Source organism: Dromiciops gliroides, chromosome 3 (assembly GCF_019393635.1).
Source record: "Dromiciops gliroides isolate mDroGli1 chromosome 3, mDroGli1.pri, whole genome shotgun sequence".
NCBI classification, from domain to species: Eukaryota; Metazoa; Chordata; class Mammalia; order Microbiotheria; family Microbiotheriidae; genus Dromiciops; species Dromiciops gliroides.
The window spans coordinates 581,867,580-581,929,398 of NC_057863.1; the positions used below are offsets into that span (position 1 = coordinate 581,867,580).

At 36.1% G+C, this 61,819-nt stretch overlaps 2 protein-coding genes across 2 annotated transcripts; both read left to right on the forward strand.

Annotated features, from left to right (window-relative positions):
- Window positions 1-20,755: 20,755 nt before the first annotated feature.
- Window positions 20,756-21,805, forward strand: LOC122748014 (olfactory receptor 52I1-like). The gene has a single exon (XM_043993756.1). It carries the CDS (start codon window positions 20,756-20,758, stop codon window positions 21,803-21,805), a length of 1,050 nt encoding a protein of 349 aa, XP_043849691.1.
- Window positions 21,806-57,505: 35,700 nt separating this feature from the next.
- On the forward strand, window positions 57,506-58,570 carry LOC122748016 (olfactory receptor 52I1-like). The gene has a single exon (XM_043993757.1). It carries the CDS (start codon window positions 57,521-57,523, stop codon window positions 58,568-58,570), a length of 1,050 nt encoding a protein of 349 aa, XP_043849692.1. The 5' UTR covers window positions 57,506-57,520.
- The last annotated feature ends 3,249 nt before the right edge of the window (window positions 58,571-61,819 follow it).

The window sequence follows — 61,819 nt, forward strand, 5'->3', positions numbered from 1 at the left end:
TGTTTTGTAGCTGTGTTCATATAATTCCTGGGTTTGTCTTGTCAGGTAGACTCCCAAGTAATTTATACTGTATACAGTTATTTTAAATGGAATTTCTCTTTCTATCTGTTGCTATTGGAGTTTAATATATAGAAATGCTGATAATTTATGTGGATATATTCTATATCCTGCTACTTTGCTAAAGTTGTTAATAATCTCAAGTAGTTTTTAGTTGATTCTCTAGGATTTTCTAAGTAGAACATCATGTTATACGTCACTCAAAATCTTCCCTCCTTCCTGCAGTGCAATTTCTTTCTCACCTCTTTATTTTTTTTTGGGGGGGGGTCATGAAAAAAAGCAATAGCATGGGAAAAGATATGCAAAATTTTTTCAAGGGAAACAATTCCTGAAAAAGCAGAATTAGCCGATTTTTTTGCTTGACCAGGAATGCTTTCTACAAGAGTTTTTAATCTGTTGTCTGTGTGTGTGTGTGTATGTGTTGGCATTCTGATAAAGTCTAGGGATCCCTTAACAAGGTAATAATATTGAAAAAAAAACCTTTTAACTGAAGGAATTGCTAAATTTCAGTTAGATATTAGCAAAAATAAATTTGCTAGGCAGCAGCTAGTTGGCACAGTGGATAAAGCACCAGCCTTGGATTCAGGAGGACTTGAGTTCAAATCTGGTCTCAGACACTTGACACTTACTAGCTGTGTGACTCTGGGCAAGTCACTTAACCCTCATTGTCCCCCCCCCCAAAATAAATTTGCTATATTCTTCTTCAAAAGAATACTGAATTCTTGTGGAAATCTGTTGTCTCAGAGTGCTAAGAAAATCTATGCACATTTTAAAACTTGCCCAATCTATTTTTTTTTTGTCCCATGATGCTCATTTCTTTTACAGGCTGGTGAGGAACTTGGTGTTGAAAGGAAAAGAGGAGTATTTACTCCCAAAGTGACTGGGATCTACATGGAAGTATTTTTTTAACAGTTTACTTTTCATCCTGCCTGATGGTTTTAATAGATGAAATGACTGACTATGAGTAGCAAAATATTCCCTGAATCAGGAAGGACATGTCAAATAAGAGAAGAATCCAAGTAATATACTCAGGTTCAAAAAAATAGGTAGGAGAAAACCTGTATTTTTCTTATTTGGTGGAATATTTCCAATCACATATTTAGCTCTTCATCATACCTAGGTGCCATTTGACTTTTCTCTCAGCCTTAGGAGAGTTCATGTCCACATAAAGAAGGGAATATGTTATTCCTATGTAGTTGTAATGCCATCTTAAGACAAAAAATAAGGTACTTACATGATATCCTTTGTTAATAAACTAACTTTTTATGTGATAGTTTGCTAGTCAATAAATTGAAAAAGCAGGTTACTGACCAGGTACCAGTAGTTCTGGTAATGCCACTATTTTGCATGCCTCGAACACATGTCATCTCTACCAATTGTCAAATAGATTGTTTTAAAAACTGTATAAATTTATATTAACATCATAGTGATAAATCATTCTATTCTTGAGCACAAAACTGGCTGTCCTATTTGCATTTTAGATACATTATATGTCTACTGGATGGAGTATGCATTGGAGAGTGGAGACACTATAACAGCTAGACTTATGTTATGATAAACCAGCTGAGAAGTGATGAAGGGCTACATCTGGGCAGTGTATATTGAAATGAAGATAATAGGAATGATAGAAATATTGTGGAGTCAGGATCAATGGGACTTGTATTTAATTGACTTTTCTTTCTTTTTCATCTCCCATATCCAATGATGACTGAAGTTTTAGGTTTGGCCAATTAAGAGAAAAATGGTACAACAGGAAAAGGGAAGTTGGGACAAAGAACATGTTTTGTGAGGAAGATGTTCAGTTTCTAAAATGTAGAATTTAAAGTGCTAGTGAAACATTCTTTTATTGAGCAAACATTTATTATGTGCCTAAATTGTACCCCTTTAAATTGTGGGTATCCTCTAACTGCTGTCCTTGGCCCTCTTCTTTCTCCATACATTTTCCTTTAATGATTTCATCTACTACTATTTAGTTACCACTATCATGAAGCTGACTCATATCCATATCTTCACCCACTATCTTCTCCCAAGGACTCCATTCTCTATTTCTGGTAACATGATGTAAAACCTAGATATATGCAGAGATATTTGGTATTCTGATCAGAAACCTTTAATTTTTCCCTCAAAACCTGCCCTCCTTACTTCCACATTCTATTGAATGCACTTCAGTTAACCAGTACTCATAAGCTCAGTTTCATCTTGGACTATTCTCTGTCCCTCACCCAAGACATTAAAAAATTTTCTTTTTAGATATAAGGATAAGTTGAGACATAGCACTTTATAGGATGGTAGGAACTATGTCTCAACTTATCCTTGTATATGAGTTGAGTCTTAGAAGAAATGTAGGAAATGAAGGAGAGTGAATGATCTTTTTTAAATAGTTAGGGGAGGAAAAGTCTCTAGTCTTCAGTCAGAGAGAGTGAGGTGCAGAGCATTTTGAGGGGGTATAATTTGACCTTTAACAAGATAATACTAATAATCTTTCTTTTACTTTAAATTAGTGTCATTGCTTTTTAATTTTATCATTGGTTGTGATGTTTAAAATCTAAATGTGGGTCCTAATCTGCACCCCCCCCCAGTTTTGGGGAGAAAACTGGTTAAGATTTACTGATAAATTCAGCAAGAGTTTAGGCTTTTAAGGATTTCTTAAAGTGTATTAGAAGTTAGTGAAGAGAGAGTCAGTATAGCCAGAGAGAAACCCGTGCTTTTCCTAGTAGTCCATGTGAAGTTCCTCACCACACCAAAGTCCTGGATGGAAAGGGGGACCCTCCTGTTCTCTGTCTCTGCTGCCACTAAGCAAGTTCCAGACCAAAAGAAGGAGATCCAGCAAGGCAGCCTCAACTTCCTAGTTCCTGTCTCCCTCCCCAAAAGGGAAGGTCCTTCAAGCTGATTGGTTGAGGGTCATCTCCTGCTAATGTCAGTAGTCCACAGCCTCTGAGAACAACACCCCACTCAGGGCCAGCCAGGGATGGTCTTGATTTAATTATTTTTAAGTAGGTAGTCAGTCAGTTTCTCAGTCTCACTCAATTCAAACAATTCTAAATCAATGTTCAGGTAGGGCCCCAGAGCATCTGCCAAATCCCATTATTTTATAACATGGTATGTATTTTCTTCGAATCTTTTGCATTATTCTGGATCACTTCATGTAAGCCTTTCTGTTTCATTCAATTCTTTCCATTTGTTATCATTATGATGCAATTATATTACATTACATACTAGCACAGAATCATAAAGTCAATAGGTGCTTCACAAAAGCTTGTTGGTGGATGGATTGATCTGCCATAATTTGTTCAGCCAGGCTTCTTTCATTGGATTTGCTTCTATTTTCTTTTATTCCACATTTATAGTGATACTATAAATATTTTTATACAGATATAATTTTCCTCATCCCCTGTCAAATAATCTCTTTGATATAGGATTTCTCAGTATGAATAATTTTGCAACATGAGCAATTCTATGCTATTTTTCAAAATGATCATACCAATTCACAGCCATGCCAACAGTAAATTATCATTTCTGTTCCCTCATAGTCCCATCAACATTTATTTTTTCCATTTGGATAAAGAACCTGACCTTGGTGTTAAGAAAACATGGATTCAAGTCCTGCCCCTGACACATGCTGATTTTGCACCCTTTGCAAGTCTCCTAACCACTCAGTACCCTAGGAAGCTGTAGAAAGATTCCCAATTGCATTACAATATCTTAATCCCTTCCTGGGAATTCCCTTCACTGATAAAATCACAAATCTCAACCCTTATTACCAAAAGTGATAATTTAGAGTTACTTGAATTTGCATTTATGTGGCTATTAGTGTATAACACTTTTTTTTCCCCAGATGGCTGTTGATAATTCTTGTCTTCCCTTAAAAACTACCCTTTTATTTATTTTGACAAATTGCCTTTTAGGGAATGGTTCTTAAAGTGACAGATGTTAAAACACACATAGATTTTATATTTCAGCTCTTTATTAGAAATGTTTAAAGCAAAGAGGTATTTCACAGTATGAATCTATTGGTCTCACTGTTACAATGTTTATTTGTTCAAATATATTATTTTTAAAATTTTTGTTTAAATTTATTTTATCTTCCAGAACTTACTTTATAGAGAGAATAGCAATTTCTTTGCTACTGGGAAAGTAGGAAAGTAGTGATAAATTTCTTCTAGCCCCTCTCCTGGGGATGATTTACATGGACCTAGGGTATGGAACACAAGTATGATAGAAGCTGAATCGAATTTTGATGCCCTAATCAAAATAATAGTGTAAATTCAAGGACTAACATCTAAAAAAAGGAAAATGCTTCGAAGCACTGTCCTAATCCTAAAACCCTTTTCAGTGGCTGCATGTGACTATGGGTTTAACACAGTGGTCCTGAAATAGCTCTTGAGATTATGTGCTAAAAGGCATTTTCCATATATGGAAAAATGTTCTGACAACTACTCGTAAGCAGAGAGCAGCAGTAGAGACCCAATAAAAAGAGGCTCAGTGGAGACTGGTAGATTTGGAGAAAATATCAGAGTAAAGGTGCTAGCATTGTGGGGGATTGAGAAGGATTTCTTGCAGAAAGATGGATTTTAGCTAAAGAACTAAGAAAGCCAGAGGGTGGAGACAAGGAGGGGGACCATTCTAGACCTGTGAGAAAGACAGTGGAAAAGCATGAGAAATGAAGTGACATGTGCCACAAATAACAAGGAGGCCAGAGTCACCATTATAGATTATGTGAAAGGGAGTTGGGTATAAAAAGGACTGGAAAGGTAAGAAGGTGATAGTTTAAGAAAGGATTAAGAAGCCAAATAGGAAAATAGGAATACCACTGGAATTTATTGAGTAGAAGAATGACAAAATCTTATCTCTTTTTTAGGAAAGTCACAGGCAATTGAGTGTAGGATAGAGTGAAGTCAGAAGAAATGAAGCAGGGACTCCTATTCACAGATATTATAATAATACTGTTTGAGGTGATGTGGGTTTCCACCAGGGTAAAGACAGAGTCAGAGGAGAGAGGAACAGTAAAAAAAGAAAGTATATAGAAGTAACATTGACAATACTTGGCAATACATTGGCTATGGAGCTTGAGAGTGAGTAATTGAGGATGAAACCTAGGTTATAAGCCCGGGTGACTGGGAGTTTGGTGGTATCCTTAACAATAATAAGGGAATCAGGAAGAGTAGGGTTTGGGAAGAAAGATAATATGTTCTATTTTAGACTTGTTGAGTCTATGATGTCTATGGGACATTCAGTTCAAGGTATTCAGTATAAGCAGTTGGAGATAGAAATCTAGAGGTCAAGAGAGAAGAGTGTGACTGACAATGTCAAAGGCTGCAAAGATAGGCTAGGATTCTATCAGGACTGATTAATTAAATAAGAGTTTATGAACCACAATGTCCTTTAAAAGTCAACAGTATGAAGCACAAGCTTTCTTTCTAGACTCAAGGTTATATCTAGCTTTTGCATTGGATAAGGAAGCTAAATTTCTTTTCCTCAGGTCTTTCACAGTCTTATGCCATACATAGTTCTACATATGTGCCTTTTGCATCATTACTTGGAATCACTTTCAGAAGTAGGCCTGGGACTGAGCCACGTGAATGGGACATTTGACACATTGTATTTAACAGAAAAAACTTTCAATTATGCATACATTATACAGATTTTCTGAAAAGAAAAAAAATCAGTTAATAATTCAACAAAATGTTTCTATGCCACTTTTTTTTGACCAAGCTTAACACCTCTGTGGATTCCAACAGGAGGTTGACACAGCCTTGAATTCTTAAACATAAGATGAGGTTTGTTCTGCTTTAGCTCATCCTAGATTCTGAGTGTCTGCATTTAATTTTCACTTATCCAACCTTAAAAAACATAATACCTAATTATCATTCTTGTCCCCCATCCCAATAGCTTACCCATTCCTTCTGACCCAGTAGCAAGTAAATCCATATAAACATCTAAAGGGAGGATGGGAAATTGAGTTCTTTTCCTACTTGAGAACCAGGACCAAATATGTACAAATAAAAATGGAAAAGGAGAGTGAAAATCCAAGAAGCTTCTTAGTTTTCTTCAATTTCTTTCACATAAAATTGGCACAAGCGTGTGTTCATATAGATACTTACACACATGCATACATACATGTAAAATAAGTATATATAAATGTGCCAATATAAAGGAGAAGGAAAATAAAGGTAAACTGAATTCTATAATACTGCTCTTTTTTGATTCTCCTCCTACATATCTGATCTTTTCTCAGTTCCTGATGCTTATTGCATGCTTAATATATATTTAGTTCTTTCCTTTTCAGAAAAAAATATATATTGCCTTCATTCATGTTGGAACAGAAAAGGTAAATTTCAGCTAGAGGATTGTAAAAATATAGTCACAAGGTCACAAATTCTGTGAAGCCTATCTCCAGGACTCTTGGCAGTCTGTGAAACCTAGAGTAAGGACAGTTTTCACATTATCAGACCCTAGTTAATGCCTTGGACCATTTTTCTAGACACAGGCTTAGAAACCTTGCCTAAGATAAGCCTATGTAGCTTTTATACAAAATTTCTGATATATGATACAGGACTGGAGTCCTTGAGAACCACTGGGGCTAAATATGAAGTTTTTATAGTCGTCTAAGTAGAGTCAACAACTGAATCCATGGGATCTCATAGGATGGGGTATAAAGAAAGAAGCGTATATACCTATCTGTATATCAAGGTTTGGCAGACATAAGCATATCTAGAAATAGGCAATGATTCAGCAAAGGATCCTGAGAAGGAACCATTAGATAGCATGAAACACAATGAGCAGATATTAAGTGTCACAGAAACCAAGGAATGGGAGTGAATCTAGCAGGAGGGGATGACTGACAGTGTCAGAAGCTGCCAAGATGTCAGGTAAGATAAGGATTGAGAAAAATTATTTTAAGTTCAGTATTTAAGATATCACTGATAACCTTAGAGACAGACATTTCAGCACTGGAAAGCAAGTTACAAATGTCTTGCTCTTTCTATAAGCATCCAGTAATATTCAAGTGGGAATAAATGTCAGTTGGTATGGAGTAACTCTTTGAGTCTGTGTGTGTGTGTGTGTGTGTGTGTGTGTGAGAGAGAGAGAGAGAGAGAGAGAGAGAGAGAGAGAGAGAGAGAGAGAGAGAGAGAGAGAATAAGACTAGGGGGCCAAGGGACTGAAGGGTAGAAAAGAGTAAATATTTTAAACAATTAGCTCCATAGTCAAGATTTTAACAAGATAAATGTGAAAATATAGTAGGTCCAGAGCAGGGTTTCTTAAACTTTTTCCATTCATGACCCCTTTTTTTGCATGAGAAATTTTTACACAACCTTTGGTATATAGGTATATAAAATAGGTATGCATAACCTTATACTATTGCCAATGTTTTGTGACCCCACATTCAGTTATGTCACCTCATATGGGTTACAACCCACAGTTTCAGAAGATAGGATCTAAAGGACAAGAGAGCAGTTCAGGAAGGTGATAGTGACTAGAACCAACAATGACGACAAAGAATAGGTTTAGGAGAATTGAGGCCAAGAGATGGAAAGATAGCTGGTTTCAGAATTCTGGATCACATAGGAAGAACAGTTGTGGTAGAAAGTGAGTGAGACTTGAAGTAAAGGGGTTTGCATAATGTTGGCAGAAGACTTGAGAAAAGACAAGTGAATGAGTAAAATCTAGTATGTGGTCTTCTTATTCCTGTCCCAAGTGTAGGGTAAACTACCTAGGGTTTACGTATAAATTAGAAGCTCTAGCACCAGTTTTTTGGAGCATTAAGCACTTATTAAAGAGTAAAGATAGAACATGTGGAGTTCAGAAAGTTAAGAAACCTATCTATCCAGAGGAGAGATAAGAGTTCAGCCTGGCCTGGTTCTTCTCCCAAGTCCTCCACCATGAACTTGTTTGAGCAATGAACTGTGTATGTCCAAGCCCCTTCCAGCATCCCTGGAAGAGGCAGTCCTTACACACTGCTTCAAGCTAATTGGTTAGCATCACCCAAATCCATTAGTTCACTGGACTTGAGGATGATCCCTCCATTGAGTTGAGCTAAACTGAGAACAATATCTTCTTCAGAGTCAGGCAGGTGTGGCTTTAACTGAATTAACTTTAAGTGAGTTAACCAATGAAGTCAATCACTCTCAGTCAATCTAATCAGTCCTAATCAACCTGGAACTTTTGGGTGTTGGCAAAAAGCCCATTATTTTCCTACAATAGTGATATTCAAGTATTTGAAGGGCTTTCATGTGAATGAGACATGAGATTTGTTCTTGGCCTCAAAAGGCCAAATAAGGAGCAATGTGTGAAAGTTGCAAGGATACTTATTTTGGCTTGCTGACAGGGGGGAAATATTTAATAATTTGACTTGTCTAAAAGTAGAATGGGCCTCTTTGAGAGGAAGTAGATTACTGCTCTTTGGAGGTCTCTCCAAGAAAACTGGATGACCACTCATTGGGTATATTATAATGGGCATTTCTTGGGGCAGTAGAATCCAACAATATATTTTAGAAGAGACACACTTGAAACAGAAAGACACACAGAGTTAACATAAGGGATTAGAGCAGAGTTTATTTTGCTTTGGTTTAAGTAAAAAATGCAAAGATATCAGTCATGATCTTACACAAAGAAAAAGCAAAAATGGATCCAATTAAAAGTTATATTTAGGGAAATGTTTCGCTAAAAGGTAGCATGAACAATGGTGATACAGTGGGTAGGGTGCCAGGCCTAGAGTTAGGAAGATTCACCTTCCTGAGCTCAAATCTGGCCTCAGACACTTACTACCTGGATAACCCAAGGCAAGCCACTTAACCATGTTTGCCTTGGTTTTCTCACCAGTGATATGACCTGGAGAAGGAAACAGCATATTACTCTAGTATCTCTGCTAAGAGAACCCCAAATAGGGTAATGAAGAATTGGACACAATTGAAAATAACTGAACATCATAGATAATGAAGCAATATCAATACTGAACAGATATGCATCAAGTAGCATAGCACCAATATTTTTGACATAAAAGTTAAATGACTTATAGGAAGAAATAGCAAAACTACACTAATTATGGACCTCAACTTAGTCCTCTAAGAACTAGATAAATCTAATCATTATATAAAAAAGAAAGAGGTTGAACAGAAATTTGGAAAAGTTAGGTATAACAAACATCTGGAGAATATTGATTGGGAATAGAAACAAGCATACCTTTTCTCTCAGCTGTATGTGGCAATTTCATAAAAACTGACCGTTTATTAAAGCATAAAAACTATACAAACACATTCAGAAAAAAAAAGAAATGCACCCTTTTGGGAACCATAGTGCAATAAAAGGGGCCTTTGAAACATAGATTAAAAATTAATTGGAAACAAAATAATCTAATCTAAAAGAATGAGTGGAAACTTCTAGATGGCTCATTTGATAGAGTGCTGGGCCTGGAGTCAGTAGGACTCATTTTCCTGAGTTCAAATCTGGCTTCAGACACTAACAAGTTGTATGACACTGGGCAAGTCACTTAATCCCCATTTACTTTAATCCACTGGAGGAGGAAATGACAAACCACTCTAATATCTTTGCTAAGAAAACCGCATAGATAGTATGCTCTATGGGTTCATAAAGAGTTGGACATGACTGAATGGCTAAACAATAATGACAAAATAATAAGTGGGTCAAAGAACAAATCATAGAAACATTTAATTATTATAAATACTACAATGGAATTATGTAACAGAATTTTTAGGATGAAGCCCCATTAGATCTTAGAGAAAAACAAATCTTGTCCAATGCATTCACTATAAAAGATTTTATAACATACCCAACAAATAGTAATAGTGTTTCTGCTTGGAGGAAGAATGAATCATCTCTCGAGGTAGCTTATTTTACTATTCTGAATGTTAGGAAGGGCAGATAGGTAGCACAGTGGATAGAGTGCCAGGCTTGGAGTAGGAAAATTTATCTTCCTGAGTTCAAATCTGGTCTCAGGTACTTACTAGTTTTGCAACCCTGGACAAGTCATGTAACCCTTTTTGCCTCAGTTTCCTCATCTATAAAATGAACTGGAGAAGACAATGGCAAACCACTGAAGTATCTTTGCCAGGAAAATCCCAAATGGGGTCACAAAGAGTCAGACATGACTAAGAACTAACTCAACAACAATTGTTAGGAAATTTTTCATGGTATTAACCCTAAATTTGTTTTCTTGCAAGTTTTACATGTTATTCTAGTTCTTCCTTTCAGACTGAAATAAAAAAGTATACTTTCTTTTTATCCACAGGATAGACTTTCCTATACTTGAAAGATATTATACATTCCTATGTTCTAAGACATATTATATCTCTCATGAGTACTCTTTTTTTTTCTTTTTTTTCTTTTTTGTGAGGCAACTGGAGTTAAGTGACTTGCCCAGGGTCACACAGCTAGTAAGTGTTAAGTGTCTGAGGTCGGATTTGAACTCAGGTACTCCTGACTCCAGGGCTAGTGCTATATCCACTGCACCACCTAGCTGCCCTCTCATGAGTACTCTTACCCAGTTTAAGATGTCAAATATATTTTACTGATCCTCATATGATATGAATTGAAGGACTTCCACTATACTTATTCTCATCCTCTGTATACTTATCAATGACCTTCTATGGTTTCCCAAACTGAATACAATGCTACAAATAAAAAACTGGCAAGAGCAGAGTACTCAAGGGCAACGACCACTTTTTTTCTACAAGCTATGTTTCTCCTGACATATCCCAAGATACTATTATCTTTTGGAACAACCACAGAAAATTTCTGAGTCATTTTTAACATGCAAAGTCTTAAATCCAAAATCAATTTTCAGATAAACTACCACCTAAACTTTCTGCATCTTGTAGGTATGATTTTTTTAACCCAAGGTTAAGATTTTATATTTATTCCCATTGAATTTCATGTTATTAGATTAAGCTTAATGCTCTAAACTGACATTTCATTCAAATTTTCGATTTGGGGGCATATAAAAGAGTATGAGTGCATAATAATTTCCTTTAATTTTTATCTCGGAATTGTTTCTTTTCAGTTTTTGGAGGGTAATTTTGTTTTTCTCTGTCTCTATTCCTTATTTTTATCATTAAATCACATATTTTTCCTAATTTATTTATTTTTAAAAACTTGTTTATTTGTCATCTCATTTTTGCTTTCATTTAATTTATAATTTAATTTTAATTGTTTATTTTTGCCCACTTAGGGCTTATTGTTAATTATTTAGGCATTTTCAAGTTTAATTTTAAATTAATAATATTTCTTTTCTCACTTATTTATTTTAGTGTTAAGAGATTCCAATTTCTCCCAAAGGACTTCTTTGAGTCCATTCCATAAGTTTTAGCATATTGTCTCATTATGTTTATTATATAATGTTTTATTATGTCTATGTTCTTTTATTTCTAAATGACTTTTTGGGGGGGCAGGCAATGGGGGTTAAATGACTTGCCCAGGTTCACACAGCTAGTAAGTGTCAAGTGTCCGAGGCCGGATTTGAACTCAGGTACTCCTGAATGCAGGACCGGTGCTTTAACCACTGTACCATCTAGCTGCCCCTCTAAATGACTTTTTATTTTTTCAAGAACCAAAAATCTTGTTTTCCCTTCCCACTCCAGCCCAACAGTAAATGAAAGAAAACAAAATCCTTGTTACAAACATAGTTAAGCAAAACAAATTTCCATAATGACTAAACCTAAAAATGTGCAAATCTTTGTATGTATCTATGTGCCTTATGCATGTTTTTATGTATATATGTATGTATGTATCTATTTATCTATGTCTCATTCCACCCTTTGAACCTCTCACCTCTTCATGAAGAAGTGGGTAGCATTATTATTAGCAGTCCATTGGAATCTTTATTGATTACATTGATCAGAGTTACTAATGTTTACAAAATTGTTTGTCTTTACAATATTATTTTCATTGTATATATTGTTCTCCTGGTCAATTCATACAGGTTTCTCTATATTTCTCTCAAATCATCCCCTTCACCATTTTTAATAGCAATTAAGTATCCCATCACATTTATATGTCATAACTTATTTAGCCATCCTTCATCGATGGGCACCTCTCCCATTGCTATTCTCTTTACCTCAAAAAATCTTATAAACATCATTATATACCCTTAGTTAAAGTTTGTTTTGCTTAGGATTAATCCCTCCCTTAATCTACCCTCCTCCTAATATCCTCTTGTCCTTTCTCCCTTTTACCTTCACTTATTGAGTGAAATATATTTCTATATCTAACTTTGTGTGATTCTCTCCTTTGACCAGTTCAGATGAAAGTGTAGTTCGAATTTCAGCTGCTCTTCTCTTTTTTTAAAATAGATTTCTACTTATGCACCTTGATTTTGTGAGGTTATTTTATCTAATTTTGCTTTAACCCTCCCCCTACCCAGTGTATTCCTCTTTCTCTCCCTTTCATTCTTTTTTTATTTGAACAAGAAACCACAATTTTATTTTTAGAAAAAGTACAAATTACAAATCAAGTTGCATTTAATCTTCTCTGAAACACTGAAAAAATATATTTGTCTTTGATTGTTACATCATTAATTCCATAATAGTATTTACAATATAATTACTGTTATTCTTCTTTTAATAGCATCATGATATAACAGAAAACCCCTCAGGTCATCTATATAATTAGAGTACTTTTCTGACCCCTAAAGATGAGAGAGTTCAGAAGTGACAAATGCATCATTTCTCCATCTTGGAATGTAAGGGGTTTGTCTTTATTTAGTACCTTAAGCTTTGTGTTTGCCTTCTCTTTATTCTTGAAATTGCACTTCAACATTTTATGAAGCTCTTGTCATGTCACAAGGCAGGCTTAGAAGTTCTCAGCTTCACTAAAGGTGCATTTCCCCCCACTGTAGAATTTTACTTTGCTTTTCTGGGTAAATTATTCTTGGTTGTAATCCCTTTATCTTCTGGAATATTGCAGTCCAAGCTCTCTCTACTCCTTTATAATGATAGCTGCTTAGTTGTGTGTCATTCAGGCAGTGGCTTCTTAGTACTTGAATTATTTCTTTCAGACCGCTTGCAGTGTTTTTCTTTCACTTGGGTCTGATTTGGGGTCTGATGTTCCTGAGTTTTAATTTTGAGCTTTCATTTAAAAGGTGACTGGTAGAGTTTTGTTTTAATTTTATTTTAATTTATGAAATAAAATAAGCAATTCCATAACATAGTATAATAAAAAGATAATTGCACATAAAAATATAAATCTATTATGTACAACTTGCTATTCCTTTAAAATATATAATAAAGTTATGTAAATTTCTTTTTTCTTTTCTTTCTTTCCTATTTCTCTTCCCTCCCCTCCCTTGCCATACCATATAGATGGCTACCATTAGATACAAACACACATATAATCATTCTATACATCTATTCATGAGTTCTTTTTTTGGATGCAGATAGGTCTTCCTTCATATGACTTTTGTAATTAATTTGAGTATTTGTAATAGTAAAAATGACTTATTCACTCAAAGTTGTTCTTAAAAGAATATTGTTGTTACTGTATACAATGTCCTTTTAGTTTTGTTCATTTCACTACTCATTATTTCATGCAAGTCTATCCATGTTTTTCAAAGATCATCAAGCTCATCATTTCTTATAGTACAGTTGCTTTCTATCACAATCATATGCCATAATTTGTTCTGATTTTTCCCAATAGACAGGCATCCTTGTAAATTATAGTTCCTTCTACCACAAAGAGAGATGCTATAAATATTTTAGAATATATAAGTTATTTCCCTTTTTCTCTAAACATCTTTGGAAATAGATCTAGTGGTGGTATTGCTTGGTCAAATGGTATAGGCAGTTTAATAACTTTTTGAGCATAAATCCAGATTGCTCTCCAAAATGTTTGGAGCAGTTCACAATTCCACCAACAATGAAGTAGTGTAACAATTTTTCCATACACCCTCCAACATTATACCTTGTATTCTTATTGATTTTACAAAGTTCTTTCAGATATGAGACCTTTATCTGGAAAACTGTCTATAAATCCTCCCTCCCCAATTTTCTGATTTCCTTCATAGCTACATTTGTTTTATTTATACAAAACTATTTTAACTTAATGTCATCTAAATTATCCATTTGCTCTGTTCTCTATCTCCTCTTTATTCACAAATTTTTCACTTTTGATAAGTCTAACAAGAAATATGCTCCATGGTCTTCACATTTTCTTGCAACATTTGTCTTTATATCTAGGTCATGTATCTATTTTGACTTTATCTTGTTAATGGTTTATGATATTGGTCTATGCCTAGTTTCTGCCATACTTCTTTTCAGTTTTCCCAACAATTTTTTTTTTACCAAATAATGAATTCTTATTCCAAAATTTTTAAAGGAATTTATACTCATCAAATACAAGGTTACTATACTTATTTGCTAATATAAATTGTATATCCACTGTGTTCCATTGATCTAGCTTTTTGTTTCTTAGCTAGTACCAGATAGTTTTAATAATTACTGTTTTATAATATGGTTTGAGGTCTCATAGTACTAAACCTCCTTTCTTAATATTTTTTCATTAGTTTCTTTGATATTCTTGACTTTTTCTTATTCCAAATGAATTTTATTTTTTTCTATTTTTTTCTAATTCAGTAAAATAATTTTAATTGCAATGGCATTGAATATATCAATAAGCTTAGGTAAAATTTCATTTTTATCATATAGACCCTGCCTACCCACAAAAATATTTCTCCAATTATTTAAATCTGATTTCATTTGTATAAAAAATTTAAAAAATTATGTTGTTATAATTCCTGGGTTTATTTTAGCAGGTATGGTCCCAGGTATATATAGAGTCTAGAGTTATTTTAAATGGGCCATTATTTATTATTTCTTCTTACAGGGTTCTGTTTGTGATATGTAGGAATACTGATGATTTATGTGGATTTACTCTATATCCTGCTACTATGCTAAAGTTATTATTTCAACTAACATTTTAGTTGAATATGGGATTTTCCTGTATACCATGTTATCATCTACAAAAAGAGATAGTTTTATTATCTAATTCTCTATTCTGGTTCCTTTTATTTTTGTTCCTTCTCTTATTGCTATCACAAGGACTTATGATACAATGTTGAATAATATTGATGACAATGGGCATCATTGTTTCACAGCTGATCTTACTGGGAAGGCTTTTAGTTTATCCCCATCACAAATAATGCATGCTGGTGGTTTTAAATAAATACTTGATAATTGTTCCTTTTATATTTTTCTAACAGTTTTTTTTTTCGGATTACCCTACCATACACAACTCAGCCCATACCTTTCCTTCTTTTCATTTTTGTTTGTTTTTTTGTTTGCCCATACATTTCTTTCAAGCTACTTTCTTAATGATAACAGTTTGAAGAATACTTATACAATTTTTATATATCAGAAGTAAACAGGTTGTCCATAATGAGTACAACCCTAGATATTTTGTTCTTTGAAATATGATGTTCCAAAAGATATGGTCTTTTAGTGTAGAAGGTTCATGGTTTTGTGAAATCCTGACCATATCAATGCAGTATTTAAATTGGTCTTTTTCCTTGTTCCTTGAAATATTTTCCTCTTAACTTGGGAGTTTTGAAATTTGCAAAGGATGTTTCTGTAAGTTTTCCTCATGGGATCTTTTTCAGATGGTGAATGGTTGATTATTTCTTATTTATACTTTACTCTATTGTTCTAGAAATTCAGGAAAATTTCCTTTAATGATTTTTTATAATATTTCATCAAAGTTATTTTTATGATCATTACTGTCAGGTAGTCTAACAATTCTTATATTGACTCTTTTCATTTTGTTCTTCAGATCACTTCTTTTTTTTTTCTAGAATGAGATGTTTCATATTCTCTTCTAGTTTTATTATTTGTTAGTATCTTACAATGTCATTCAATTCCTCTTGCCCAATTCTACATTTTGAGAAGTTATTTTCTTCCTTAAGATTTTGGATTTTTTTAATTGGTTAACTTTCTTTTCATATTTTCTTGGATAAGAATCATCTGGGAAAAGATTTCCAAAGACTTAGATGGACATTTTCCTGTTTTCCTTTTCCCCATTGCATACACTATTTGTAATATTGTAAGGGCCAAAATTTGATATACTGAGCATTATTTGGGTAACTTGCCTTAATATTGGGGTCCTGGAAATATGAGGGACCTTTAAGGTTTAACCCTCCCCTCTGAACAGCCCTATTTCTCCCAGGCCAATAAGAAAGGAGCCTCTAAGCTTTAGTTCAAAAAAGAATCAGGTTTTATTACCTGGGAATTAATTAAACAACAGAGGTGAAACTAATAAAAATCAAAGATAAGGAAATAGGAAAATAGAAATACAGATAGATATTCTTAACTCTAAGCTTAACCCAGACCCTATCCAATTTAGCTAGTTCAAAGGAATTTAGTTTTTTCCATAAGAACTCACCAAACAACTGAACAGCCAGCCAGTCTAAGGTTGCTCACACAGAGACAGCAGTTGCCTGAGACAGAGCAATGAACACACGCCACCAGCTCAAAGGCCTCAGCAGAAAGAAGAAGAGTGAGCTCGTGTATTGGAAGTAGCCCAGCTCCCTTTCTGGAGCATTTAATCTCCCCTCCACCAAAAAGGGAGGTCCTTCAAAAAGCTGTTTTCTTAACCTCAGGGTGGGCCAGGTGTGGCCCCTCCCAAATGAGTTAGCTAAAAATGGGAATATTAATCTTTACCCCAAATAATTTGCACCACAATATCCACTTACTAAAGGGGAGTGCCCCCTTTAGTTTACCATGTCACTCAATTTCTTTTTTCTCTTTTCATTCCCTTTACATTGTTAGTTATAAGTATCTGTAATGTTATTGCTTCATTAAGGAAACAATTGTTTCCTAAGGAAGCACAGTGAATGTGAGAAAATAATGGGATTTGGCAGATGCCCAGGCCCCCCGCCCACCCCCACTGAAGATTAATTTGGAATTCATTGAATTGGGTGAGACTGACTGATAGACTGACTGAGAACCTACTTAAGGTTGATTAAATCCAGACCACACTTGGATAGCTCTGAGTGGGGTATTGTTCTCAGAGGCTGTGGACTATGACATCAACACAAGACCACCTTCAACCAATCAGCTTGAACGAAGGCCCCTTCTGGAGAGGCAGACAGGAAGTAGGAAGGGAGGCTGGCTCCCTAGCTCTGGCCCTTTTTGTTCCTGGACCCTGGGTTGGTGGTGGAAAGGAAAGGAGAAGGAGTCAATTCTGAACCCTAACGGAGATAGGTTTTTGTTTCTGTACTTTCTGTACTCAACGTGTTCTATCTTTACTAACTTCTAATATACTTTAATAAATGCTTAAGGCCCAAACACTGTTGCTGAAATTTCTAATTTATAAGTAAATCCTAGCTAGTTCCCTTCCCCCCAAAGTGGGAGGGGAGACAGGTAAGGACACAAATATTAGATTTTACTCATCATAGTATCTAACAGAAAGAAGTTGGTTCCCCACAGCCTCTAACACTATCTACCTTTGTGAACATCACAAGGGATCCAATGCTGAGGATTCAGTAAGCCTAAATGAAAGTGCCACATATGGCTATGTTCTCATGGATGAAAGCCATGATTCAGAATTCACTTCCCAATGAGACCCTAACAATGGAAGAGGTCATGATACCTGTGAAGAGAACCTCCTCATTGGCCCCTAGGGAAACTCTTGAGGCCAAAGACATTCAGCTTCATTAGTGTTGATGTTCTACTGTGGCCCTCCTAGCACCTCTTTACTCTCCTTGGAATGCTCAGTACTCCATTTTGTCTGCTTAATCAGTCCCAAGGAGCTCAGCTAAGTTTCATAACATCATGGTAACTTGGAATAGGAAAGGACCTTAGAGAAAACCTAGTTGAAGTTTTTCATTCACAGATGAGAAAACTAGGCCCAGAGAGGGAAAGAGACTTGAAAAATATCATTCCTTGAGTCACTGACACAGTTGGGCTGAGAAATCAAGTCATTCCTCATGTTTGTTTTCCCTGGTCATTAGGGAGAAAAGAGTAACCAGGCCTCTGAGGAATTACTGTATTTAGAAATAAGGGTGATATTGGGGCTTAATTGGGTGATTGGTGGGGGTTGGTATTCTGGATACCTCAGATGCAGGGGGTATAAGTGGATGAAATCTTGCTTTTTCCATATAAAAGTCCAATTTCATCTCTCATCCATTTACTGTTCCTTCTGTCACCACACATTTCATCCCTAAGACACTTCATTGAAGTTCTCATTCCCTTGGATTAGAGCGAGCATGGAGTGGTAGTAAGGGGCCACTTCTGAGGAAACACTGGCAAAGGTCAGCCATGGAGGTGGGTCATGGAGTTGGTGGATAGAGCTAATGGAGACATGGGGTTCAGGCATTCTGAGAGCAGAGTATTGGGCATCCCATTAATTCTCCCAGTGGGAGGCCAGGGACAAAGTTAAAGAAAGAGGCAAAGGGGATGTAGTGGAAAGAAAGAATTCTGCACCTGGAATAAATGGACCTGACTCCAATTCTAAACTTTGCTTATTCACTTATTACCTTGTGACAATGTGGAAGTTCCTTTACCTGTGTAGATGTGAGGTTAGAAACCCTCCAAAGGTCCTTCCAGATAGGACTCTAATTCAATGACAGCCTGCCATGGAGGGACAGAAGGGGGCAAAAGGCATTTTGGCCACTAAAACATAGCCTCTTTCAACTGGAGCAGCTCTCAGAAGTGAATTCAATCAACTGGCAGAATGTAAAGAGGAAATGAGTATTTTAAAGCATGAAAGATTCATAGGAGATAAAGAGTTATGGAATTTTAGTTTTGGATTATAAAATTCTAATTATAAATTGTTGTGGGGAAATGGTGGTAGGTCCTTAGGATTTCCTCTATAAAGAATTACATTCATGCACATCCTGATTATAAATAAAAGAAAAGTTTTATTCAGTACAAGAGAACCTGGCAGAGAGGAAAGTTTAGAATTTTTTTCTCCCCAACCAGACTTAGGGATAACTCTTTTACAGGGTCTAGATGGTGGGATCACCTGAGTGAGGGCGAAATGCCCCTTACTGGGGGGTGGGTTGTAAGCAGTCTGGTGAGGGGCGGTTGGTCTGATTTCTGGAGTTATCTCCAACCCCTGGCACCACTTCGGCAGCAGCCACACCTAATAAGGTTATCTCCTCAAGGGGTTGGAGAGACTAGAATGAAGGATGATGATCCTGGAGTTATCTCAGTCCTCAGTGCTGTTTATGTCTCTTGCATCTTTTAGCTGTGTCTCAAGAGAAAATTCCCAAGAAACTTCTGAGGTAGTCCTTAACATAAATTTGGAATTTTGGCACCTTTGTGGTACTGTGTAGAGGATTAACACCATGATTAAGAGAATGATGATATTAACTCTCATTTATGCAGTATTTTAAGGTGTTCAAAATAATATACATTTATTGTTATTTGATCCTAAAAATTTCCTCATGAGGTAAGTTTTATCACCTGTTTTACAAATGAGGAAACTGAGACTAAGAGAAGTGAAATGACTTTCCAGGGCCACAGACCATATAATAGGCAGAAAGGTAAGATTGGCACAGCACTTTATTTTTTATTTTTATTTATGTATTTATGTATTTTATTTATGTATTTATTTATGTATTTATGTATTTATGTATTTATTTATTTATTTATTTATTTATTTATTTATTTATTTATTTATTTATTTATTTATTTATTTATTTATTTATTTATTTATTTATTTATTTATTGCAGGGAAGTGAGGGTTAAATGACTTGCCCAGGGTTACACAGCTAGTACATGTCAAGCATCAGAGACTAGATTTGAACTCAGGTCCTCCTGAATCCAGGGCTAGTGCTTTATCCACTGTGCCACCTAGCTGCCCCGTGAGAAAGGTCTTTTGCAGAAGGCATGATTTGAGCTGAATTTATATGAAACCCTTTACAGGTATCCTGCTATTTCTTGAGAACTTCAAGGGATAGGGAGTTCACTCTACCTAACTTCATCTAGTTCTACAGTTGGAAAATGAAGCTATTTCAAAATTATTTCTATTATTGAATTTAAATTGGCCTTCAAACAAATTAAAACCACTGATGATCTAGCTCTTTTCTCTGGAACTACATGGCACAGGGGTATAACATCTTATTCTCAGTTATCTCTCTTCCGTGATGTCATAGCAGGGAGAAATTAGTGTGATAGCCCTGGATCCTTTTAATGGCCACTATGTTAAGATAAAGGTTTTATCCATAGGGCTTTATAGACCTTGGAACATGTTCTACAAGGAGACTGGGGCATTGACTCTGAGGGAACAATTCCTGTCCCTATAATCTAAGGTGTTAGTTCATATTCTATCCCTTTATGCTTTAATAGTAAGTAGGTGGGAGGGCAGTTAGGTGGCACAGTGGATAAAGCACCAGCCCTGGTTTCAGGAGGATCTGAGTTCAAATCAAGTCTCAGACACTTTACACTCACTAGCTGTGTGACCCTAGGCAAGTCACTTAACCCTCATTGCCCTACAAAAATTAAAAAAAATATTGTAAGTAGGTGGGGTCAGCTAGGTGGCACAGTGGATAAAGCACCAGCCCTGGATTCAGGAGGACATGAGTTCAAATCCTTTCTTAGACGTTTGACATATACTAGTTGTGTGACCCTGGGGAAGTCACTTAACCCTCATTGCCCCCCCCCAAAAAAAAATAGGTAGTAGCCTAGGTCCATTGACTCTGGTCTCTGATCCCTTTTGTGGTTTTGTCTGTAGGAAAGAAGTCTCCCCCGTGATGCTGGGCTCTCCCTCAAACCAGACATTACTGAACACAGCTATTTTCATTCTTCTGGGTGTCCCAGGGCTGGAGGCAATCCACCTTTGGCTAGCAGTCCCACTGAGTGCCATGTACTCTGTAGCACTATTAGGAAATATCATCATTGTGACTGTGATCTGGACAGACAGTGCCTTGCATGAGCCCATGTATCACCTCCTATGTGTCCTGGCTGCTGTGGACATTGTCATGTCAACATCAGTGATCCCCAAAATGTTGAACATCTTCTGGTCAGGCAATGGCATCATTGGCTTTGCTGCCTGTTTCACCCAAATGTACATTGTCCATGCTACCACAGCAATAGAAACAGGGTTACTCCTGGCCATGGCCTTTGACCGCTACATAGCTATCTGTAAACCTCTGCACTACCAAACCATCCTCACACCACGGACCATGATAGGGATGGGCATGGGTATCATAGTGAGGGCTATCTCAGCTATGACTCCAATCACTTGGATGGTAGTCCATCTGCCATACTGTGCCTCCCATGTGGTCCCCCATTCCTACTGTGAACACATGGCTGTGGCCAAGCTGGCATGTGCTGATCACATGCCCAGCAGTCTTTTTAGCTTGAGTGCTTCCTTCATCATTGTGGGGATTGATGTGATCTTCATTGCTACCTCCTACAGTCTGATCCTAAAGGCTGTGTTCAGTCTGCCCTCTCAAGATGCACGGGTCAAAGCACTCAGCACATGTGGTTCACATGTGAGTGTCATGGCTCTCTTCTACTTGCCAGGCATATTGTCCATCTATATGGCCTGGTTAGGGCAGCATGTGGTTCCTTTGCACACCCAGGTGCTACTGGCTGATTTTTACCTAGTCATCCCTCCTATGATGAACCCTCTTATCTATGGCCTGAAGACAAAGCGTATCCGGGAGAGAGTGTGGAATGCAGTGACCAACAGCCTCCCTGGCTGTATATGCCAAAACTCAGCAAAAGAGAAAAGACCTACGCAATTGTTTGTAATGGAACACAACAGATCCATATGGGGAGCACAGCCTAAGAAGTAAGTGGGGATATTGAAATGTTGTCTTTATGTCTACCATTCATTCCTGGCAAGACTGGTCTCACATTGGAGATTTTATTGATCTCTTCAAACCATACTGGCAATCATCCTACCTAAATTTTTTCTAAAATAATTATGGCATTTCTGATACCCTGTTATTTCTTTTCCTTATCTTGGGTCTTTGATCTAAAAGTATTTATTGAGTTTGGTGGCTCAATAGGAAGTTAGTGAGTAGTTATTGTAACTCCTGTGTACCAGGCACTCAGTTAACAACTGGGGATCCAAAGAAAGGCAAAACCATGAATTTGGCTGTCAAGAAGTTTACCCTCTAATGGGGAGACATCATGGGTACAAGCTGTGTATGGAGAAAATGGAAGCTAATCACATGTGGGAAAAGCACTAGAAGTTCAGAGAATTCCATAGCAGTCAGGATTTGGTCCTAGATTAAAAGGAAGCTACATCTTGAAGGCATTTTAGTTTTTCAATATCCACTGATATAACATATTTAAATGCTAATCCCTCTGGAAGGGGATTTTATTTCGCTTCTGACTTTCCACTTTCTCAATTGCTTTAGGCTTTCTGTCTTTCATCTGCTACATCAGTGGATGATTAGGGTGCCTCATGGGGACCTCATAGGTGGAAATATAAGAGAAGTGTTTTACAATTTTCCAAGGAACAAGACTATTTCCCAGGATTAAAGCGTCTTCCTCAGGGTCATGCATTAAGCTTCACTGAGTAATGGTGAAACAATATCTAGATTTAAACCCTTTCTTTTGTTAACATGTAAGATAGCTTTCAGATCAGTTAGAAGACATTTAGAGCACCTTTAAAAGTCAAAGCCTTTAGGTCAACACAGGCTATAATACTAAAGGGGACCCCCCCCTCTGTATATATGCACACACACGTAGACATACATATATTCTCAGAAGTAATAGAATCATAAAAACAAAATATTTAAGCTTGAAAAGACTTCAGTAATTATTTATTACAATCTATTCTTTTTATTTTTTAATGGTTTTTATTTATTTAATTAATTTCCCAATTACATGTAAATCTTTTTTTTGCAGGGCCATGGGGGTTAAGTGACTTGCCCAGGGTCACACAGCTAGTAAGTGTCAAGTGTCTGAGGCTGGATTTGAACTCAGGTACTCCTGAATCCAGGACCAGTGCTTTATTCACTGTGCCACCTAGCTGCCCCCTATTACAATCTATTCTTGACCAAGAATACCTTCTGCAACAAGAGTTTTTAACCTGCGTCTTTATGTCTGTGTGTGTTGGCATTCTGGTAAAGCCTAGGAATGCCTTTTCAGGATAATATTTTTGAAAAACTCATAACTGAAAGAATTGCTAAATTTTAGCTATATGTGAACAAAAATAACCTTGGAATTTTCTTGTTCATAAAACTAGTGAGTTCTTGTGGAAATCTGTTGCCTCAGAGTGCTAAGAAAATCTACACACAACTAAAACTAGTCCAGTCTAATCTTTTATGTCCCCTGTTGCTCATCCTCTTTTTCAGGCCAGAGAGGAGCTCAGTGTTGAAAGGAGAAGGGGGATATTGAGTCCTAAGATGACTAGGATCCACATGAAAGTATTTTTTTTAACATTTTGGTATTCATCCTTTTTATTTCAATAAATGAGATGACTGACTATAAGGAATGAAATATTCTCTGAATCATAAGGGTCATGACAAAGGAGAGAAGATTGCAAATAATGAGATGGGGCTTCAAAGATGTGGTTTTTTTGTTAATTGATTGTATAGTTCATATCATAGATTTAGCTTCCCATCACACCTGGGGGCCAATTAATGTTCCACTGAGCTTTAGGAGAGTTCATGCACACTGAGAGAAGGCAATACTACTGCTATGTAGTTGTGATGCCATCTGATGACAAAAAATAAGGTGCTTACATGATGCCCTTTTAAAATTAACTTATAATGTGACAACTGACTAGGCTATAATTTCAGAAAACAGGGAATTGAGCTAGGTTTGGGTAACTCTGGCAGTGCTGCTATTTTGCATGCCTTTAATATATGTCATTTATATTAATTGTCACATAGACTTCTTTAAAAGACTGTCTAAATAAATATTAACATTATGATAACAAAGCATTCTGTTCTTGAGCACAAAAAATTACTATCAGACTTGCATTTTAGTTACATTATATGGTTACTAGATGGAATATGGATTGGAAAATGGTGAGATTAGTAGTTTCAAAAACAACTAAAATCACATTATTATAGACAGGCTGAGAAGTGATAAAGGGCTACACCTGGGGAGTCTCTATTGTAATGGAGATAATAGTATGAATGATATAAATATTGTGAAGTTAGGATTAATGGAATTTTAATTGACTTTTCTTTCTTTTTCATCTCCCATACCCAGTGATTACTGACTTCAATTTGGCCAGTTAGGGAAATAATGGTACTACAGAAAGAGGCATGAAAGTTTTGTGTGGAAGATGTTCAGCTTCTGAAATATTGAATTTAAGGTGCTTTTGGAACAACTGAACAAACATTTATTAGGTGCCTTCACTGGGTACCTTTAAAGGGTAGATATCTCCCCAAACACTGCCCTGTCCTTCTTCTTTCTCTATATATTTTCCCTTAATGATTCCACATACTATTCAGTTACCACCTTCATGAAAATGACTCATATCAAAATCTTCATCCATTATCCTCTCAATAGAACTCCATTCTCTATTTCTAGTAAGATGATGCAAGACTAGATATATGCAAAGACATTTGGATGTCAAGATATTCTGATCAGAAGCCTTCAAATTCCCCTCAAGACCTTCCCTCCTTAGTTCCCCATTCTATTGAAAGCCAATACTCATATGCTGTTAACCAATACTCATATGCTGTTTTATCCTAGACTGTTCTCTGTCCATAACTCAAAACATCATATTTTCCTTTTAGATAACAAAGATAAGTTGTGATATAGTTACTAACAATCTACAAAGTGCTATTTAAGCCCTGAGTGGGAAGTGATCAGAGAAGGCTTCATAGACTAAGTGGTATCTGAATTAAGGCTTTTGGAAAATATAAGAAATTAAGAAGGTGAGGGGATGACTTTTTAAATAGAGGGGGAGAGGTCTCTAGCCTCCATTTAGAGAGAGTGAGGTGCATAGGGGTAGACCTTTACCTTTAACAAGGTAATACTAATGGTCACTTATTTATTTTAAATTAGTGTCATTGCTATTTAATATTAAGGTATTATCTTTGAATCTTTCCCCTTATTTTGCATCACTTCTTTTATACCTGTTTTCTTCAATTCTTTCTATTTGTTCTCAATATGATGCAATTATATTACATTATATTCTAGCACAGAGCCGTGAAGTCAATATGCACTTCATAAATGATGGTTGGTGGATGGACTGAACTGCCATAATTTGTTCAGACTGGCTTATGTCATTGGACACATGGTTTGCTTCTATTTTTTGTTCTATTCCACATGGTGATATTATAAATATTTGTGTGTGGGGGGGGTGGGTTGCACAAATAGGCCTTTTCCTTTTCCCTTATCAAATAATTTCTTTGGTATAGAATTTCTGGGTATGAATAATTTTGCAACAAGGGCAGTTCTACACTGCTTTCCAAAATAATCAGATCAATTTACGTCCAGCCAATGGTAAATTATTATTTCTGTCACCTCACAGTCCCATCAGCACTTATTTTTTTTTCCATTTGGATAAAGAACTTGACCTTGGTATTGAGAAATCAGGCTTCAAGTCCTGCCCCTGGCACATAATGAGTTTGCACTCTTTGCAAGTCTCCTAACTGCTTAATGTCCCAGGCAGCTGAAGAAAAGTTCTCTATCTTTATTACAATATGTATTGATCATTTCTTGGGAGTACCTTTCACTTATAAAATCACAACTCAACCTTTATCACCAAAAGTGACAATTTTTAGTTACTTGAATTTGCATTTATGTGACCATTAGTGTCATTTTTTTTCAAATGGTTGTTGATAATTTTTGTCTTCCCTTAAAAATAACCCTTTTGTTTATTTTGACAATTCGCCTTTTTTTATTTTTTTTTTATTTTTTATTTTTTTTTAGTGAGGCAATTGGGGTTAAGTGACTTGCCCAGGGTCACACAGCTAGTAAGTGTTAAGTGTCTGAGGCCGGATTTGAACTCAGGTACTCCTGACTCCAGGGCCAGTGCTCTATCCACTGCGCCACCTAGCTGCCCCTGACAATTTGCCTTTTAGGAAGTGGTTCTTAATGTGACACATCTTAAAACACATGTAGATTTTATATTTCAACTTTTTGTCAGAGATTTTTTAAGTAAAGAGGTTTTTCACAGTATGAATCTCTTATTCTTAGGCAAGCTATACTGTTTATTTTTTCAAACGTAATTTTTAAAATTTTGTCTGCCAAAATTTATCTTCTTTTCCAGAACTTTTTTTTATAGAGAGATAGCAATTTCTTTGCTACCAGGAAAGCAGAACAGTGGTGAGAAATTTCTTCTAGTATTTCTCCTGAGGCTGATTGACATGGACCTAGGGTAGCAATCATAAGTATGATTGAAGCTGAATTGAATTTTGCTACCCTAATGGAAATAATACAGTGAATTCAAAGAGTAATAGCTGACAGAGAAGCAAAATACTTTAAAGCACTGTCCTAACCGTAACACACTTTTCACTGGCTGGATGTGGCTGTGGCTTTAATACAATGGTACTGAAATAGATCTTGAGACTATGTGCTAAAACACATTTTCCCTATATGGAAAACTATTTATCAACTGACATTCATCAGATGGCATCACTAGAGATCCGATAAAGAGATGCTCAGTGGAGATTGGACCATATGGAGATAATCTCAGAGGGAAGGCACAAGCATTCAGGTGGCTGAGAAAGACTGCTTTCAAAAAGAAGTATTTTAGCAAAAGATCTAAGAAAGTCAGAGTGTGGAGAAAAGGAGGGGTACCAATGTAGCCCTGTGGGGTAGGAAATGAAAAAAATATGAGAAATGAAATATCTTGTGCAAGGAGTCCGGTGTCACCAAATTGTATGGTATGTGGAAGGGATTGGACTAGAAAAGTAGGAAGAAGATAGGTTTTAAAAATTGTAAAGCCAAACAGAGAATTTTACAATTGGCCCTGGAGGTAATAGGAAATTACAGGAGCTTAATGAGTAGAAGAGTGACAAGACCATACCTAATTTTTAGGAAAGTCACAGGCAATGAATGGAGGATAGAGTAAAATTAAAATAAATGAAGCAGGGACTCCTATTCACAGGTATTGTGATAATACTGTTTGAGTTGATGAGTGTTTCCACCAGGATGGAGGCAGTGTCAGAAGAAAGGAGAAGGATGTGTATGAGAAAGTATATGGAAGTAAAGTTGATAGGATTTGGCACTACATTGGCTATGGAGCTTTTGAGAGTGAGTATAAGAAGATGACATCTGAGTTGTAAGCCTGGGTGAATGGAAAGATTGTGGTATCCTCAACAGTAATTAGGGAATTAGGAAAATTTGGGGTTTGGGAAGAAAGATAATAAGTTCTGTTTTGGACTTGTTGAGTTTAAGGTGTCTATGAAACATTCAGTTCAAGATATTCAATAAGCAGTTGGAGATACAAATCTAGAGGTCAGATAAAGGTCTAGAGGAGAGAAAAGAGTGTTTGACAATACAAAGGCTGCAAGGACAGGCTAGGATTCTATCAGGACTGAGTAACAAAATATGAGTTTATGAACCAAAATGTCGTTTAAAAATCCACAGTAGAAAGCACAAGCTTTTTTGCAAATAAAAAGGGAAAGGGAGATTGAACATCCCAGAAGCTTCTCATATTTCTTTGATTTCTTTTACATAGTATTGCACATGCATACATATATGTAAAATATGTATAGATAAATGTGTGTGCCAATGTAAAGGAGAAGGAAAATAAAGATAGACTGATTCCTATGTTACTGCTCTTTCTTGGTTTTCCTTCTCCATATCTGATCTGTCCTTTATCTAGGATGCAGGCTCAACATTCAGAGTGTACCCCTGACTATAGCTATGGTTCCTCAAGCCACTTTTTTTTTGGCCCTTTTGACTTCTCTCTCTATACTCCCTCAGCGACTTCATCATCTTCCATAGTTTTAAATATCATCTCTCTGCAGATGACTCCCATATCTCTAGAGCTAACCCTAATCTCTCCTGATGTCTAGTTCTACATCAGCAATTGTCTACCGAACATTTCAAATTGGGTATCCCACAGACATTTTAAACTCAGTAAATCCAAAACAGAATTCATCTTTTCTCCTGAACCCTATCCTATAACGAAATTCCATATTTTATTTGAGGGTGCCACCATCTTGCCAGTCATGCAGGTTTGCAGCCTTGTAGTGACTCCTCACCTTCTTTTACCCCACATGTCCAAAAAGATGCCAAGTTTTGTGGATTCTATCTTCACAATGAAAATAAATAATAAAACAAATTCCTTCACTTCTCTCAGCTTCAGTTTCCTCATCTTTAAAACTGAAATAATAATAGTTCATATTTCTTGGAGTGGTTGTGAGGATGAAATGAGATAACATATGTAAAGCACTTTGCAAATGTGAAAGTGCAACATGAAGGGTAGCTATTATTTATTGTCATTTGTTTCTATAGTTTATAATCCTGCTTTTTCATGACCTAGAAAAGGTTTATATCAGTACATATAAATCTTCTCATGCCTTCTTAAATCCTTTAAATGAATCAATACTTATAATATAGTAATATTCCATTACATTTGTTTACCAAAATTTGTTTAGCCATTCTGCCACATGATGAGCACTAGATGTACCATAGGCATATACATTTTTAAAACTTAGAGGTAACTGGGTTGCACAATGGATAAAGCACTGGTCCTGGAGCCAGGAACACCTGAATTAAAATCTAGCCTCAACATTTTCTAGTTGTGTCACCTTGGGCAAGTCACCTAACCTGGGTCAATTTTAATTTCCTCAAATGTAAAATGGGAATTATAGTAGCATCTAATCTCTCAGGGTTTCAGTATCAAATGAGATAACATTTTTTCACTTTCTTTCATTGTTTTTTCTTTTATTCAAGTTTTCATTTACAAAATTACTAATATGGTAATGTTTTACATAATTGTACATGTATAACCCATATCTGATTCCTTGCTGCCTCAGGGACTGGGAAGGGGATGAGGGAAGGAGGGATAGAGTTTGGAACTGAAAATTGTAAGTAAAAAATATTTATTACTTAAAAAAATCTAAACATGCTGTTCTCTGTGATTGTTATTTTTTATAGTAATCTACATTTATATAGTACTTTAAAGAGAGATTTCCTTATAAAACATCCATGACACTGAGTATTCAACAACAATAATAGCCAACATTTACATAGCACCTTATACCTGACAAATAATTTTCTTCAAGATAACATTTCTAAAGTGTTTAGCACAGTGCCTGGTGCTTAATATTTATTTATTCATTCATTCATCCATTAATTAATTAATTAATTAATTAATTTGGCAGGGCAATGGGGGTTAAGTGCCTTGCCCAGGGTCACACAGCTAATAAGTGTCAAGTGTCTGAGGCCGGATTTGAACTCAGGTACTCCTGAATCCAGGGCCAGTGTTTTACCCACTGTGCCACCTAGCTGCCCCCAATGTGTGCTTAATATTTCCTTTTCAGAAAGATATGTTACCTACATTCATAAGTGAAAGAAATGGTATATGTCAGTTAGAGGTTTGTAAAATTAAAGGCATATATTTTTTTTCCTATCCAAGGTCACAGATTCTGTGAAGCTTATCCATACACCTCTTTAGTCTGTGAATCCTGGAGTAGTAAGAAGTCTGGCTCTCACATTATCTGACAGTAAATCATGTCTTGATCTATTTTTCTATATCCAGGCTTAGAAACCTACCCTGAAATAAGCCTCTGAAGCTCTTGCACAAAATTTCTCATACATGATATAGGGCTAGGGTTTTTGAGAACCACAATTGCTAAGTATGAAGATGTTGTAGTCATCTATGTAGAGACAACAATTGAACCCACAGGATCTCATGGGAGATGGTATAAAGAAAGAATAGTGGCTTGGCAGACATCAGCATATTTAGACATAGATAATGATTCAGCAAAGGAGCCTGAGAAGGAACAATTAGATAGGGTAAAGGACAAATGAGCACAGAGTAGCTATTGCAGAAGCCAAGGAATGGGAGGAGGGGATTACTGATACTATCAGAAGCTGCCAAGATGTTAAAAATGGAATGACAAAAAATTATTTTAAGTTCAGTAGTGGAAGATGGCAGAGGAAAGGCAGTGAGATCTTGAACTCATGACACAATCACTCCAAAAAACATCCAAATGATGCCATAGGATAATTCCTGGAGGAACAAAACCCACAGAAGAATGTGCTGAAATGATCTTCCAACCAAGGATGGTGTGAAAGGTCAGAAGGAGGGAGCTGCTGCACTTAGAAAGGAGTACAGCCCACCCCACTGTCACCCTGAAACAGATCCAGCCTCACCAGAGAAAGAGACCCCCACCCCCACCCCAGGGTCTCTGAATCAGTTGCAGCTCCAATGTCATCTGGAACTAAGCTCACAGTCTGGTGAGAGGGCTTGGCCCTTGCTAGGGGGGAGATTACAGGGGTCTATGCTGGTACTGAGGCAGAACTTGGATTTTTCACCCCTGCTGGGAAACAGGAGGTAGGTTCGAGTAGCAGTGGACCAGGTTGGGGAGGGGCACAGGCTTGTTGGCGCTGACAACCCCAGCACACAAACCTGGTTGATTATCAAGTTGGTCTGGGGTCATCTATAGACCAGGGAACAGGCCAGGTGAGTGAAGAATATTCTCCTCCTTAAATCATACCACCTGGGACTTCTGAAGCTTGCGATAATGCATCCTGGAAACAGTGCCCCACTTTAAGGAGCTAGAAGTCAAGTAAAAGAAAGGAAAGATGAGCAGACAGAGAAAGGTGAGGACCATAAAAAGTTTCTTTAGTGACAAGGAAGATCAAGGGGCACCCTCAGAGGAAGATGTCAATGTCAGGGCCCCTATATCTAAAGCTCCCAAGAACAATATGAATTGGTCTCAGGCCATAGAGGCCCTCAAAAAGGACTTTAAAGATAAAGTTAGAGAGGTAGAGGAAAAAATGGAAAGAGAAATGAGGGTGATGCAGGAAAGACATGAGAAAAAATTCAACAGTTTGAAAAGTCAAATTGGCCAAATGGAAAAGGAGGTACAAAAGCTCTCTGATGAAAATAATTGCCTAAGAATTAGGATTGAACAAATGGAAGCCAGTGACTTTATGAGAAAGCAAGACACAATAAAACAAATCCAAATTAATAATAACAATAATAATAATAATAATAATAATAATAATAATAATAATAAAACAGAGGGCAATGTGAAATATCTTCTTGGAAAAACTGCTGACCTGGAAAATAGGTCCAGAAGAGATAATTTGAAAATTATTGGTCTACCTGAAAACCATGATCTAGGAAAGAGCTTAGACGTCATCTTTCAAGAAATTGTTAAGGGAAAAATGCCCTGATATTAGAGAAGCAGAAGGTAAAATAGAAATTGAAAGAATCCACCAATCACCTCGTGAAAGAGATCCCCAAAGGAAAACTCCTAGGAACATTATAGCTAAATTCTAGAGCTCTCAGATCAAGGAGAACATATTGCAAGCTGCCAAAAAGAAAGAATTCAAGTGCTGTGGAGCCCTAGTCAGTGTAGCACAAAATCTAGCAGCTTCTACATTAAAGGGCTGGAGGGCATGGAATATCATATTCCAGAGGGCAAAGGAATTGGGATTACAACCAAGAATCACATATCCAGCAAACCTAAACAAAATCTTTCAGAGGAAAAAAATGGGACTTCATTGAAAAATGGAACTTTCAGGTATTCATGATGAAAAGATCTGAAATGAATGGAAAATTTGATTTTCAAATACAAGACCCTAGAGAAACATAAAAAAATGGACTTGTGAGATATACCTGGGGTGCTGCAGTGGGTGACTGTCTTGTGTCTAAGTCTAGGTTTTGGCTGTGATCCCCCTGGGTCCAGCATGGATGCTTTGTCCACTGTGTCACCTACCTACCCCATGATGACATCTTTAGGGTTAAATTTAGGGGTTAGCAGAATGCACTGGGGGAGGGGGAAGGGCAGAGTTAGCGTGGGGTGAAATCCCACATGAAAGAAACAGGAAAGAGTTTATGGAGTTAGGGAAGAGTTGGGGAAAGAGCATGGTAGTAAATGAATTTTACTCATCAGAATAGCCACAAGGAGGCAACACACCCAATTAGGTGGAATAATCTATTTAATCAAGGCAGTCATACTCTAACACTCATCAGAACTGGCTCAAAGACCTCAGTCTCATCAGAATTGGCTCAAGGAGAGAATAACATACACACTCAATTGGGTGGAGTAATCTATCTAACCCTGCAGGAAAATAGGAGGAGAAGGGGATAAAGAGAGAGAGAGAGAGGCAAAAGAAGGGAGGGCAGATTGGGGGAGGGGACAGACAAAAGCAAATTCCTTTTGAAGAGGAATAGTCTGAAAGAAGATAGAGTACATATTATGGGGAAGGGAATAGGATGTAGGGAAACAGTTAACAATAGTAATCATGAAAAGGGAAAAGGGGGGAAATTGTACAAAAAATATTTATAGCATCTCTTTGTGGTGGCTAAGAATTGGGAATCAAAGGAATGTCCATCAAATAAGGAATGACCGAAGAAGCTGTGGTATATGATTGTAGTGGAATGGTATTGTGCTATAGGAAATGACAAACAGGATTATCCCAGAAAATCCTGGATAGACTCATATGAACTGATGTATAGTGAAGTGAGTAGAACTTGGAGGACATTGTTCAAAGTGACAGCAGTATTGTTTGATGAACAATTGTGAATGACAACTAATCTTAGCAATACAATTATCCAAGATAATCCCAAAGGACTGATAACAAAGCATCCTATCCATCCCCATAGAAAGACCTGATAAAAAAAAGAGCACTTGTGGATTGTATTTCTATAACCTATATCAGATTAGTTGATGTCTTGTGGAGGGGGGAGGAAAAGGAGGGAGGGAGTAAAATTTAGAACTCTAAATCTTATGAAAATGAATGTTGAAAACTACCCTTACATATAACCGGAAAAAATAAATGTTTGTTGCAAAAGAAAAAAATTAAGTTCAGTAGTTAAGAGATCATTGATAACTATAGAAACAAGATTTCTAGTCAAATTGTGCCATTGAAAGGCAAGTTACAAAAGTCATCCTATTTCAATAAGTATCCAGTAGTATGCAAGTGTGAATAAAGGTCATTTGTTCTAGGGTAACTTAAAGTTTGGGTTTGTCTGTGTGTGTGTCTGCATTTGGTAATAAGACAAGGGGACCAAGGGACTGAAACGTAGAAAATAGCGCAGTGGATAGAGCACTGGCCCTGGATTCAGAAGGACCTGAGTTCAATTCCGGCCTCAGACACTTAACACTTACTAGCTGTGTGATCCTGGGCAAGTCACTTAACCCCAATTCACACACACACACACACACACACACACACACACACACACACACACACACACACACACAGGCTGAATCAGGAACAATGGGTAGAAGTTGCAAAGATACCTATTTAGCCTGGATGTCAGGATAAAACAAATAACTTTCTAGTAATTTGAGATTTATGAGAGTAGAATTTCTAGGGCAACTTTGAGCAATGGTGGGTTTCTGCTCTTTGAAAGTCTCTCCAAGAAAATTGGATGAACATTCACTGAGTATATTATATTAGGGATTCCTTTAGAGTATGGATTATTCTTGATTACTAGTGAGGTCCCTTTCACCTTCCAAATTCTGTAACTTTCTACATATCTTATATGAAAACAAAATGTCTCTCTCTGCAGCACTCAGACTGATTCTTCACATCTATCCCACAATCCAATATAGTTTTCTAATTTTATAAAAATGACAAGTAAAGTTCAGAAAAAGGTACAATAAGCCAGCTTATAGAATTTTAAATTTTTTATATATATTTTTTTCCAATTACATGTAAAGATAGGTTTCATCATTCATTTTTATAAGACTTTCATTCCAGATTTTTCTCCCTCCTTCCTTCTGTTCCCCCTCACCTAGATGGCAAGCAATTTGATATATGTTTGATATATATATTTGATACATGTAAAATAATTTTAAATATAATTCCACATTAGTCATGTTGTGAAAGAAGAATCAGAAGAAAAGGAAAAACCTTGGGAAAAAAGCAGCAACTACAAAAAGAAGATTGTATTCTTAGATTTGTACTCAGACTCCATAGTTTTTTCTTTGGATGTGGATAGCGTTTTCCATCATGAGTTTTTTGGAATTATCTTTGATTGTTGTATTGCTGAGAAGAGCTAAGTCTTTCATAGGTGATCATAGAACAATGTTGCTGTTACTGTGTACAATGTTCTCCTGGTTCTGTTCACTTCACTCAGCATCATTTCATTTAAGTCTTTCCAGGTTTTTCTGAAATCCTCCTGCTCATCATTTCTCATAGCACAATAATATTCCATCACGTTCATATACTACAACCACTTTTTCCACCATTCTCCAATTGATGGACATTTCTTCAATTTCCTTTTTTTTTGCCACCACAAAAGAGCTGCTAATGATATTTTTATACTTGTAGATTCTTTTCCCTTTTTATGATTTCTTTGGGATACAGACCTGGTAGTGGTATTGCTGGATCAATGGATATGCACAATTTGATTGCCCTTTTTGCATACTTCCAAACTGCTCTCCAGAATGGTTGGATTAGATTATAGCTCCACCTGTAATTTTCCTGCATCTCCAAAATTTATCATTTTACTTTTCTTTTATATCAGCCAATCTGATATGTGTCAAATGGCATCTCAGAGTTGTTTTAATTTGCATTTCCCTAATCAATAGCGATTTAGAGCATTTTTTCATGTGATATAGTTTTAAATTCCTCATCTGAAAACTGCCTCCTCATATCCTTTGATCATTTATCACTTATAGGCTTTTTTTTTTAACTGAGCTTGATTCCTGACTATAATGAGGTCAAAATTTGTTTGGGGAGAAGGGAGAACAGATATCTGACTAGGAAATAGAGAGCTCATTTCTGTATCTGCCCTGGTCATAACACAAGACTAGGCATATAGGCAGTATTGACTTTACTCACCTATCCAACTCCTCCACATAGCATACCTTCCTTTACACAAACACACCATCAGACCAAAGGTACCCAACACATGTCAAGAACTTGCAAAAAATTAAAAGAGACCCCAGGCTGATTACACCTCCATCTTTTCAATTACTTTAACTCCAGGCCATGAATATATGTCTGAGACAGAAAGCACTGCCACAATCTTTGAGGAGCAAAACCCTGCCATTAGCTACAACCTCATAGTAACAGTATTGCAAATTGGCAGTGCCTGACCAAAGAACAAAGGAAGAGCGGGAGAAATTTATGAAACCTTGTGTGTGGAATACTGTGCCACACTTTGCTAAGCCTGAAGGAAAGAACATCAGGGGTCAATTCTGACCACCCAATCCTCTGGGGCCAATTCTGACCACCCAAAAGTTACTGGTGGCAGACACCTAAGCTGGTGAACTATGGATTGCCCAGTGTTGGAGGAGATTGAGACATGCTGAGATCTGACCACAATAAAATCCCAAGCATAAGGGAGGCATTCAGAAAGTGAAAAATAGGAGAAAATAAGGTGGGGGGAGTGTTGGGAGGAGAAAAATTACAAGAGATTTCAGGAAAAAGAAAACTTAAAGAGCTTGAACATAAGCAGATAAATCAACAAGGAAAACAGTAACACGAGAACAAAATATGGCCTCCATATCTATAAACGAGTTCAGGCATCTCTAGATAAATAATACAAAACAATGTAAGGAATCTAACACTTGATGAGTCAGAAGACCATATGAAATTTGAGGAAGACAATGACTCAAAACAGAAATTAAAATTATAAAAGTAGAATTTTATGGTCTGCTTGACAAAATCATAAGTACAATAGAAAAATGTGAATCTACAATGGCAAACATCACTTTAGTGAAGAGTGAGAATGTACACAAAAGTGAAACATAATCTAGAAGGAGAGGAAAAAACAATAATATTAAAAGAAAATATGTTCATTATGCAAGCAAAAGATAGTGAACTCAAAGACAGGATATGTAAAGAGAACCAAGACAAAAACAACAACAACAACAACAACATTAATAGGACAAGGGAAATAATATAAAAGGATTTCCTAGAATTTCTAAGCGTAGAAAATGAAATAATGGAAAGAATTTACAAATAACCTTCAGAAAAAATAACCAAGGCTGAAAAATTCAAGAGAGTGGCTAAATTAAGAATTCAATTTAGATATAATACATTCTACGAGAAAGACCTTCATATACAGAAGAAAATATTTTTAATAATGAAAGATCATTTTGTATCCACTAGACAATATATCAACTGAACAAATTTCTAAATAATCCATTACAATACTCATGATGTCTTCTAAATGTGACATCAAAAGAATATAGATGTTTAACTGTACTTTATGGGGAAAAAAGAGAATATTGCTGGACTGAATATGCATTTGAAAAAGTTATAAAAACATCAAATCAACAAACCAAAAATAAGTACCATAAAAGATATATTAAAAATTAGGGGGGCAGCTAGGTGACACAGTGGATAGAGCTCCAGCCCTGGAATCAGGAGGACCTGAGTTCAAATCCGACCTCAGACACTTAACACTTACTAGCTGTGTGACTTTGGGCAAGTCTCCCAATTGCCTACAAAAAAAAATAGGGGTGAAATAGATAAAAATAGAAGCAAAAATAATCTATAGAAATGAAAAACAAAACTAAAAACTTCTTCTATGAAAGACCCAATAATATCAGTAGTGGAACCAGATGACGGAATAAAAGTTCACAAGTACCAAATTTTCCCCAAAATGTCACCTGCAACAGGAACACAGAAAACACCAAACAGGATTCTGAGTAGAATACTCAAACAAGTCAAAGTCATTTTTCAAGTTCAAGGCAGCTTAGGAAGATAGAAAGAAAGGTCTGCATACATTGGGGTGGAGCTATCTGAGAGTGTGGTGCTGCAAAAGTAGCACAAGGAGGTCTTGGTAGCAAGCAGAGGCAGTGGGGACCAGCTGTGGCACCAATAACCAAGAATAATAAGGGGACTGAACACTTTGTCAGAAAGAGATTCAAGGGGACCCTTGTTCTAGTATTAGGCACAGCATTGGGTATTATTTGGCATTTCCTTGGCTAGTTACAGGACATAATTAAAGAGTGGAGAGGAGCAATTGCAAGGAATGAAAGCAGAAACCTACCTTGGTAAAGAAAGGAGCACAGACCAAGAAGGCGGTGAGCCAGGCTTCTCCCTGTTATCACACCAATTTGGATGAACCAAAACCCTACAGATGCACAGATTGAGCTGTGAAAACAGTATATAAATATATAGAAGGTCAAAGCAGTAATTCCTGCCCACCTGCCACCCCCTTCATACACACCCCTGTAATGATTAGAGCACAACTCTTACATAAAGTCCATGGTCAAGAAGTAGCCTGGGCAAATGAACAAATAGTACAAAAGAATCTGACCATAAAAACTTATTGTAGTAATAGGGAAGCTCAAGATGCTAACTCAGAGAAAGATAATGACTAGAAAATATCTACAAGCAAAACCACAAAAGAAAAAAAATGGATTGGAAACAAAACCAAAAATTATTCCCAAAATAGCTAAAGAAAGAGATTTAAAAAAAAATAAAAATACTATTTTGAAAATTAAATATTAGCAGAAGAATAAAAATTGGGGGAAATTGAGATGCAAAAATATCATGATAAAAATATTTAGAAACTTAGTAAAAGAGGCACAAAAATACTGAAAAATGTCCTTAAAAATCAAAATTGGCACTGAAGAAAATAACTCTTTAAAAATTAGAAGGGGTCAAGTGGAAAATAATGACTCCAGGAGATAACAACAACAACAACAAAAAACAAAGACAGCTAAATGAATGAAAATAAAATAAAATAAAATGTGACATATCTCATTGGTAAAACAACTGACCTAGAAAATAAATTGAAGAAAGAGAATTTAAGAATTATTGGACTACTTGGAATCCATGATCAAGAAAAATAGAGTAGACATCATATTTCAAGAATTTATAAAGTAAAAGTGCCCTGATATCATAGAACCAGAGGGAAAAGTAAGAATTGAAAGAATCTACTGATCATTCCCTGAAAGACCTTGCCAATGAAAACTCCCATGAAGATTATAGCCAAATTCCAGGGCTCCCAAAGCCTGACAGAACAAGTTATGGCATCTGATTTTGATGAAATAATATTGTATGATAAGAAATGATCAAGAAGATGATTTCAGAAAACCTGAAAAGACTTATATGAGCTGATGCAAAGTGAAATGAAGAAAACTGGGAGAACACTGTACATATAGCAGCAATATTGTAATGACAATCAACTGTGAAAGACCTACTCTGATCAATACAGTGATTCAAAGTATTCTATAGGAAATCATAAAGAAAAATGCTCTCCACTTCCAGAAAGAGAATTGATGAATTCTCAGCGCAGATTGAAGCCCATTTTTAAAAACAATCATTATTTTTCTTGCCTTTAAAAAAAGAAACTTTTCTAACATGGAAATATGTTTTGCATGGCTTCTTATTAACATTTTATATTTCTTACTTTTTTGTAGGTAGGACTTGAGCTGGGGGGGTGAGAGGGAGAGAATTCAGAGCTGAAAATAAAAATTAAAAGTTCTCTAAAAAGTTAAATATGAGTGAGAAATTATAAGAAACTAAATAATGTGAAATTGTTATATTCCCTTATGGGAAGATGCTAAATGTAGCCCCTAGAACATTATCATTCTTGGATCAGTTTGAAGTAATCTACTTAGAAGCAGAACAAACTTTTGAGGAGGCAACCTGGTTATAAAAGGGAGAAAGACAAAAGAAGAGAATAGGATAGAAGTAAATATACAGTTAACCATCAAAATCATGAATGTGAATGGGATGGACTCACCCATAAGGCAGGAGAGGAAAGCAGAATGGATTAGAAATCAAAATCCAACAATATGTTTGTAGGACAGACACTTGAAACAGAAAGACACACGGTTAACATAAGGAACTAGAGCAGAATCTCTTTTGCTTCAGCTAAAGTACAAAAGGCAAAGATAGCAATCATGATCTTAGACAAAGCAAAAGGGAAACTATACCTAATTAAAAGATATATTCAGGGAAACTACATTTTGCTAAAAGGTAGCATAGACAATGGTGATGCAGTGGATAGGATGCCAGGCCTGGAGTCAGGAAGATTCATCTTCTTGAGTTCAAATTTGTTCTCAGACACTAGCCAGGGGATGCTTGGCAAGTTATTTAACCCTGATTGCCTCAATTTTCTCACCTGTATAATGAGCTGGAGAAACAAATGGCATACCACTCTAGTATCTCTGCTAATGATAGGGTCATGAAGTTTTGGACACTACTTAAAGTAACTGAACATCAAAGACAATGAAGTAATATCAAGACTGAGGAGATATGTACCAAATGGCATATCATCTAAATTTCTGAAGGAAAAGTTAATAGACAACAAAACCATCCTAATGGGGGACCTCACTTTAGTCCTATGAGAATTAGATAAATATAGCCATAAAATAAGCAAGAAAGAGGTTGAGGAAATGAATAAAATTTAGAAAAGTTAGGTATAATAGATGTCTGGAGAAAATTGAATGGGAATACAGAGAAGCAAATGCTTTTCTTAGGTATATGAGGCACTTTCATAAAAAATCACTATATATAGGTTTGGGTAAAAGTCATGAAGACAATTCAATAAGTAATAACTCCTTTATTTTTTGTTTTTAATTTATAGTATCACAGCATCATTTATAGCATATATAGGAAATGAATTTACATTATGTGTGAAAAATAAAATCTCAAAACTTTTTTTCATAAAGAAATACAATTTTCAAAATGTTATTAAAACATCAGACCCCTTTTACAACTTTTGGTCCACCTTAAGGTATAAAAACCTTACAAACAAATTCAGAAAAGAAGAAATATTAAATAAACCCTTTTGGTGATCATAATGCAATAAAAATTACATTTTATAAAATGACTTTGAAACATAGATAAAAATTAATTGGAAACTAAATAATCTAGTTCTAAAGAATGAGTGTAAGTAGCTGGGTGATTTAGTCATAGACTGCTGGACCTAGAGTCCAGAAGACTCATTTTCCTGAGTTCAAATTGGGCCTAAGACCCTATCTGTGTGACCCTGCAAAAGTCAGTTAACTCTGCTTCAGGTTCCTCATCTCAAAAGTAAACTGGAGAAGGAAATGGCAAACTACTCCAGTATCTTTGCCAATAAAACCCCAAATGGAATCACAAAGAGTCAGACACAATGGAAAAATGACTCAATAACAACAATTGTTAGGAAATTGTTCATAGCATCTACCCTAAACTTGGCTCTTTGCAACTTTTACACATTGCTTCTAGTTCTTCCTTTCAGGGTCAAATAGAAAAAGTGTATTTGCTTTTTCCACATGGCAGTCTTTCCCATATTGAAGACAGTTATTATATCCCTCATGAGTCTTCTCTTATCCAGGATTAACATGTCAAATTCCTTTCCCTGACCCCCATATGATATGAATTGAAGAACTTCCATTATGTCCAGAACTGAATATATGCTCCAAATAAGGACCAGCAAGGACAGAGTATTCAAGGGCAACAACCACATTATTTCTACAAGCTATGATTTTCCTAATATGTCCCAAGGTATATTAGCTTTTGTAACAAGCACAAAACACTTTGGACTCATATTGGACATGCAGTGTTTTATTCATTCATTCATTCATTCATTTAATCATTCATTCATTCATTTATTCAATCCATTTTTCTTTCTTTGTTCATTAATTCAGTCAGCCATTAATTAATTCATTTATTCATTCATTCATTTATTCATTTATTTATTCACTTATTAATTTATTCACCCATTTTTCTGTCTATTTATTTATCTATCTACCCATCTTTCTACCTATCTGTCTGTTTGTTTATATATTCATTTGGTTTTTTATTTATAGTTTTGAGTTCCAAATTCTATCTCTCTTTCTCATTCCCTCCTTCCCTACCTTCCCCCTTCTCTGAGCTAGTGAGCAATCAAATATAGGTTATACATGTACAATTATATATAAAACATTACCATATTAGTCATTTTATATAAAAGACAAGTAAAAAAGAAAGAAAATGCAAAGTAGCATGCTTCAGTCTGTGTTCATTCAATATCAGTTCTTTCTCTGGAGGTGGATAGTATGCTTTATCATTGGTCCTTTGGGATTGTCTTGAAACATGCAGTGTCTTAACCCCCAAAATAATTTTCAGATAAATTGCTATATAAACTTAGTTTCTCCATCTTGTATGCATGAACTTTTTAACCCAAGGTTAAGATTTTATTTCTGTCCCTTTTGCATTTCATTTTGTTTCATTTAAATTTTCAATCTAGGTGCATATGATAGAGGATGAGCGCATAATAATTTCCTTTATTTAATTTTCTTCCCTTGAGAATTGTCTCTTCAGTTTTTGGTGGGTAATTTTGTTTTCCTCTCTTTTTATCATTTTTATCATGAAATTGCTTTTTCATATATTTTATTTATTTTTTGAAACCTATTTGTTTTATTTGTAATCTCAATAGGTTTTTTGTATTAATTTAATTCCTACTTTAATTTTAAAATGTTCTACCTTTGTCCACTTAGGACTTATTGTTAATTAGTTAAAGCATTTTCAAGTTTAATTCTAAATTAATTGGTTTCTTTTTTCTCTTGCTAATATTAGCATTGAGATTCAATTTTTCCCTAGTGACTTATTTGTCTTTATCCCATAAGTTTTAGCATATTGTCTCATTATGTTTATTATTACATAATTATTTATTATCTCTATTTTTCTTTCTAAATTAAATTTTATTTTTCATTAAGCAAAAATCTTATTTTATCTTTCAGTCCACCTCAATAATGAATGATGGTATAAAATGATATTCCAAGTTTATTTTAATTCATATTTCTCCAGTAACAATGATTTAGAATATTTTTTGCTATGGCTATAAATAATTTTTGATTTCTTCATTGGAAAACTTCTGATTCATCTCCTTTCACCATTTATCAGAATGACTCATTGTTATAGATTTTATAAAGTTCTTATTGGAGTCATGAGTCCTTTTTCTGAAAATAAAAATTAATTTTTCCCTAATTTTTTGCTTTCCTTCCTATCTTGGTTACATTTGTTTGTAGAAAAAATGTTTAGCTCAATGTAATCTAAATTATCCTGCTTACATTTCACTCTGCTCTCTATCTCTTGTTAATTTATAATTTTTTCACCTACCAATATAAGCCTCATAAGTAATATGTCCCAAAGTTTTCAAATTTTCTTTCAATATTTCTCTATATATCTAGTTCATGTATCTATTTTGACCTTATCTTGTTAAATGTTGTAAGATATTGATCTGTGCCTGGTTTCTGCCATACTTCTTTCAAGGTTTTCCAACATTTTTTTTTTTACCAAATATTGAATTCTTATCCACAAATCTTTAAAAGTCTTTATACTCATTAAATACAAAGCTGTTATATTTATTTGCTACTGTAAATTGTATATTCATTCTGTTCCATTGGTCTCTCTCTGTTTTTTAGCCAGTACCAGATAGTTTTGATAATTATTGCCTAATAATACAGTTTAAAAATCTGGTACTGTTAAACCTCCTTCTTTTATATATTTTTTATTAGTTCCTTTTTATATTCTTGGCTTTTTTTCTTCAAAGTGAATTTTGTTTTGTTTTGTTTTTCCTAATTTAGTAAATTTTTTTTTTTGTAATTTAATTGAGATGGAATTGAAAATATAAATTTTTTGGTAAAATTATTATTTTTATTCTTTTGGCCCTGCCTACCCACAAACAATTAATATTTCTCCAATTAATTAAATCTGAATTTATTTGTATAAAAAGTTTTTTTAATATAATTTTGTTTATATCATCCCTAGCTTTGTTTTGGCAGGTATACCCCCAGGTATTCTGTATTGTTTAGATTTATTTAAATAGAATATCTCTTACTATCTCTTGTAGCAGGATTATGTTTGTGATAAATAGAAAGGCTGATGATTTATGAGGATTTATTCTATATCCTGCAACTTTGCTAAATTCAACTAACATTTTAGTTGAGTCTTTGGGATTGTCCAAGTATATCATCATTACATCTGCAGAAAGAGATAGTATTATTACCTTATTCTCTGTTTTGATTCCTATTTCTTTTTTTTCCCCCGTCATTGCTATTGCTAGGATTTCCAAATACAAAATTGAATAATATTGATGAGAGTAAGCATCCTTGTTTCACACTGATCTAACTGTGAAGGTTTCTGCCTTATCCCCATTACAAATAATACTTGCTAATGGTTTTAAATAAATGCTGTTTAAAATTAATTTTAGGAAAAATCCATTTATACAATACTTTCTGTTGTTTTTAATAGAAATGAGTGGTGTAATTTATCAAAAGGTTTTTTCTGCTTCTATTGATAATATCATAAAAAATATTAATATATTCAATTATTTTAAAATCTTTCCTTTTTTTAAATAATCCCTGCATTTCTGGTGTAAATACCACTTTGTTATAATGCATAAACTTTGTTATATATTGTTGTTATCTTTTAGCTTGTATTTAGGAATTTTACATCCATTTTCATTAATGAAATGTGTTTGTCTTATTTCTTTCTTTTTACAGTTCCTGATCTAGGCATCAGTATCATATTTGTTTTATAAAAGGAATTTTGTAGCATCCCTTCTTTCCTTATTATTCTAAATAATTTATTTAATATTGGAATTAGTTTATTTTAAAATGTTTGATAGATTTCACTTGTAAATTCATCTGACCTAGGTGTTTTTTTCTTGGGAAACTCATTGTTGGTCTGTTCAATTTCTTTTTCTAAATTAGGTCTGTTTAGATATTTTATTTCCTTTTCTGCAAATTTAGGTAATTTGTATCTTTGTAAATATTCTTCCATTTAATTTAAACTGTTAAATTTATTGGCATAATTATAACTCCATCTATCTATCCATCCATCAATCTACCTATCTACCTATTTCTTTATATGTATATATGTGTTTATATGTGTATATGTATAATTCTTAATATGTATATATGTGTGTGTATATGCTTTAATTTACATTCTTTAGAGATATATACACACTTGTCATGTTTTGATGCTAGTTATTTGACTTTCTTCTTTTTAAAAATCAAATTAACCCATAGTTTATCAATTTTATTGTTTTTAATAAAACTTACTCCTCATATTTATTAATTCAATGTCTTTTTACACTCAATTTTATTAATATTCCCATTAGTTTTTAGTGTGTATTGAAGGATTTTTAGTTAGTTTTTTTTCTAATTTAAAAAAAATGTATATCTTATCCATTGGTTTGCTCTTTCTCTATTTTATTGATGCATTTAGGGTTTTGAATTTTTCTTTGACCACTGATTTTGTTGTATCCCATAGGTTTTGTTATGTTGTTTCATATTTTCATTCTCTTTAATGAAATTATTATTTCCATGATTTGCAGTTTAACCAACTCATTCTTTAAGATTAGATTATTTAATCTATAATTAATTTAAATCTATATTTCTATAGTCCCTTATTAAATATATTTTCTTTATTCTTACCTGAAAAGGATACTTTTAATGTTTCTGCTTTTCTGCTAACTCGAAGGGCTGGCCTAACTCACCACCTGGGATCATAGTTTCAATGCAAGTCAGCTGTGCAGTCCCTCTCCAGTCTGCTCTCAAAGCTCACCAAATGAAAAGAGAGCTCCTCAGCATGAGCATTCCCCTTTTTACCTTTTTTTCTCCCCCTCCCCAAAAGGGGAGGTCCTTCAAGCTGGATGGCTGAGAGTGGTCCCCTAGTGATGTCAGTAGTACACTAACATGTCACTCAGGGCAGGCCAGGTATGGCCTACATCTAATCATCCCCAAGTAGGTACTTAGTCAGTTTCTCATTCTCACCCAATTCAAACAATAATAAATCAATCAGGTGGAGCCCCTGGGCATCTACTAAATTCCATTATTTTATCACACTTTCATGCCCCATTTTTATGTTCATTTTATATCTTCCTTTCCAATTTTGTGTTTTAGAATCACCCCATCACACACAACTCAGCCTCCACCTTTCTCTGAAATTACTTTATTAATGATGACAGGTTTATGAATACTGATAACATTTTCAGATATCATTAGTATGTAGTTTGACCTTAATAAGTACCTTACAACAAGTCTTTAATGTTTTTCCTATATTTCTTCTGAATCTGTTATATTGAACTTTCCATTATGTTCTGGTACTTTTTGTTACAAATACCCCGGAAGTCTTTCAGTTTGCAAATGTCCATTTTTTTTTTTCCATTCAGAATTTTACTCACTTTTGCTGGGTAAGTTATTCTTGGTCACAACCCCAGCTCTTTTGTACTATCAAATATGATAGTCCAAGACACATGATCTTTTAGTGTAGAAGGCGCTAGGTCTTGTGAAATCCTGACCATATCAATGGAGTGTTTTAATTATTTTTTCTCTTTGTTCCTTGACATTTTCCCCCTTAAGTTGGGAATTTTCATACTTGGATAAGATGTTTCTGCAAATTTTCTTTGTTAGATCTTTTTTAGCTGGTGAATGGTAGATTTTTCCCTATTTATACTTTACCCTCTTGTTCTTGAACTTCAGGGTAATTTTCCTTAATAATTTCTTGTAATATTGTATCAACATTCCTTTTATGATCCTAACTTTCAGTTAGTCCAACAATTCTTATCTTGTCTCTCATCATTTTGTTCTTCAGATCATTTTTTCCTACTGAGATGTCTCAGATTCTCTTCTTTTTTCCTAGTTTTATTGTTTCTTGGTATCTTGCTTACTCATTTTTATTTTATTTTATTTTTGCAGTTTATCATTCTAATAAGGTTTCAATCCTGAATTGTGGGTAATGTTATCTCAGGCTTCAGGTCCTCCTTACCATTATTTTATAAATTCTGTCTAGGAGCTCAATCTCAGGCATTCTTCCACTCCATGTCATGCTGTCCCAAAAATGTTCTTGCTCTCTAAGCCTTAGGTAGTTCCCTAAGACTTCTCCTAATAATTTATGAATGACTTTTGATTTTTTGAAGGAAATCTCCAAAGTAACAAAATGATGATTTGATTTGCAAAAATTGTATTCAGATGCCTCACTGTAACTTAGGGTTGGCCTGAATTGCCAAATGCTATTTCCCAAAAGCTCAAAAGCTGGCTGATTTTCCCAAGATGGAAAGGTTTCAAGTATGGGCCTATGACCAGTTGCTTTCCTGATGTCAAAAGACTAGTCTAGCTATGTTCAGAGAGTTATCAATCACATGGTAGTTTGTGGGATGATGATTTTTTTTTTTTACCCATAGCAATACCTCCTAATAATTCAAAGGAATGGGTGCAACCTGAATTGGTAGAGGCAGAATTCATGCCTGATAAATTATAAATCTTTGAAGTATTGAACTAATAATATCTTGATTATTTTGTTGTATATTAGATTTTATTTAAACAATTATTAATTCAAGCTTTTTTGCTCCTTTTGCCAATGTTGTAAAACTTAAAACTACAATTTTAAAGTTATTGGAATCAAACAATACTATTTATAATCACACAGCTAACAAGAATAAGCTAATGTTTTCAGTTGTATAATTTTATGTCTAACAGGAAGAAATTTTAAGTTTGTTCTTCACAGCCTCTATTGCTCTCTTTTCTGAGCATCCTGAGGGAAACAGTGTGAAGAATTTAGGGAGGTTAAATGAAGGTATCACCTCCTGTTATACAGTGACTATAGTCACAAGGATCTATTTGTCTCTCCAGCTATAGTACAGCATTCAATTTCCAATGAAACCCTAAGGATAGAAAAGATGATGACACCTACCAGCAGAATCACTTCCTTGGCCACTAGGGAGAATATGGGGGCCAACAAGCTATAACATTATTAGTGTTGACATTTCCATGTTCCACTGTGGCCTTACTAGCACCCCTTTCCTCTCCTTGGAATGCTCTGGGATCCCCTTTCTCTACTTAATCAGTCCCATGGAGCTTGGCTAAACTTCAGATTATCATAGTAACTTGTAGGAGGAAAGGACCTTAGAGAAAACCTAGTCCAAGGCCTTTCACTTACAGATGAGGAAACTAGTCCCAGAGAGGTGAAGGTACTTGCAAAATATCACTCACTGAGTCAGTGAAAAAGCTAGAATAAGAAATGAGGTGAGGCTTCTCCCTCCTTCATATTGTTCTTCTTCATGTTTATTTTTCTTGGTCATTAGGGAGAAAATGGTAACCAGATCTCTGAGGAATTCCTGTATTTGGAAGTGAGGGTAATGTTGGGGCTTAATTGGGTATATGTTGATGATCTGGATGCCTTGTGGGGAGAAAGAGGAAAGGATACACAGTGGGTCAAATCTTGAAGCTGCTTTGTCCATATAAAAGTCCAATCTCTCATCCATTTACTGTTCCTTCTGTCACCATACATTTTACCCAAAGATACTTCATTGAACTTCTTATTCTCTTGGATCAGAACAAGGATGGAGCAGTAGTGAGAGGCCACTTCTGAGGAAACATTGGAAAAGATCAGCCAGGGAGGTGGGTCACTGAATTGGTGGATAGAGTTAATGGAGTAATGGGGGCTGGGGTCTCCTCAGAGAGGAGTATTGGGAACTAATTACCCCAGAGTGGGGGCAGGTGTCAAGGTAAAGAAAGGAAATGGAGATGTAGTGGAAAAAAAGAGTTTTGCATCTGAAATAAAGAGACCTGACCTCAAGTCCCACCTTTCCTATTGACTTGTTACTTGTGTGACCAAGTGCAAGTCCCTTTAACTGTCTAGAGATGAGGTTAGAAAGCCTCAAAGGGTCCTTCAAGTTGTGACTCTAATTCAATGACAGCATGCCATGATGAGAGTAATGGACAAAAGGGATTTTGGCCATTCAGTCATAGACTCTTTGAACTGGAGGAACTCTCAGGAGTAACCTCAGTCAACTGACACCATGTAATGAGGAAATGGGTTTATTTTAAGGCATGACACATTGATAGTAGGCAAAGAATTATAGGATTTTAGTTGTGGAAAGGTCTTTTGTAGACTTGTGGAGAGAATTGACACCATGATTAAGAGAATCATGACATTAACTCTCATTTATGTAGTATTTTTAGGTATTCAAAATTATATACATTTATTGTGTCATTTGATCCTAACAATTTCCTTGTGAAGTAAGTTCTATTACCTCTTTTCCAAATGAGGAAACTGATACTAAGAGAAGTGAAGTGACTTGCCAGGGCCACAGACTATATAAAAGATAGAACTGTAAGATTGTATATATATATATATATATATATATATATATATATATATATATATGTATATATATATGTATATATATATGTATATATTATATATATATATATAATAGCACCAGTTTCATAAAGTTGTTTTGAGGCTCAAATGCGATTTTATATATATATATGTAAATATATATATAAATATATTTTATATATATTATATATATAAATATATTTTATATATATATTATATATATATAAAATCGCATTTGAGCCTCAAAACAACTTTATGAAACTGGTGCTATTGTTATCCTCATTTTACAAATGGGGAAACTGATGCTGAGGGATGTTAAGTGATTTCCCCAGAATCACAGAGCCAGTAACTTTCTGAGGCAGGAATTTAACTGAGGCTTTTCTCATTCCAAGGTGAGTGGTCCAGAATATGTGACACCTGACAGGTAGGTATCCTGCTATTTCTTGAATACTTCCAAAGATAGGGAGCTACCTCTCTCCAATATTATCAAGTTCTATAGTTGGAAAATTCAGCTATTTTAAAATTATTTCTATTATTGAATTTAAATTTCCCTTCAAATCAGTTCAAACGATTGATGATCTAGCTCTTGTCTCTGGAACTTCATGCGACAGGAGGCATAACCCCTAATTCTTAGTTATCTCCTTTCCATTTTGTCATAATATAGAAAAATTAGAGTGACATCCTGGATATTGTTAATAGCCACTATGTTAGGATAGAGATTTTAGCCATAAAGATTGGGGCAGGGGCAGCTAGATGGTTCAGGGGATAGAGCACCGGCCCTGGAGTCAGGAGGACCTGAGTTCAAATCCGGCCTCAGACACTTAACACTTACTAGCTGTGTGACCCTGGGCAAGTCACTTAACCCCAATTGCTTCACTACAAAAAAAAAGATTTATAGACTTTGGAATATGTTATATATCTGGAAGTTGGCTTTGAGAGAATAATTACTGTCCCTTTAAACCTGATTTTCCTTTAAAAAGGCAGTGGTCAGTTCATATTCTATCCATCAATCCCTTTGGTCTTCTTTCACAGCTTTGACATGGTGATGCCATTTAATGGCAGATAGGTGGCACAGTGGATAGAGCACTGGATCTGAAGTCAAGTTCCAATCCAGCCTCAGATACTTACTAGCTTGTCACCCTAGTCAAATCACTTAACATCGGTTTACCTCAGTTTGCTCACTTGCAAAATGCATATAATATTAATATCTACTTCGCAGTGTTATTGTGAGGATTAATGAGAAAATATTTGTAAAGCACTTAGTACAGTGCCTGGTACATAGTAGGTGCTTAATGAATGTTTTTTTCCTTGTTTCCTCTTTCTCTCTCTTCCTTCCTCCCTCCCTTATTTCCCTTTTTTCTTTCCCCCCTTTCTTTCGTTCCCTCCCTTCCTTCTTCCTATCTACATACTGGCCTCTGTATTCACCTAAATGGACTTTATAAAAAGTAATACTTCCAGAAGGAGAGAATGTAAGTTTGGGATAGAGTGAATGAAATTTACTGAACCAACCACTGCTGAACTTATCCATGGTGCATTATGGGATCAGAAAAGTGACTGAGAAGATTAGGACATAAAATGTTGGTGTGGGTGATATCAAAGAGCCACTCCACTTCTAACTTCCTCATGCTGAATATGAAGAAATAGAAAATCTAGACAAGTGAAGTGACTTTCCCAGGGTCCCTCAGTTTCTCTGTAAGTGGCAAAGCCAGGGTTAGAAGCTTGGTTCCTCCTACTCTTCAGAACTCATGTTTTACCCACTTGCACATACTATGTGCCACACTCCCCTTCTATCATGCACTCCCTCTTCAAGTTTAGAAATCCCTGTTACTGAAGCATTTTCTTCTGCTTTGAGACCCAGTTATGCATGGATTGTCTGCAACTTGCTAAGCCAGGAAGACTCAAGACAGGCAGACCCATAAGGGGTAGCATTAGAATATAGTTAAGTCAGAATAAACCCACCGATTGAAATATTCCTTCCACCATATATACCTCTCCAAGGCAGAGGCTTGTCTTGTTTGTGTTTCTTTTTTAATTGTTACTCCCTCACATTTTGCCTGCCTGACATACAGTAAGCCCTCAGTTAATATGAATCATTTGCATTGAATTTTATTTAAGAAGTTTTTGCTGTTCTCTATTTTTGGAGTCAATACCTTATTTTAAGAATAGAACCCGGGGCAGCTAGGTGGCTCAGTGGATAAAGCCCTAGCCCTGGATTCAGGAGGACCTGAGTTCAAATCCAGCCCTAGATACTTGACACTTACTAGCTGTGTGACCCTGGGCAAGTCACATTGTGAGGTCAAAAGTGACCCTCATTGCCCATCAAAAAAAAAAAAAAAAAAAAAAAAAAGAATAGAACCCTATTTCTCTAACAGGTCATCTTTCCATCTGCCCAGACTTTGGTCTTCTGGGTCCTAACAAGATTGTTTTGAGATGTTATAATGCAATTTAAAATGTTTAGCATGTGATAGCTTAAGTTATTTGTAAAATCATAATAAAAAGTTATAATTATATAGTGTAAGGTTTATAAAGCTCTTTCACAGGATAATAGATTTCAAGCTAAAAGTAACTTAGAGTAAATTAGATGTCATTGAGTCCAGTCCCTTCATTTTACATATGAGGAAACAGACCCAGGTAGGTCGAGTGATTTATTCAAGTTCACATGGGTACTAAGTGGCAGAACTTGGATTTGAACCCTGGTCCTCTGTGACTACAAATCTATTGCATGTCTTCTCCACCACAAAACTCTCTCAAACTTTTTGGTTGTTAAAAAATCAAAATTCTAAAGAACTTCAGAGTCGATCTGTCCAAGTTCATTCCTTAACATGATACTCTCTACAAAATGTGTCATTCACCTTGTGCATAAGGGCCTTAAGGTATAGGAAACTGACTCCATCCTGAAGTAGCCTATTTCAATTTTATACAGCTGTCATTGTTAGAAATTCTTTCTTCCTCCCAATATCGAGATAAATATGTCCCATTAAAACTACATTTATTTAGTTCTAGTTCTTCCCTACATGTGATTCTGAAAAAAAAATGTGTAGAAGATGACCATTAAGGGGGCAGCTAGGTGGCACAGTGGATGGGGCACTGGCCCTGGATTCAGGAGGACCTGAGTTCAAGTCTGGCCTCAGACACTTGACACTTACTAGCTGTGTGACCCTGGGCAAGTCACTTAACCCCCATTGCCCTGCCAAAAAAAAATGACCTAATGGTCACCTAATGACTTAATAATCATCATTTCTGTGTCTTCCCTCCAGACTGAATATCTCTAGTTACTTCTATATATCATATTATGACATGGCTTTGATTTTCTTCATTACTCTGGTAACCCTCCTTTAATAAACACTATCACATTCTGTGTTCCTTCCAAAATGTAATATCCAATATCGGATGCAGTTCCCCAGTTGTGATATTACACGTTCACAGTACTGCAGAAACATTGTCTCCATTCTATTTAGGGCATTATTTAATGAAGTCGGAGCCACAAGTTATGATAGTGTGGTCACTCTTTCGATCTGTACAAAATGCTTGTTTGTTCATTTGTTCAAGGGATTATTGTTAGCTATGGAATCACATAATAACAAGGCTGAAAAGAACCATAGAGTCCACCTATTCCAAAACATCATGACTAAAAGTTGTGTCTATAACTTCCCAATAAATGGCCATCCAGCCTTCATTGGAAGAAATTAAGGGGGAATGACTATTTCATTTCTACACAGTTCTCATTATTAAGGAGTTTTAATAATATCAAACTTGAATCTATCTTTCTGATGCTTCCACTGATTGCTCCTAGTTGTTTGGGGTCAATTGGAGCAAGTATCATCCCTTTTCTAATAAATAACTTTTCAAAGAAGATGCCTATCATGCCCCCTCTTTAATCTTCTTTAACAGTTTCATACTTTCTGGTCTCAAGTCCTTTCATCATTTTGGGTATACTCCAGTGGATAGTAATGTAGCAACAGAGTAGCAATATTAAAATGTTATCTCATGATTTCTTGTCCGGGTCTACAGAATTATGATCGATGAGCTTCAACTTGGTGCCACATAAGGAAAGACAAAATGTATTTAAATTATGTATATGGTAAATAAAAATACTTTTAGCAATGGTGTGGGAAGACACTAGGAATTGAGGGAGATAGAATCAGGTAAGAACTTTTGTAGGAGGGGCAGTTGAGTTGATCCTTGAAGAAAGGTTAGGGATTTTAAAAGAGAGGTGAGAGTATAGTATGTATTCTAGCCATGGTGATAAACCATGCACAGCATTGCTGAATCAATACCTGGCACCTTACATGAACCAAGTCATTCAGTGGAACCTGGTTTCTATAACTGGTCATTAGGAGGTAAATAACTGGCCTTAATGAAGCAGTGGAGTATAGAAGAAACAGTGGTCAAGAGCCTCAAGACCCAAGTTTCAGTGCCAGCTAAATACTTATGGAATATTTAACCTTGGAAAAGTTATATTTCCATTTCACAGATAATGAAAGCATACATGACTCCCAGCTCTACTTATTAGCCTCTTGGGGGCAAATGGATAGCTAATTCAGAATATTCAAATTTACAGATCACACTTTAAGATGGAGTAATTCTGGGTTGTTAGCCAAGGATGAAGTGCATATAACAAGTGGTGAAAATAAGACATTTATCTGAAGACTTGAAGGTCTGAGGAAAACATTTTTTAAACTAAAAATGATGAAGGGGGAGGGAAAAAAAAACCTGTCCACATATGTAGAATGTCTTTGGACCAAGAGTCAGAGATTTAGGTGTCGTGTTACCTTGTGCCCTAGATCACTTTATCTCCAAGCTTCCTCTCTCCTTCCCCTCAGAACTTCAAACCATCAGCACTTAAAATTCAGAAATATTGCATGAAATAGAATTGTCTTATGCCTTTTCGTCATAGTTTGTTCCACTTTTTTATGCTATGTGTGTAGAATTGGGAGAAGGGAATACCAGGAACTAGGTAACAATCCTAATCTCACATGGTCTCTTTCTTGCCCAATCCCAATAGCCAGTGATCTCAAATTTAGCACTCACCCTGAATCATTCTCTTGGCCATATACAGTAAGTATTGAAACTATTCTCCTATGAAGAATCTCCAATTTCACTTTCCAACAATTTCTCTCCAATGTTATCATGACCATGAAGTCTATTCATTATGTCACCCACCTGCACAAGTATGTGCCTTTACTATTATGCCCACTGATACTGGATACCAGTCTTGGATTAATATTGTTTTTTAACATTGAGTGATTTTATTAGAATCTTAAAGCCAGAGGGGACCATAATGATCATTTAGCCCAGGGCTATTTTATTCTTTCATTCATTTATTCATAAATAGATAGATTAAACACACACACATATATATACATATATGTATATGTATATGTGTTTAATTTTTATTTTTTCTCAATTACATGAATACAAAATTTTTAACACTTTTTTTTGGGGTGATGCTATTGGGGTTAAGTGACTTGCCCAGGGTCACACAGCTAGTAAGTGTCAAGTGTCTGAGGCCAGATTTGAACTCAGGTCCTTCTTCTCCTTAATCCAGGACTGGTGCTTTAACCACTGAACCACCTAGTGGTCCCTACAGTCTTTATTTTTAAAGAGTCTTCAAAATATTGAAAGATCATAGGGATATTTTTTTTTCAGCAACAAACATTTATTTTATTTTCCATTTACATGTAAGGGTAGTTTTCAACATTCATTTTCATAAGATTTAGCGTTCCAAATTTTTCTCCCTCCATCCCTTCCTTTCCTCCTCCCTCCACAAGATCACAATCAGGTTATATATGTACAATCCACAAGTGTTTTTTTTTTTTTATCAGTACTTTCTATAAGGATGCATAGTAAGCTTCCTCATTAGTTCCTTGGGATTGTCTTGGATCATTGCACTGCTGAGAGTAGTTAAGTCATTCACTATTGCACATTGAACAATACTGCTGTTACTATGCACAATGTCCTCCCAGCTCTGCTCACTTCACTATACATCGATGTTCATTAGTTTTTCCAGGTTTTTCTGGGATCATCCTGTTTCTCATTTCCTGTAGCACAAGACCATTCCACTACAATCATATAACACAGCTTTTCCCATCATTTCTCAGTTGATGGACATTCCCTTGATTCTCAATTCTTTGCCTTCACCAAGAGTTGCTGTAAATATTTTTTGTACAATTTTTTCCCCTTTTCTCTTTTTCATGATTGCTATTGTTAACTGTTTCCCTTCCATCCCATTCCCTTCCCCATCATATTTATTCTATTATCCATCTTCTTTCATCCTATCACTCTTCAAAAGGGATTTGCTTCTGTCTGTCCCCTCCCCGACTCTGCCCTTCCTTCTTTTGCCCCTCTCTCTTTATCCCCTTCCCCTCCTATTTTCCTGCAGGGTTAGAGAGATTACTCCACCCAATTGAGTGTGTCCATTATTCCCTCCTTGAGCCAATCTCTAATGAGATTGAGGTCTTTGAGCCAGTTTCGAAGAGTGTTAAACTCATTTACTGCCCAGATTAAATAGATTACTCCACCCAGTTGTGTGTGTTTGTTAGTCCCCCCTTGAGGCAGCTCTGATGAGTTTAAGGTCTTTGAGCCTTTTCTGATGAGTGTAAAATTCATTTACTGCCCTGCTCCTCTCCCATCTCTTCCCCAACTCCATAAACCTTTTCCTGTTACTTTCATGTAGGATTTGACTTCTGCCCTTCCCCCTCCCACAGTGAATTCCCTTCACCCCTCAATTTAACCCTAAAGATGTCATCACCTAACTAGGTGACGCAGTGGACAAATCATCTCCCCTGGACCCAGGGGGATCCCAAACAAAACCCGGCCTCAGACATAAGACAGTTGCCCACTGTACAACCCGAGGTATATCCCCCAGCTCCAATTTTTTATGGTTCTCTAGGGTCTTGTATTTGAAAGTCAAATTTGGCATTCAGTTCAGGTCTTTTCATCACAAATATCTGAAAGTCTTCTTTTTCATTAAAGTCCCATTTTTTCCACTGAAAGATAATGCTGAATTTTGCTGGGTAGGTGATTCTTGGTTGTAATCCCATTTCTTTTGCCCTTTGGAATATCATATTCCATGACCTCTGGTCCTTTAATGTAGAAGCTGCTAGATCTTGTGCTTTCCTGACTGGGGTTCCACAGTATTTGAATTTTTTCTTTTTGGGAACTTGCAATATTTTCTCCTTGACCTGTGAGCTCTGGAATTTGGCTATAATATTCCTAGGAGTTTTCCTTTTCGGATCTCTTCCTGGAGGTGATTGGTGGATTCTTTTAATTTCTATTTTAGCTTCTTCTTCTAGAATTTCAGGGCAATTTTCCCTGAGAATATCTTGGAAGATGGTGTCTAAGCTCTTTCCTTAGGGATCATGGTTTTCAGGGAGACCAATAATTTTCAAATTATCTCTTCTGGACCTATTTTCCAGGTCATCAGTTTTTCCAAGAAGATATTTCACATTGCCTTCTATTTTTTTATTCATTTGGATTTGCTTTATTGTGTCTTGGTTTCTCATAAAGTCACTGGCTTCCATTTGTTCAATCCTCATTCTTAGGCAATTATTTTCATCAGAGAGCTTTTGTACCTCCTTTTCCATTTTGGCCAATTTGACTTTTCAAGCTATTGACTTTTTTCTCATGTCTTTCCTATATCACCCTCATTTCTCTTTCCGTTTTTTCCTCTGCCTCTCTAACTTTATCTTCAAAGTCCTTTTTGAGCACCTCTATGGCCTGAGACCAATTCGTATTTTTCTTGGAAGCTTTACATATAGAGGCTCTGATATTGACATCTTCCTTTGAGGGTGCCCCTTGGTCTTCCTTGTTACTGAAGAACTTTCTATGGTCCTCACCTTTCTCTGTTGGCTCATCTTGCTTTTCTTTTACTAGACTTTTAGCTCCTTAAAGTGGGGGCACTGTTCCAGGCTGCAGTATCCCAAGCTCAAGAAGTCCCAGGTGGTATGATTTAAGGAGAATCAGGTTCTTCACTCACCTGGCCCGTTCCCTGGTCTGTAGATGATCCCAGACCAACTTGCTAATCAACCAGCTTTGTGTGTTGTGGTTGTTAGCTCCGATGAGTCTGTGCACTTCCCCCACCTGGGCCATTGCTACTCGAACCTACCTCCTGGTTCTTAGCAGGGGTGTAAAATCCGAGTTCTGTCTTAGCACCAGCATGGACCCCTGTAATCTCCCCCCTGCCCAGGGCTCAGCCCACTCACCAGACTGTGAGCTTAGTTCCAGACAACACCAGTGCTTCAGCTGATTCAGAGGCTCTGGGGGTCTGCTTCTCTGGTGAGGCTTTCCTGGGACTGGATCTGTGTCAGAGTGACTGTGGGGTTGGGCTCAACTCCTGTATCAACACTGCAGCTCCCTCCTTCTGACCTTCCAAGCCGTTCTTGGTTAGATGATTTCAGCACATTCTTCTGTGAGTTTTGCTGCTCCAAGCATTTTCCTATGGCGTTATTTGGATGTTTTTTGGAGCGATCATTGGATTAATATTTTTAGGTATATGACCTTGAATAAATTTCTTATCCCTATTTTAGATGAAAATCTATACATGACCACTGATTATTCTCATAATCTTCTTGGGAAAAGTGAATAAATTGTTAAAATGATGGTGTCAGGTGATGAAATTTGACTGAATGAGGGAGCTATAATGAAGGGGAAATTAATAGAAGATAATCTACTGAAGATATTGTCCTCCACCTTCAGTCATTCTTCACACCTCTACCCCTCCCCGCCCCTGCCCAATACAGACACACCCTTAGCACTTCTTCTGAAGGGTTTACTCAGGTCATGAAGCATGACTCAGTTGAAGAAAATAATGGAGGCATCCATGTCCAGGAAAAGGAGAAAATGTATCCAAGAGTCATAATAATTCTTGAAACTTGTTTTGATGCCAAACTTGCTAATTATGGGGAAATAGAAGGAAGAGAAAAAGAGAGGAGAAAGAATGGGGGATAGAGACATACAGACAGAAACAGAGATAGAGACATATAAATAAAAATATAGATAGACACACAGAGAAAGAGATAAAAACAGACAAAAAGATAGAGACAGAGAAAGAAAGATGGAGGACAGATAGAGACACAGAGAAAGGCATAAAGACAGTGACAGATAATATATATAAACAAACCCTCGTCAAATACATGTCAAGGTTATAGTACTCGGGACTACCATGTAAGGAATGGTGTTCCTATGTTTCCTCTATGAATTAATGATCATCTAGTTGCCCTACTTAAAGAAGAGAGACCTGAACAACCATATGGAAATAAGTCAGTGTCACCTGGAAATGTAAGAGAAACATGTTTGGTTACCTATAAAAATCAATAGCCCATGCCCTTTGTCCTCTTGTATCTGATCACTTTTGTGGCTTTGTCTGCAGGGAAGAAGTCTCCCCTGTGATGCTGGGCTCTTCATCTAACCAATCATTATTGAACACAGCTACTTTCATCCTTCTGGGTGTCCCAGGGCTGGAGGCAGTCCACCTTTGGCTGGCAGTCCCACTGAGTGCCATGTACTCTGTAGCTCTTTTAGGAAATATTATCATCGTGACTGTGATTTGGACAGACAATGCCCTACATGAGCCCATGTATCACTTCCTATGTGTTCTGGCTGCTGTGGACATTGTCATGTCAACTTCTGTGACTCCCAAGATGTTGAACATCTTCTGGTCAGGCAATGGCATCATTGGCTTTGCTGCCTGTTTCACCCAAATGTACATTGTCCATGCTACCACAGCAATAGAAACAGGGTTACTCCTGGCCATGGCCTTTGACCGCTATATAGCCATCTGTAAACCTTTGCACTACCAAACCATCCTCACACCACGGACCATGATAGGGATGGGTGTGGGTATTATAGCAAGGGCTATCACAGCTATGACTCCAATGACCTGGATGGTGGTCCATCTGCCATACTGTGCCTCCCATGTGGTCCCCCATTCCTATTGTGAACACATGGCTGTGGCCAAGCTGGCATGTGCTGATCATATGCCCAGCAGTCTTTATAGCTTGATTGTTTCCTTCATCATTGTGGGGATTGATGTGACCTTCATTGCTACCTCCTACAGTCTGATCCTAAAGGCTGTATTCAGTCTGCCCTCTCGAGATGCACGGGTCAAAGCACTCAGCACATGTGGTTCACATGTGAGTGTCATGGGTCTCTACTACTTGCCAGCCATGGTATCCATATATATGGCCTGGTTGGGGCAGGAAATGGTGCCCTTGCACACCCAGGTGCTGCTGGCTGATTTCTACCTAGTAATTCCTCCTATGCTGAACCCTCTTATCTATGGCCTGAAGACAAAGCGTATCCGGGAGAGAGTGTGGAATGTAGTGAACACCAGCCTACCTGGCTGCATCTGCCAAAAGTCAGCAAAAGAGAAAAGACCTACTCAAGTGTTTGCAATGGAATACAGTGAATCCAGTTGTGGGGCAGAAGCTCAGAAGTAAGTGGAGATATTGAAATGTCTTTTTTTATTTTGGTACGGGGCAATGAGGGTTAAGAGACTTTCCCAGGGTCACACTGGTAATAAGTGTCAAGTGTCTGAGGCCAGATTTGAACTCACGTCCTACTGAATCCAGGGCCTGTGATTTATCCACTGTGCCACCTAGCTGCCCCTGAAATATCTTTATGTCTATTATTCATTACTAGCAAGGCTGATCTCACATGCTGGGGAGTTCATAGCACTTTTTAAATCATACTATTGGTCATCTTAGTCAAATTACTTCCATATTAATATTGACATTTCAGACACCATGGTATTTAGGTTTCTTCTCTCCGGACTTTAATTAATCAAAAACATTTATTGTTTACATCTGCTGATGAGTATGTCAATAAGCATTTATTACAACTCCTATGTGCCAGGGACTATGTGATACACTTAAGGATGCAAAAAAGATAAAAGAAAAAACAAACAAACTTGGACCTGTGCCTTCAGGGAACTTATGTTTTAATAAGTGAGCCAATATGTAAATAAATCAGAGCTAGTCTCATAGGAGAAGATACTAGTAAGTTAGAGTTTTTGAGAAAGCCTCCTGCAGATGGCAGAATTTGAGATGAGACTTCAAGGAAGCTAGATCTTGAAGACATTTTAGTCTTTTTATATCCACTGATAGAACAGATTAAAATACCAATCCTCCTGGGAGGGGGTTGTTACACTGTAGATGTTTGGGGTCCCTCAATGGGAGATAACAGGTGGTAATATAAGAGAAGCATATTGCAATTTTCCAAGGAACAAAACTGTTCCCCATGATTAAGGCATCTTCCTCAGAGTCATGCATTAAGCTTCTTTGAGTACTGATGATATATCTCCATTTGGATACTTTCTTCCAATAATATGTGGGATAGCTTTTGATCTATTACAAAACATCAGAGTAGCTTTACAAACCAAAGTATTTGCCCTAACACAGGCTATAAAACTATAGAGGGCCTATAGTTGCCTTTAGCAAATGAATCATCAAAGCTAAGAATATATGAGCTGGAAGGAACCTTAGCAATTACCAACCCAATTTATTCATGACCAATTATAGCTTCTACAACAAGAATTTCGTGTGTTTGTGTGTGTGTGTGTGTGTGTGTGTGTGTGTGTGTGTGTGTGTGCATGCTGAGAGTGTGTATGCTGGACCCATTTGGCAATCTGCTGTAGCCTATGGACTCCCTCAATATTTTTTAACTTATTGTTGAAGGAATTGCTCAATTTCAGTTATAAGTGGTTAAAAGAAGGATGGGATTTCTGCCCCCCCCATCCCAGTTTATGGAACGTAGGTTAAAAAACCCTGTTCTATAGCATGACAGGTATTTAGTTATCCAACCTTTCCTTGAAAACCTCTCATGATGGAAGGAGAACCAAACACCCAGGAAAGACCATTTCACTTTGAAGCAAAATTAATTTTTAGGAAGTTTCTTCATACATAAAAGCTAAAATTTGCTTTCCTATGACATCCAATCATCACTCCTATTTCAGTCCTTTGAGGCAAAAAGGAAAGAGTTGAATTCTTTTTGCACATGGCAGCCCCTTTAGATGATTGAAGATATATATATATATATATATATATATATGCCCTACCTCTTTAACTTCCTTTCTCTTTGATAGACATCATTAGATCTGTGAACCATTCCTGATTTGATAAGCTTAAGACCTTACAGAAAAATTTGTCGAGAATGGTGAAGGCAGAGAAGAACATAATTTCTTTCCTGGAATTATGGGTAGCTGAAAACAATTCTCTTGATCTGGTCCAATCAGGACAGAATAGCAAGACTATTACCTCCTTCCTTTTAGACACTATGTGTCTTTTAGTTTGGCCTTAGGTTATTTGCTTCTTTTTAGATGCCATGTTATACTGTTGATTCATATTGACCTATCCCACCCACATTCATTAAAATTCCTGTCACAGCCTATACTAGCAAAGTTATTTTTAACCTATCCTACCTAATTATTTCAATAAATCACATGGCTATAAACAGTAAAGTATTCTGTTAATGAGGAAGGTTGTAAATAATAAGAGAATAATCCTAGTACTAGGATTGGGGCTCAAAGAATAGATATGAGACAGACTATATTTTTCTTGAGAATGTATTACAGATCATAGGTCTAATTATTTTCCTTCTAGTTTAGGAGAGGGCATGTCCACTGAGAGAGGGGAGTAGGCTCTTTCCTGGTTGTTGTGCTACCATCTCTTGGTCATTCTATAATTGACTAGCTACTTTTTAATTGCAGAAAACAAAAATGAGCCAAATGTCAGTAGACTTGCCTGTGGTGGTGCTGTTATAATGTGTACCTCTGGCACTTGTAATTTATACCAGCTTTCAAATATAGTTATTTCAAAGACTTTGGAAATTATTCTGATCTTGAAGAAAAAGAATATTTTTTTGGCTCGTGTTTGGGGAACATTGTATGGCTACTGGGTGGAGTATGAATTGGAGAGTGAATAGACTAGAAGTGGCAAATGTACCTAGGATTTAATTATGAGAGAGCAGATGAAAGGTGATGAAGGGCAGTTTCTATTTTGTTAGAAATAATATATCAATAATAGAAATACTGTAAAGTTAATTATCAATGAAACTTGAGTCTTCCTTCTTTCTCATCTCCCATACCCCCAAATCACTAAGGCTTCAAGTATAGCTAAATCGGAGATGTGATAAAATAATGGGATTTAGCAGATACTCAAAGACCCACCTTGAGATTAATCTAAACTGAGAGTGATTGACTGCTGACTAGCTTACTTCAAAGTTAACTAGATTGTAATCACACCTGGCTACAAAATTAAAAACAAAGTTGGGAAGAATGGTATGTTTTGTAAGGAAGATGTTCTATTTCTAAAATGTTGAATTTAAGGTGCAAGTGAAACATTCTTTCATTCAACAAATATTTATTAGGTGCCTATACTGTGTACCATTAAATGTGAGTATCTCCTACAGTGCTCTTCTGGGCTCTCTTCTCTTTATATGTATTTCCCCTTCATTATCCCACCTACTTCCATGGTTTCAGTTAATGCAGATGGCTCCCATTACCATATCTTTACTTCAATGATAGCTCCATTTTCTATCTCTAGTAGCATGAGATAAAACATTGGCAAACACAATCATCAGCATTTCCCCAAACTCAATATGTTTTTAAGAGGAGGCCTCAATTTCCCCTCAAAACTTGCTCCCCTTTCTTGCTTCTCCATTCTGTTGAATGCACTAGAATACTTCTATTG

Excerpts from the sequence above, each read along its gene's own strand:
- LOC122748014 (XM_043993756.1), top strand. The coding sequence starts at position 20,756 with ATGCTGGGCTCTCCCTCAAACCAGACATTACTGAACACAGCTATTTTC.
- LOC122748016 (XM_043993757.1), top strand. The coding sequence starts at position 57,521 with ATGCTGGGCTCTTCATCTAACCAATCATTATTGAACACAGCTACTTTC.